General features: G+C 39.9%; 4 protein-coding genes and 2 long non-coding RNA genes across 11 annotated transcripts; 2 read left to right on the top strand and 4 right to left on the bottom strand.

Annotated features, from left to right (window-relative positions):
• Positions 1-8,467: 8,467 nt before the first annotated feature.
• On the bottom strand, positions 8,468-8,779 carry LOC121682509. Its single transcript, XR_006022585.1, has 3 exons — positions 8,755-8,779; positions 8,595-8,635; positions 8,468-8,492 (listed from the first exon to the last, which is right to left on the bottom strand). It is a non-coding gene; the product is annotated as an uncharacterized LOC121682509 (long non-coding RNA).
• Positions 8,780-20,125: 11,346 nt separating this feature from the next.
• Positions 20,126-36,297, top strand: LOC121681681. The gene is made up of 3 exons (XR_006022242.1): positions 20,126-20,220; positions 21,554-21,559; positions 36,287-36,297. It is a non-coding gene; the product is annotated as an uncharacterized LOC121681681 (long non-coding RNA).
• On the bottom strand, positions 20,505-24,365 carry LOC121681679. 4 transcript variants are annotated; one of them, XM_042061555.1, is made up of 9 exons: positions 24,275-24,365; positions 24,127-24,167; positions 23,730-24,032; positions 23,448-23,603; positions 22,602-22,632; positions 22,305-22,354; positions 22,141-22,171; positions 22,029-22,060; positions 20,505-21,783 (listed from the first exon to the last, which is right to left on the bottom strand). In XM_042061555.1, the coding sequence occupies exons 3-9, from the start codon at positions 23,917-23,919 to the stop codon at positions 21,722-21,724; spliced, it is 552 nt and encodes a 183-aa protein (XP_041917489.1). In that variant the 5' UTR covers positions 23,920-24,032; positions 24,127-24,167; positions 24,275-24,365; the 3' UTR covers positions 20,505-21,721. The 4 variants fall into 4 exon arrangements, with proteins under 4 accessions (XP_041917489.1, XP_041917486.1, XP_041917488.1 ...); XM_042061552.1 differs by having other exon boundaries at positions 24,132-24,167; XM_042061554.1 differs by lacking the exon at positions 23,448-23,603 and having other exon boundaries at positions 24,132-24,167.
• Positions 27,020-54,909, bottom strand: LOC121681677. Of its 3 annotated transcripts, none has more exons than XM_042061548.1 (13): positions 54,735-54,909; positions 54,585-54,653; positions 44,472-44,486; positions 44,204-44,343; positions 37,488-37,623; positions 37,131-37,400; positions 32,210-32,506; positions 31,935-32,104; positions 30,539-30,589; positions 30,055-30,096; positions 29,667-29,693; positions 28,761-28,814; positions 27,020-27,843 (listed from the first exon to the last, which is right to left on the bottom strand). In XM_042061548.1, coding segments are annotated over exons 1-13 (1,506 nt in total). In that variant the 5' UTR covers positions 54,736-54,909; the 3' UTR covers positions 27,020-27,609. The 3 variants fall into 3 exon arrangements, with proteins under 3 accessions (XP_041917482.1, XP_041917484.1, XP_041917483.1); XM_042061550.1 differs by having other exon boundaries at positions 54,585-54,624; XM_042061549.1 differs by having other exon boundaries at positions 54,585-54,624; positions 54,739-54,909.
• Positions 53,122-63,317, top strand: LOC121681678. Its single transcript, XM_042061551.1, has 10 exons — positions 53,122-53,434; positions 54,912-55,137; positions 55,244-55,286; positions 57,593-57,738; positions 58,083-58,212; positions 58,340-58,597; positions 58,760-59,053; positions 59,428-59,576; positions 59,661-59,732; positions 61,113-63,317. The coding sequence occupies exons 3-10, from the start codon at positions 55,244-55,246 to the stop codon at positions 61,308-61,310; spliced, it is 1,290 nt and encodes a 429-aa protein (XP_041917485.1). The 5' UTR covers positions 53,122-53,434; positions 54,912-55,137; the 3' UTR covers positions 61,311-63,317.
• Positions 63,318-65,404: 2,087 nt separating this feature from the next.
• LOC121682117 (TOG array regulator of axonemal microtubules protein 1-like) lies at positions 65,405-69,323 on the bottom strand. The gene is made up of 8 exons (XM_042062140.1): positions 69,087-69,323; positions 68,149-68,617; positions 67,724-67,928; positions 67,320-67,425; positions 66,898-67,130; positions 66,503-66,661; positions 65,747-65,872; positions 65,405-65,598 (listed from the first exon to the last, which is right to left on the bottom strand). Exons 1-8 carry the CDS (start codon positions 69,204-69,206, stop codon positions 65,586-65,588), a joined length of 1,431 nt encoding a protein of 476 aa, XP_041918074.1. The 5' UTR covers positions 69,207-69,323; the 3' UTR covers positions 65,405-65,585.
• Between the last annotated feature and the right edge of the window lie 851 nt (positions 69,324-70,174).

Below are 70,174 nucleotides of genomic sequence, written 5' to 3'. Positions count from 1 at the left end.
TTTCCCTTTAAGACAAGAGAAAACGTGAAAAATCATAATTGAATTTTTCTCATAATTATGCTTATTTGCAAACAAGACTAGGCTACAAATAAACTGATTTCATTGAAAAATAATGCCATTGGTGATGTGCAACTAACCAGTTTTGTATTTTTGTAGCCTGTTAGAATATCACATTTGCATTAGGAAAGGAGAGGCTGCTTTTGCATTTATGATTTATTTATACATGTATTGCCTAATTACCCCATTATGTTTACCACACTCTTAGTTTGGTACTGTGTTTTCCTGTTCCCTACTCACTCTGTCCTTCAAGGTGCTACGAGGGACATTCATATGTGGTGGTGAATTGAAAGTCAAATTCAGACAAATTCGTTATCCTCAAGAGATCCCTACTACATTGGGGAATCAGCACATTTGCTCAGATCAGTGGGGAACTACCACAGAAAATGTTGGAGGAAAAACGTTAGAGCGGAACAAATGAACGTCAGACAAAGAATTCTTGTTCGCAAAATCAAAATTCCAATTGTCTGCATGCGGTTTTGTGCATAAAGTATTACAACACTGTTTACTTCGAGTCACTGTGCATTGTCATTTTCAGTACAGAGATAATTTAGATACCCTTTTGCGATGGTCTGAAAACTTTCCTGTTGCACTGTATGGTAACGTAGAGAAGGCAAGTCAGCTAATTGGAGGGAATGAAACATGAAAGGCATCTGCAGTCTGAAGGAGACTTTATTCTTTATTTATATAGCACTTACCAAGTTATGTAGTGCTGTACAAAGGCAGCAAAAATAAACAGACATTAAAAAGTGGCACATTTTCAAAATAAAACAAAGATGTGTAAAGCAATACAATATAAAGCTATACAGGCTTAACACAATAAAACAATACAATTATAGAATAAAATCAATACATTTTAAAGAAATTATCAAGCTGATAATATACCACATGACGTGTGTGTGTGTGTGTGTGTGTGTGTGTGTGTGTGTGTGTGCACGCGCCTGCTTTTGTATTAAAGAAAATACAAATACCTTTTTAAAATAAAATCGACACAGCTATACAGATATGGCAAAAGTACAGTTCAAAAGTTCAAATACTATGGACTGACTGGGTGAGTAAGAGGTGTGAAGAGCGTGATTGTTTCTAGAAAGTTTTTTTTGCCTAACTTCTGTCACAATCTTGGCATTTCGCCCCAATCGTCGTTCATGGATTTGGTATTTCTAGAAAGGGTTGTTCCACTCATTCACTACACAAAGAGCACTACACTACAAAGAATATAGAAAGAGATCAAAAAAGACCTATAAAATAAATCTTTCATATACATATACTGTATTTGCATTCACATTGATAATCAAAGTTTTTGATTATGTTGAAATCCATACTTTTGGTTGAAGGAGAGCATAAAAATGTGCTGGCAAACTTCCATTTTTAAATTCAAAGCAGTCACAAGTCAAAGTTTGTTGACATATATCCAAAGCACATTTACAATCTTCTTCCTTCATGTTCCTCACAATTGACTCACCTCCTCTTCGGGCTACATGGGTCTAACAGTCAAAACCACACACATACATGTATTTAGCAAACACAGACACACAACCTGACGGCATTAAACCTTGTGGTCACTGGTGTAACGTCTTCTAATGTAGCCTAAGCTGCATCTGTGCATTGTGACCGCCCTCGCTAAAAGTGGATTAAACAATCTCCTCTCTGACATAAATTCACTGTTATTTTACATCATGCCTCGCATACACTATGAGGTTTTCTTGCAAAAGTAACAGCAGAAATGCTACCTACCTCAGTTTTTGAGTTAAATATAGACCACAATACCGTCAGTGCTGTCAAGAAAATATAAATGTTTGTTTCCAGGCTTCTCAAAGGGGTTCTGTTTCATTTTATTATATTTTTGGGCTGTTATTCATAGAACATGCTTATGCTTTTGTGAAGTTAAGATGCAGGAAGAGTTCTTATAACCCTCTGCCAATACATGTAGGGATCTGGGTAAAGAGTAAAAGTCGCTATACTGCAATAGTTTGTGATCTACAGTACAATGGTTCTGATTAATGTAGAATTGCTGGTGGTGTCCTCAGTTCAAAATGTGGATTTGTAACTGATGATCAAATTATACTCACACCCATTCTACTGGCTCTGTCCTTTTGAGCTAAAAGCACAATGAGACATTGATTAGTTGTGTTGGCTGGAAAATGTCAAATGTTCAATTGATACACCATAGAGTTACAATTGGAGAGGTGTGCAATGCATTACCGGGGATGTGTACAGCAGTGTAGGTGACTTCTGTCTCTTTAACCTCCCTTTAAGAGAGAGAAAGGAAGAGAGAAAGATCCAAACCCATTTTATTCACGTCAAAACATACCAATGAATCTAGATGAATCCCAATCATGTTACAGTACCTCACTCTTTTGCTGGGTTTTGGTTTTGAACCTGGTGAAGAAAAACATAAAACACTATGCAGTGACTAGACTTGTCTCCTGGTCGCAGCTCATTATGAAATATAAAGAATTAAATAATAAAATTACATATTTTTGTTCACAGAAATGATGAACAAAAATGTTTTTAACTTTAAGTAAAGTCACTTATGTTTTTAACTATCAAGTAAAGTCATTTATTCTGTTCAGTTGTTACAAATGAAGAATATTATGGAAATCACTGTTTAGAAACCCCATGACAATATATTTATCCATCCTAACATTCCAGTTGATCTGCACTTTATTTCCTGTTTCTGCATACCTTTGACATAACTGACGTCAGCATAGGTTTCCATTTCCTGGGTTTCTCTAAGAAAGAATGGGGGGCGGGGCATATGTTACCAGAATGTTTCCCAAAGCTGTTCATTAGTTTTGCTCAGCATTATTCCTCTCTCATCTCATCATGCTGTCTGAGTGGTGCATATGAACATAGTAATATTCTACTTTACCTCTGATGTTGGTTGTCTCTTGAATCTGCTGTAGAAAAATATGTCAGTGTCACTCTGTGAAATCAATTCTCTCCTGCACTGTAACATATTCTTTGAATGATGTGAGGGCTACATCAGACCCTTATTTAGCACAGGGCCAACACAGCTCAAGATATTAACAGATTAATGCTACTTACAGTATATCACTGCTTGGTTGAATTCCTTGTGATGCAGTGTTTAGAATGTAAATTATTTTTTCAGTTAATTCAGTTAATTAAGTTGTTCTAGTTGTTTTGGCGGCATTACCAACTCAAACGTGCATTACAGTGTCATTCTAAATATTTCAGCATGAGTACCACTGACTATAATTAGGATAAGTACATAGACCTACAGTAACACTGCTGCAAGGACCAATATTGTATTGTGAAATACATACCTTTAGCGCAGTTCATATCAGCATAGGTTGCCACCTCATCCTGAGTTTCTCTAGAAAAAAACAGAAAAAGAGAGAGACAGAGAGAGAGAGAGGTGTTCTTTAAAGGCATGTGAAAGAATTATGTTTTATGTATCAGATTCCTCCAATCTCAGTTCATCTGAGTGCTTGAAACATGTTTAGAGTGCTTATGAATACAGTATACAGTATTTTCTTTACCTGTCCATTTTTCTTGAACCTGATGAAGCAAAATGTGTGAGCATTACCAATTGACTTCATTCACTCCAACAACCATTTATTCTGAGTCAGGGGTCCTTTATCCTGTCTAAACTGTACATTTTCAACTACAGCTTTCAAACATAGTTCAACAAAACATTTTTTCTTTAATGATTTCTAAAATAAAAAATGGCATCAAAATCCAAAGGCAAAATTGGAAGTACACACAACCTGTTACATTGAGGTAAAGTTGAAGGAATTTTCTGTACGCATTACCACCTCAAACGTGCATTATTTTCTGTTAACCAAACGCTGTGTCATCCATTATTCTATATATGCACTGGTTGGCCAGTACCAAATATTTCAGCATGAGTACCATTGACTATAATTAGGATAAGTACATGCACCGCCATGTTGTACACTGGACTTAACACTGCTGCTCAGGTGAACAGTATTGCGTTGTCAAGTGCATAGGCCTACCTTTAGCATGGTTCACGGCAGCATACATGTAGGTTGCCTTATCCTGAGTTTTTCTAAGAAAGAGAGGGGTGGGAGGGCATATGTTACCAGAATGTTTCCCAAAGCTGTAAATTAGTTTTGCTCAGCATTATTCCTCTCTCATCTCATCATGATGTCTGAGTGGTGCATATGAACATAGTAATATTCTACTTTACCTCTGATGTTGGTTCTCTCTTGAACCTGCTGTAGAAAAATATTTCAGTGTCACTCTGTGAAAAATTCTCTCCTGCAACACATTCTTTGTATGATGTGAGGGCTACATCAGACCCTTATTTAGCTCAGGGCCAACACAGCTTGGTGCCGCCCCGGGAGTTGGGCCATTACAGACCCTTAATCTTTCTAGATTACCAGGGTCTGGATTTTCCAGGCTAGTGGGATAGGGGGACAATAATGTCTGTAGATTTGTATGACTTTTTGTATCTGTACTGTATACTGTAAATACTGTCTGTATTTTATTGCACCATCTACCTGCCCAGGGACTACGAGCGGAAACTAGCAATTTGCAACAACCTAGCACAAGACATCTAATAATGTTTTTTGTGCACTGTCCCTGTTACAATTACAACTGATCCACCTCGGCTTATAGGTGAACTGGACAAAATGCACTCTCTGCAACTCTCTGCACATTCAACAGCTGCCATTTGTTGGACTCGAACTATACTCCAGATGAATGATAACCAAGCTGTCACGCAGAAGGCAAGTGGATATCCGGCAAAGGTTAGTGTACACTGCTGTCTAGACTTGTGTGTCTGCTTGTAGTAGCAATTTGATGGAGAAGCCTAAGCCAAGGTTGCAATATTTTGGAAAATATCCAACTTGGGGGCACCTCAAACAAAGTATTTTCTTGCAATGAAAGTGAAACTGAGTGAAAGTATGTGCTTTCTGACTCTGATCACCATAGTTTAAACAAAGAAATTGTGTGTAAAGTTTTCTGTTATTTATTTGTTTTATTTTCCCTTACAACATAAATCATACATTCGTAAACTGCGAGCTTACAAGTAGTGATAGCCTAGGCTACACTACGATTTATGTGGAACGCCTATATAAATCACCTCTGCAAGACCTCATTCTACCACCTCCGTAACATTTCCAAACTCCGCCCCATTCTTTCTCTCTCAGATGCTGAAAAGCTGGTTCATGCCTTTGTCTCCTCCAGACTGGACTACTGTAACGCACTTCTCATTGGGATCCCTAGCAAGAGTCTGTCAGTACATCCAAAACTCTGCAGCTAGGATCCTGATGAGAGTGCGGAAACATGAGCACATTACCTCCATTCTCCACTCACTCCACTGGCTTCCCGTCTCCACCAGGATTGAGTTCAAGGTTTCCCTCCTCACTCACCAATGCATCCATGGACATGCCCCCCCCCCCCCCCCCAACTCAAAGAAATTATCAACCCACAAAACAACACGCTCCATCCGCTCAACTCACTCAAACCTGGGAGATAGGGCTTTCTGTGCTGCTGCCCCACGTCTGTGGCATGGCCTCCCGGACACCTTGAGGGCACCACAATCCACTGACTGTTTTAAGAAAGGTCTTTTAGCAAAGCTTTTGGCCCCCTTTAGATGTTTTTTTCTTTTTCCTTAAACTGCTCATATTTTTTTGTTTTTAACCTGTAGCACTTTGAGATCTATGATGAAAAGTGCATTATAAATAAAATGTATTATTATTATTATTATTATTATTATTATTACCTCAGTTCACCAAACAAAGACTGTTGTGTTTCTAGAAACATGTTCACACAAAAGGTATTTTCTGTCACACTACACAGGCTAAATGTTTTCTCAGCATGAATGTCATCAGAAAGTTGAGCTGTTGCAGATTTTTTTTTTTTTTTTTTTTTAAAGAATCCACGTTTTTAATAATTATAGTAGCATATGTGGTCACATTCTGCTTTAAAAATGAAACCTGTTTGTGTCAAACATGTTTCTGTCCTTATGTGCTTTAAGGGGAGGCTCACATTCACCCAATTGGAGTCTTTTCTTTCAGAGAACCAAGGTGATATTCATAACATTGTTTTAAGCAGAATGTAAATGTATCAGTAAATCTATCAGTTTCTCACTCTGCAATCTCTCAAGCAGCTGACATAGCTTTAACCTACTGACAGAAAAAAGAAAACCCTATGTAAGTTCTAATGTTCCCAAGTTCCACTCGCATTAGCATATTCTTCTAAAACTAAGCTGCAAAGAACATTCCATTTGACATTAATAAGAATGAGAAACCCACATTGCTGAAGATGTGTGAATGGCTGCATCCTGCTAAGTACAGAAGCGCTCAGCACCAGACAAAATGTAGCCTTATGTGCCGGAGCTGAGCCCTGGACAGCCCCGGCCAAATTTAGCCACCTGCATCATATGTGGTCTGTGTGTGTGGCTACATACAAATTGAGACACACACAGTTGCTCAGAATCGCTAAGTGACTAGACAAGTGACAAAAATGTAATCCATCAGAATAGACTAGTGGCTTACACAACTATAGACAGATAGGCTGCAGTAGAGTTAAAACTTATGTTTTATGTTTCGTCCTTCAGACAGTTCATTTAGTGAAGACAATGACAAACACATTGTCACATATGGCATATGTGTACTGTTTTACTTGACCACATCGAAAGAGAAAGAAAGATAGAGAGTGAGATTGTGAGGTTGTCATTGAGACAAAAAGGGAGAGGGGGGGGGGGGCGGAGAGAGGGAGGGAGGGACAGACAACAATACAGAGAAAGCGAGCTAGCTGCTAGTTACATTAGGAGAGAGAAAGAAAATAGATGTGTGTAGCTCCCTTGATAGAAAATGTATTCAATGTTCAGTCAAATTGCCCAAAAAGACACCTGACACTCTCAAACTAATGCCTTTACTGTGTGCTATCCTTTCTTTAACCAGATATTTATTTAAATTGAGGAAAACAAACAACTCATTGAAAGTGGTTTAGATTGTTTAGACTGTTAATTTCAAGTCATGTCAAAAATAATTCAAATATAGCTGGATTAACACTATTTTACACACACATATATATTAATAATATCAATTAATTTGTAAATGTGTGATTTTTGGTGTTCATATATATCTTACTAGTGTCCTAGAAGTGATTTTATGCATCTTTTGTAGTTATATTATGGTGCTATTTCTTTCATTTTATTTCCCCAAATAAGGACTGTAAAGAGATGACTCTTTGAGCATACATTCTCCAACATTGAGTGAGATGAGGACATTGGCATGAAGATAACCATGTTGATAACCATCCATGTTCTGTCTTCTGTTTTACAGTTCTATAATATCAAGATGTTTTATAAATCTGTGGGTGTGATGGGGCTGCAGTAACATTGCTACCTGACAATCAGTTTGCTTGGGTCTGATTCCCAAGCCCACCGTTGCGAGTCTGTGTTTCTTTGGGTAAAAGCATACGTTTACTTCAATATGAAGAAAATTTGCCACCTGAATTCTATACTTGCTATCTGTTGTGTTTCTGTGCACCTTATTTGTATGAAAAACTTGACAGGCAAAGTTTTTTTTCATGTCGATGAGAAGTCATTGTTTATTATATTATTACATTATACAAACCATATATCCAAGAAGCTCATCAATCTAAACAGTAGGAAGCGTAATACAAATATACACTTAATATGTTAATTACTTAAATGATGCATCAATGGAAAGATAAACAAATAAGCAAGCAAACCAAAATAAACATTTCCTGATCCAAACTATATCTCTTATAGTTCCAGAAGATATGTGAAGAAGCATGTGAAGCTTCTTCAAACAATTCAGTCTAATCTTATATCCATAGATCTTGTCTTGATTTCTTGCTGTGCCTCCTAGGACCTGGATTAGGGAGTGTGCATTGGAGAGATCCATACAGTAAACATTATTTTTTGTTTGTTTGCTTTCAGTTAACATAGTTCAGAAATAACCCATGCTGTCTTCTGCCACTTGTCAGACATTGTGCAGATTCCTCCCCCTTTTTCAACTGTATTATTGTTCAAAAAAAGTTTACAAAATAAAATTCATATCATGAATAATAGTATTAAAATTCAAACGTATTCTTGGTAGTCATATGTAAACCATGCCCATACTCAGACCAATTGTGTATGGTGAAAGTGAAACTGAGCATTAGATGTTCCACTTCCTGGCCTGACCTGAATTGTATCACCACAAGGCCTAAATCTATAGATATAGCTGACAAACCCTTTCACCGTAAAGGTCAAAAGTACCTAAACTCACCTCTGACTTTTATACTGCTGTAGAGAACTCTGCTTTCTCTGCTGTTAAAATTAATAGTGTACATGATGTCAGTGAAATATGAATTTTAAAAATAAAATGTTGTATGTGAAAAAGTATATTGTTGTATAGTGCAGTGATTAGCAAGACAGCCAGATATTTACACTGACAATACTCACACATGAACATTTGATGGTTTTTTATCTACAAAGAGAAAGATGTTAAAATGTTGAGGGGGAAAGAGCAACACACTTTGAACTCAATATGGTGGAAATAAATACATAGTAAGAGTAGTATCGAAAATACCTGGGAAATTTATTTCACAGTAAGTTACTTCTTGACTTGTGCTGTGAAGAAAACATGGGGAAGTTAATAATTATGTAAATTCAGTTCAAGTAAGAGTCTTTTATATCATGCATTGTTTCTCAAGTCACTGAAATAAAATTTTGATTTTGTTTCATTTTACCTTTTTCTGAAATTGTCCTGCTTTCCTGTGATATAGCAAAAACATTATTTTAAGTGTGCTGTCATTCATTTCATTTCTGTAATATGATACAAATGCAGTAAAAGCCTGTGAAGAACTTACCTCTGGTCAGGGCTATTTTGTAGAAACACAGTCCAACTAATGTCAACAGCACCAAGAAGTCAACCAGAAACGCCAAAGAAAATAAAATTAGCTTCTTCAGTGGGGAGGCTAAAGAGGCATGAAGCATAAGCAGAGTATTGAATGGGAATGAATGCTTTGGTAAATGTGACAAGCAGGTTAATCAAATAGCCTCTGGCAGCAATCAATGGGGTCCAAGCAGTTTGGATGAAGTGGCCCCGAGAGGAAAATGGTTGAACTATTTGACAAGTTCAACACGTGATGAAAGGTATTTTTATTTAGCATTTGACTAATTTGACACCAACAAATGGCACTTTATATAAGAGGTTCTCAACTATTTGACAAGTACAACTTTTGATAAAAGGTATCTGCAGTTTAGGAAATGTGATATGGGATAAGCACTCCTAATTTTACATTTGCAGGTGAAGCAGTTCTTGAGATATTGACATGTGTTTTTGTAGCATTGTAGCATCCCCTTCCAGACATTTACATCGATAGTCTGGCGTTATTATTTATTTGCCTCGAGTGTAGCTACTGTGGAGTGGGTAAGACTGTTTTTAGTGGCAGGCTAACACATACTGATGACTTGCGTTAGTCTAGCACCTGCCAACTCTGCAACTAGATGGACTGGATGAAACATGCTGAAAACGGTCTCCACTGATAAATATCACACTTGCTAACTTGGAAATGAGGTCCTATGTCCTGAACCACCCCTTTAAGTACAGAGTTTCAGTACTTCTCCACCACTGATGGCAGATATAGACTGGTAAAATTTGAATGGCTGTTGGCTGTGATTTTATCGTGAGCCAACTGGCAATTCAAGAAATGTTTTCAAACGAGGCCATGTATAAGTGTGCCAAATTTTACGTTATTATGTTGAGCGGTTCATGAGATATTGACATGTGGCAGTTGTAGCAGCGCCCTCTATGGACGGAAGAAATGTGTGCATCCACAGAATGTTGAAGTGGCTACCTAGTTTGGTTAAAATAAATCTGAAGATATTAGCAATAAATCATTATGGGGCATACCCTAATAACCATAATCCTTGAAAACTGCTCAACCAGTCAAACAAATATGTTTTTTTGTTGACATGGTCTATAAATGATGTGTACCAAATTTTGAAAGATTTGATTCAGGTACTTCCAAGGACATAGAGGGAAAAGAAGAATTTTTCAAAAATTGATGACCCAAAACATATATCAGAGCCATATATAGAGAGAATTTGGCCAACTAGGGAACCGAATGGTCTGAGCTATCCTGTTATGCAATTGGTTCTGAGGTGGTCATGTGGTTTGTGGACGCCATGTTAGACACCAACATTCATCAGATCCTCATTGACATAGTGCAATAAATAGTGGAAAAATATGCTAAATTATTACAAAAATAACATAAATTATTAACAAAATGCTCAACTTTTGCGCATTTGGCTTGCAGTGCAAGACCAGGAAGCGGGAAACAATTGCACAAGTTCCCTCATGACCCAAAAAGTAGAAAAACATTTTCTCTTCGACTTATGATAATAAATTACATAGGAAAAATATAGTAATACTATCATTATTATGACCGCCGCGCAGCGAAGCGTTTAGTCAGATTTTTTTTTTTTTCTTTTTTATCTTTTTCGCATGTCCAAATTTCCGTCAAGGATTCCCGGGACACTGAAAGACCGGGGTGCACGAAACTTGGTGGGCATGTAACCCCACATGGATAGCATGGAACCATCGGTTTTCGTTTTGATCTGTAGCCCCCCCGCTGTACTGGACCCCCCGAAAGGAGGGTAGGGCAGACACAGTTTTCTGTGAATATCTTGAGAACCGTAGGGCCTAGGATGACCAATTTTTTCCGTATGTTTGCCTCCAGGGGTCATGTTAACCCATTCCATGTGCACACATGTGCATAAACAGATACACACGCACACACATACATTTACAGTAATCATACGTATGACACATACTCACACAGTAGACATATGTACGCATGCATGCACATGCACAAACACACATACGCAGGCAAACACACAAGCACGCACATACACACACACACACACCCACACACATAAACATAAACTTGTACATGCACACATGCACACAATTCAAGAATTTTTCCCGTCATCTACTTCCTGAATTTTTGGTCAACGATACCCGGGACACCGAACCACCGGGGTACATGAAATTTGGTGGGTATGTAGCCCCACTAGACTTTTTACGGAAAAATTTCGTTACCATCCCCCCCTAACCCCCCCCCTGCTGGGCCCCCCGAACCGCAAAAAAAAACAGTTTTTCCTAAATAACTACCTGAACCGTGGCACTGAGGATGAAGAATCTTTTATGGTATGTTGGTCTCAAGGGCCCACATCAACCTGGCTCATAATCACTCATTTGTGATTTGCACCCCCCCCCCCATGAAAATGCAATATTACTCTGCTTTAATCGCCCCTATCTTCAGTTAAGATGTTCAGAACTGCACCAAATTGTATGTGTATGATTGACCTGGCATTCTCTGGGGGTATGCCAAGTTTCGTAGAATTTCATCCATGGGGGGGTCTAAAAAAATTAGGTTATGTGTACATTTAGTGACTGTAGGCCTACACTCATTGGCCTGTAGATGGCGGTGCACACATATACACATGCACACACACACAGGCACCCACATACTATCGGTATTAGAACGGCCGATACATAATTACAAATTCAGTAGGATTAAAAGAAAGCCAAAATAAATATTCATCATCATCATCATGGCTGCATTTTCAGTTTTGGCGATAAGTAGTCGTTTGTCCACTAGATGGCGCATCGTTGCAGTGAGACGTAATTTTGTTGGAAGTTAAAAGTGGGTTGGAAAAACAATGGCTTCCTACAAGGACTGTAATTTACTGCAGCGAACATCTAATAAGGATAGGACCATGTTCACATGAAGTGTAATTCCCATTTCTTCTTGAAGCCGAAATAAATCTGAGGATGTTTATCGGACATGCTTGGTTTTTACTGCAGGTACGTTAATCTTGTAATATCAATAAGGACCTAGGTAATGTTACCTTTAGCGTTGGTTGAGTGATGGAGGCCAATTTGATTGATTGCATTTGTAGAAAACTATAAATGCGGTTATACCAAGCAAATTGATAGCAGCACTGTTTGTATCTTTCGACTGTCATTTATTGCACGTGCTACAAAATCATTCTGTGCAATGGAAGATTTACCAACGTTACACCGGTCTGATACAGTTTTGCCTATACATGCGTGAGACTGAGACGCCTGTTTATTTTGTTTTAAGTGCGTGCAGGGTGTGAGAGGGGAATCGATGTGCTTTGATTCCAGCTTGGTAGTTGTAGTCTGTGAAATTAAAAAGCACGTGTGTGTGAAGTATCCAAACAATGACGCCTTCATTTCATTATGGCTGCTTTAGCAACACACCTTAAGCTACTGTGTAGTGGGTCCCATTTAGAAGTGGCTACTTCATTCGCGCTTTCCTTGACTCATGGAGCTGCGTGAATGTTATTACAACTTTTCGCCACGATATGGCAGTTTAAGTCCGCTTGATACTGTAAGGCGTAAGCCATTGGTTTCCAAAGGAGATTTTATTTGTGTCGCCAGCATAGCCTATTGACAATTTATGTTGTAAATAGGCCTACCTTATAATCCTACCTGTAGCTTAGGGAAGCTAACAGCTTTCTATTAGGATCTAGTTTGTTAGTTACAGTTTTGTCATAACTCCCTGATGCATTTTTGCATTTAGAATAGCCAAAGCGTGTACTCAATCGGAAAATTAAACAATATCGGGTGCTGCCCGCTATTTATTTTTTGATTTCTTAAAAGATTGAGCTTGGTCTGATGTAAGCCAGACTAGCCATGGACCTCAGTTACACAATGCAAGGGAACATGAATCAGCCTATATTTGCACGAACAATAACGGACAAAAGCTCTTCAACTTTGGCCCGTTAAAATGTGTATGAACAGTCTAGCGACGCATTTCATCAAGGCCCATTTGGACATGTCAGTTATTTGCACCACTGGTTAGATGTAAAACAGCATTTCGTTTCAGACTACTGTTACTTAATTTGTGCATTAACAATAACGTTTCAGACTACTGTTACTTAATTTGTGCATTGACAATAAAGTATTACATGAACCAAAGATGACTAAAATCTTATGTAGAAGAAGAAACATTCACAAAAAATCCATCCATCCAAAAATGACCTTTGTTTTTGATAGCTGTTGAAAACGGCATGGAACTGACAGAGATGTTTTTGTTTATAAATACATAAAAAATAAATAAATAAATAAATAAATAACATAATGCTGATACCTTTTGCTTTTCGCAAATACAATGTAGCCTAATTGTAATCCAGTTGCAATGGATGAACTGTGATGAACTGCCCTACTTGTGATTGTTGAGAGATTTTAAAGGTTTTATAACAATGCTACATCTTCTTTGGCTATTCTACAATCTATTCACCTTTTCAGCACCAGTAGGCTACTTTCTGTGCAGCCGCACACACACACTCAGGCATGCCAAACAAGCATACACAAAAGTTTCAAGAGTGGGGGATGGAGTAAAATATGGAGACAAATTGAAGTGTGATTTATTTTCGCGGAACGGATGTACAGGACTGAGCGGCGGTCATATTTTGTACCGCTATGCGGTACATCTAGTTGTATACCATGCTTGTTGGCCTAGGTCTTACAAATAACAATCAGATCATCAGAATCACATAACGTCTTAGTCTATGTTATGGGGAGGGTTTATCAATGTCTGTTAATAATAATGATAATAGCTTAACGTTACTTACAATGCAATAAGAATTACAGTTACAATTTACCATCGAGTACGCTTTACCTGTCCTCGGCGATGGATGAACTACGAAAGGTTACGTCAGGAGACTGAATAGGAAAATAAAAGTAAACACTGCTCCAAGACTGATTAGGCGATGGTGTCACTCAATGGGGATTTTACAAGCCAATTTAAGATATATAAGGTAAATATACACTGAAATATTTCTGTAAGGGCCTTTTACATATAGACAAACGTTGATAATAACATTTATATGCCTGCATGGTGAAAATAAGCAATTTATTTCATCATAGCATATTCGCCCCATAGGGTTACGCTGTCATCATCTGACAGTGGTCCCCAACATGGGGCCCATGATTTTGAGTTGGCCAAACTCTCTATACGGCTCTGACATAAATGTGCTTTTTTTGCCCCCCAGGGCTGTGGCAAGGTAATTTGACAATTTGCCAGATCCTTGCATGGCTAAGAACCCATCAAGACTACTTCCACACTATTACGTTTTTATTTGAATCGAAAGATTTTTGTTTAGTTTACATCTATCATCCACACTCCGACATTTTCGAGCTCCTGAAACAGAACGATTTGAAAGGGCTGCATTTGCCATGAAAATTTAAAAACGCAAGCTTTGCATTTTCGTGCGGACAGTGAATTCGCAAACACCTTGTCAGTCTAATGTGTCTCTAAGACTCACTTCGGCCTCCACTACTAGTCTGCCAGTGGCGAGTGAAACATGGAGACCGAAATCCAAGATCTACAATTCTTGCTGTTTACATGGTAGTATCTGTAGTGCAGTTAAATTATGCATTTTACATTGCTGAGAATTGCGTGATTGGTCATGTGATTGGCGCTTCAGGTGTCCCACCATAGGTTGAAAATGTGGACAGAGAGTGTATTTAAAAAAGAAACAATGTTTTAAAAGGAAAACAGAGTAGTGAGGATGTAGCCCAAGTTTGGTGCCTGTGGGACAATTTTTGCTGCCCAACTGGCAGGAAACGAAAAACAACTATACTCTTTACAAAATGCATTAGGGATTCAGCAGATTTTGCTTGGACTCCTAATAAACAGAAAACTACTTAGCTTTATACAGTACAAATTGAACAACATTAAAACATTAGAATTTCAATATTTACCATCAACATGGATATAGATCGATTTTTTGCTTGCTGATATCACCTTGCTGACATCGATTTTCCTTTTTGAGAACACACAACTATAGAAGCCAGAGTCATTTCTTTTAACATGGGGAATTTCAAAATGAGCTTTATCAGAGGTCAATAAAGTCATTTTAAAGGCAACTCCATTCCTGCAAAGGTACATTTGTTTCTGGAAAGCAGGTTTTATAGAGGCTGGAATATTGCAGGTCAACTCCAAAGCATCCCCATCATATACAGTAGTTTTCCTCATGGTTATGTTTGCTGGTTGAAAACCGGCAGTGTTTACTGGAATAAAAACAGAGTTAAATGATTCAGCCTGGTAGCATTCACTCCACAGCAAAAGCAAATGTGGTGTTATTGACATACCTCTTTGAAATGACACATTTGATGGGCATCTATTTGCTATAGTGGGAGAAATGTAAATAAAAATTAGTATTCAAGCAGGGGAACCTGTTTCATGATTTTTTCATATAAAACCATAATATATACAGTACACAGAGAGCTAGCTCGCTACTGTACATCCTCCCCCTCCATCCCATGCTGCTCCCGTTTCACTGTGACGAAGCTGCGAAGGCACCCATTGAGTTACTAGCTTTTCCTATTATTACACTTCTGCCATTGGAGTCTATGGCAGCCCATAGAACGCCTGGCTAAAAAGTGCAGATTTTTTGGTTTCGGGACACTCCACTGACCACTCACACTCATTTGCGGACCTCTAAACCCAGCCATCTAGCGCCACCAACAGGTCAAAATCTGGCCGAAAATTGAACCGCTGGGTCTAAAGTTATGAAATTTGGCACATTGATTCAACACTGTCCCATCATCACTGTCACCAATTTCCAGAACTCTATGCCCAACACTCTAGCGCCACCAATGGGTCGAACCTGGATTGCATTCACGCATGTGACCATTGAACGGTGCGTCCGAGTTTCACATATCAGGCACCGTTGGAATCCCTGGGCCGACCTAAGTTCAATGACCCCTATTATGTCACTTTCCGCCATATTGGACCTCCGCCATATTGGATTTAGTCCAAACTCTACGAAAAGTTTCAGCGGTCAGAAATTTCATCCGATTTTCACGGAACTTGGCCGAGATGATCTTCTGCCCGGGCCGCACAAAAGATACTTGTCAGATTTTTCAATTTAAATTTTTTTTGCCCGTGACAGCCAATCAAATATGGCGATGAAGCCGCCAAACAGGAAGTGGACTAACATCTCCGTGGTACCTTGAGTTAACATAACAAAACTCGATACCATTAGTCAGGACACTGTCCCAATCACTCACAGCAATTTTTATGCATATACATTGAACAGTCTAGCGCCACCACCAGTTCAATGCTGGACATGCGTTCATGCGCGTGATCCTTGACTCTTTTGTCTGATTTTCACAATTGAGGTAGCATCTGAATCCTTGGACCATCCCGAGTTCATCAACTCCTATCCAGTCACTTTCCGCCATATTGGACCTCCGCCATATTGGACCTCCGCCATATTGGATTTAGTCCAAACTCTACGAAAAGTTTCAGCGGTTACAAATTTCATCCGATTTTCACGGAACTTGGCGGAGATGATCTTCTGCCCGGGCCGCACAAAAGATACTTGCCAGATTTTTCAATTTTAATTTTGTTTGCCCGTGACAGCCAATCAAATACGGTGACAAAGCCGCCAAACAGGAAGTGGACTAACATCTCCGTGGTACCTTGAGTTAACATAACAAAACTCGATACCATTAGTCAGGACACTGTCCCAATCACTCACAGCAATTTTTATGCATATACATTGAACAGTCTAGCGTCACCACCAGTTCAATGCTGGACATGCGTTCATGCGCGTGATCCTTGACTCTTTTGTCTGATTTTCACAATTGAGGTAGCATCTGAATCCTTGGACCATCCCGAGTTCATCAACTCCTATCCAGTCACTTTCCGCCATATTGGACCTCCGCCATATTGGATTTAGTCCAAACTCTACGAAAAGTTTCAGCGGTTACAAATTTCATCCGATTTTCACGGAACTTGGCGGAGATGATCTTCTGCCCGAGCCGCACAAACGATACTTGCCAGATTTTTCAATTTTAATTTTGTTTGCCCGTGACAGCCAATCAAATACGGTGACGAAGCCGCCAAACAGGAAGTGGACTAACATCTCCGTGACGCTTTGAGTTAACATAACAAAACTTGATACCATTAGTCAGGACACTGTCCCAATCACTCACAGCAATTTTTATGCATATATATTGAACGCTCTGGCGCCACCACCAGTTCAATGCTGGACATGCGTTCATGCGCGTGATCCTTGACTCTTTTGTCTGATTTTCACAATTGAGGTAGCGTCTGAGTCTTTGGACCATCCCGAGTTCATCGACCCCAATCCTATCACTTTCCGCCATATTGGATCTCCACCATATTGGATTTAATACAAACTCTATGAAAAGTTTCAGCGGTTACAAATTTCATCCGATTTTCAAGGAACTTGGTGGAGATGATCTTCTGACCGAGCCGCACAAACGATACTTGTCAATGTTTTTAATTTCAAGTTTAGTTGCCCGTGATAGCCAATCACACATGGCTATGATGCCACCTAACAGGAAGTGGGCTAACATCTCAGCTACGCTTTAATGTATGAAGTCCAAACTTGGTACAGGGATTTGGTATCTGATTGTGAGGACGCACTAGGAAATTGGCATCATTTGGCCTCTATAGGGGGCGCTGCAATACAGGAAGTGAGCATGTATCTCAGCAACGCTTTGATGTACAAAGTCCAAACTTGGTTTAAGGACCTGTTACCATATTGTGATGACGCACAAGGACATTGGCATCATTTGGCCTCTATAGGGGGTGCTGCAATACAGGAAGTGAACTCGTATCTCAGCAACGCTTTGATGTATGAAGTCCAAACTTGGTATAGAGACTTGGTACCTGATTGTGGGGACGCACTAGGAAAATTGGCATTATTTGGCCTCTACAGGGGGCGCTGCAATACAGGAAGTGAGCTTGTATCTCAGCAACACTTTGATGTATGAAGTCCAGACTTGGTACAGGGACTTGGTATCTGATTGTGATGACTCAATAGGAAATTGGCATCACTTGGCCTCTATAGGGGGCACTGCAATACAGGAAGTGAGCTTGTATCTCAGCAACGCTTTGATGTATGAAGTCCAAACTTAATACAGAGACAAAGTAGCTGATTGTGAGGACATGCAAGGAAAGTGGTCTCATTTGGCCTCTAGGGGTGCTGTAATACACAAATTGAGCTCACATCTCAGCAACTCTTTGGTGTATGAAGTCCAGGGACATGGTAGCTGATTGTGAGAACGCACAAGGACATTGGTGTAATTTTCGCCACTATAACAAAGTAAATGAGCTTATTTCTCAGCCGTTCTTTATCTAATTGCAATCAAACTTGCTGTTAGTGCTTTTTCATGTCATGGCAACGCCATTCCTGCTATAGCGCACTGCTTGGCCCCCACATTGCTGCTTGCAGCTATATTTTTAATTAATGTTGCTAATTAGCTAACTATGCAAACAGTGTGCTAACAGTGTTATGAAAGTTAACTTAGCTACAAAGCTAACTATGCTAACAATGTAAACAAGCTAAATATGCTAACAGTATTACTTAGCTAACTTAGGCAATGTTTGCTAGTAGTTATGCTAACTATGCTAACATGTTACTTAGCTAATTTAGCTAATGTTTGCTAGCAGTTATGCTAACTATGCTAACAATGTTAACTAGCTAGTGAGGACTTATTTTGAAACAGTTGTCGGCAGAGGAAACAGTTGGCGGGAATCATAGTTGATGATAACTGACAGTTGGAATGGTTGAACAATTTAAAAAGTTAAGTAGTTTAAATGGTTAAATTATTTAATAGGTAGTTGTTGTAGTGCAGACTGTTATTTTGAAACAGTTGTGGGCAGAGGAAACAGTTGTAGAGATCTGTAGTCTTAAGAGAGCCAGATTGTATGCTTAAAGCCTGAGACAGAGTTGGTAGGTTTAAATGTAGATACTGTAATGGATGTTGATAGACAGAAAGTTTATTGGATGTTGATAGGCAGATTGTTTAATGGATGTTGATAGATAGTTTAATGGGTGGATGAGTGAATGGTTTGAAGATGGATGGATAAAAAGTTGGATGGAATGTGCCTTATATCCTTGTAGAATGGAGAGGCACAGAGACAGTTGGCCTAGAAAGCAGTTGATACAGGTGCAATCAGTTGAGCAGCTGGCAGTTGATACAGGTGCAAATCAATTTAATTAACCCATTGTGATGTCATAGTGCCAATGCAAAGTCTATGTGGGAAAATAAGCTGGTTTTCTGTTAATATCTCAAAAAGTATAAAGTTTACAAAAATGAAAAATACATTGCTCAAGTGTCCTTTTCAAGACTTAAGTTACAATGTTTGAACAAAGTTTCTATGTTAAACTGTTGAAGCTGAATTAGACACAGAAATTTTGGTTAGAATAAGAAGATTTTCATGCACTGTAATAACAACAGCACATACAACACTAAACTACTAAGCTCACAAATAGAAATCCAAAACAGTGAATAAGGAATACTCACCCATTATAATATACATGAGCACTATCGCTGACATGGTGATTAGTTTGAGTATAAGTATGATGTGAAGACAATAGACCAGACTTAGACCAAACCTACCCTCATCTCTGCTCTACAAAAATAACGATGAGTGACGTGCAGTACAAAGAGCAAAGACAAATAAAAACGCCTATGTGTTGAGGTGTATGTGGTTAAAGCGACAGTGAAAGAAGCAACATGCTCATTTTCATTGCTTATTTTATTAGGCTATTGATTGAATTGACAAAGTTGTTTATTATTGCTATTCTCCTTATAGTTTGACCAACATTCTAATCTGTTCCCTGTTAAATTTTAAATATTATATTGTTTTTTGTATCTGTATGTCGCTTTGGACAAAAGCGTCTACCAAATCCCATAAACATAACCATAATTAAATATGAAATGTTATTAAATATATATTGTATGGTAACACTAATTCTTAAAGGCACAGTCAGCGATTGTTTCAATTTATTATCAGACGCTTAACAACATACATTATATTTTAACCCAGACCAAGACCAAATGAAACACAATAGATAGATAGATAGATAGATAGATAGATACTTTATTGATCCCCAGGGGAAATTCAAGGTCTCAGTAGCATACAGACAACACACACACATTCACTAACAGCAGAAAAAGTAATTAAAGTATATAATATAAAAACACAACTAAGCAATAAGGACAGTAGAAGATAAAGAATATACTAAATACAAATTATACCAACACTTAATCTAAATCAATTCTAAAAAACAGTATCCACATAGTGGTGATGAATCAATCAATCAAGAGGCACTTGTAATGACTGAGGCAGGTGATAGAGGTTGCTCACCCCTCCCTTCAGTATTTCCAGAGAAACTCCACACTTTTGTTTTTGTTTGGGGGACAGGCTGCCCCCACTTTGCTTGTTTCCAGCTTTCTGAAAACAAACGAAGCCTAGGCCGCCTACAGAGGCCTTTTTTTACCGTCTACTCACAGAATGAGCAATTTTGGTTGGTTATTACATAATGCACCAGATTATTTTTGCAACGCATTTTGTATTAGCCACCTCAAAATATAATAACTTATTAAAAAAAATGTGGGAAAATGTGTTACATATCACGTTCAAGCAGTTTATTTCAAAATATGGCAGATTATTACAATTGTGGGACAACTTATTATAACTGTGGGAGTTACCACATTTTGTCAAATTATTACACAATGCAGTGTTATAATGTGTTGAAACAAGCCATCAAAGTACTTTCATCATCTTAATGTCATGAGAGCTGATTGAGAAAACACCTTCATCCTATATTTAAAAAAACTTTAAAATACAATAGGCCTAGCAGTTAATAATTTTAGACCTAAACATTTGGTTTACAAACTTAAACTATTAAACTAAAATCCATCTTGATTTTTGAAATCCATTTGATTTCACTCATTTGACACAGACAAATGGCACTTTTGAATTATAATCCAAAACATATATTGCATACCACTGTTTATATCGCTTACAAATCAACTTCCCCTAGATCCATTTCCAGTTTCTTTGCCTGGTTTTACACCCACAACCACTCTGCCATATGAGTATCCCTCTGGGGACATCTATCTATCTATCTATTAATCTATCTATCTATCGAGTGATCGATCGATTTATCCATCTATCTATCTATCAAAATCTGGATGCACAGAAGGCTCTTCAGGCAACTTATTTGTTTCCAGTGGAGCCAGGTGTGTTGTAGCCACCACTATTGTTAATGTAATTAGTATCTACACGGACACGGTTGGGTGTTGCACCTAGTGAATCAGCATGTTACGATGTAGAAAGATTTATGTGTGTGTTAATTTTTTTATTATTTGGCAAACAAGATATTCAGTGCCGTAGTGAACATGTAAGGAACATAATATAACAAAAGTTACAACCATTACAACACCGCTAATGCTCCACCGGAAATAAATGAGCTGGCTAAAGAGCCTTCCGTGCATAAGGTCTATTCAGAAAAAAAACATTACAGTGCTTAACTCTGGCAAAATATAAAGACATTTTTTCATAAAGGAAAACAGTATGAGCAAAAATAATTTCAAGGTCTCAGTAAGTGCTGATTCTGGTCATTTTAGCCGTCTTTCAACGTTCCTTTCACTTTCACATTCTGCAAAAAGGTGACCAGGCACTGGTCACCTTTTTGACATGAAACAGGACAGGAAAGCTTGCACACCTTAAAGTCACTGTTTACAGTCTGCAATTCTGCAAAATGTTGTTGACATTTCAGCTGAACAGCCAATTAAAGTACCCCCCTCACTTCCTGGGGAAACATGTTGATTGGTTGGAATATGGCTCAGTCGCTCCTCGTGTTTTCATAGGTAGACTCTTCAGGCGCCTGCTCTACTTTGACATTAGCTGTGTGAAACAAATACACAACACCAAAATTAGATGACTGACAGAAGAATAATTGGTCTGGTTCAGCTTCTAGCAAATGGTTGTGGTGCATGGAGGTGCAGTGGACGAAAGGGCTATATTTGTGGGAACCACTCTGTGTGACCATGATGAAGACAGTTTGCAGAGACCTGCTCACTAGAATAACCAAGAGAGCATAATAAATTCAAGTCAAAGTCAAAGTAAAAAACATAGACGTGTGTGCATACCGTATACAAATCCGTTGTCACATTCTTCATTGCTACAAAATAAGAATACATGGTACAGTATAACGGCATTTAAAAATAACGGCATTTAAAAAACAATGTGAGTGTACTATACCTTATTGGAGAGTTTGGAGGTGGAGTTCTCGCTGTAGTGAAGTTCATATTTTTATACATTTGAAACACTTTTAATATAAATAAAATTTGCTAGCTGCACAATAGTGCAGTGAGACAGTGAAGATAATGTGGTCTTAATTGTTTTGATAAAATTGTAATATATACCTGAAATTGATGGGCTGGTTATACGGGAGGCACGATTGCCTCGATAAATTCTGGTGTTATACAGAGAGACAGAACAAGAGATAGAAAGAAGAGAGAAGACGAGAGAAAGAGATGCATAGACAGAAGCAAGGGGAAAAGAGGAAATGACGAGAGAGAGAAAGAGAGATAGATAGGTACAAAGAGTGTGTGAGAGAAAAGATGAGAGGAAAAGAAAGAGCACAAAAGAGGAGGAGAGTTCATCAGTGAGCTCAAATGGCGTTGATTATTATGTGTAATGATTAAAAGAGATGAAGCTACCTGGTCCGCTTTGTGTACCTTCGGTAAAACCCTACAGTCAAACGAGAGAAAAAGCAGTTAATGTAACTACCCATACATATGAATTATTGTGTTTTCATTAGCCTAGCTTAAAATGACCCCTCATTTTTAGCTGGTCCCCCTCCTTGGACCATGCTATGTTGTGCTATGTTGTGCCACCATCTTGTAGCACAGAAAGAACAAACCAAAACACTAGCTCTAGGGCGGGCCTCTTGTGTCTAAAGCTACAGTGTGTACAGCCTCCAGCCTCTAGTGGAGAGGTTGCTGAATTGCAACTTGCTTAACATCAGTTGGGCCAACTTATGTTGGCCCTTAATCAAGAATTCTGATGATTTTTCACATAGATCTCGGTTTCTCGAGGTCACAGAGTACTTCCAGTACGGGAAGAAAATCGGCATGTCATGAAAATTCTCTAGCTGTTGGCTGCAGCAACTCGAGCTAGGTAGAACCTATTGTTTTCGGTTTTTTTTCGAACCAACGGTACTCGGTGATCTCAAGAAACAGATCTATGTGAAAAATCGCCAGAATTCTCCTTTACGGCCCAACTGAAGATGTCGGAACCATTTAAAAGAAATCCGTTTGAAGATCTATATCTTTATTAGCCTCAGGCATATGGCATACTCTGCATATTTCCTGTCATGTTACCACCACACTAACAAAGCTAAAATGATGGACACAACAGAGCAGAAATGCAATTCTAGTGAGTTACAACTGAGTCCAATGAAAACTTGACAACACAATTCCTACTAGTACTACAATAACTAGTAACCCTATAGTAGCCCCTAATAGACATGCTAGACATAATAGACAGAATCAGGGGCAACTCACATATCTTCAGAATGTACCAGTAGTACCAAACCACCATTATCAAACACCCTAGTGGTAGAAGAAGAAGTAACAGAAAGAGACTTGTGTTGAGACTTGAGTTGGCTGCCTGCACAGCTTCCTTCAACATTGATGTAGGCCTAGGCTTAGATGTAACAACTGCAAATAAATCAAATGAAACTCATAATATTGTCATAATTATTATTCAGAATAATTATTTTCTCCAGGTGCATGCCTGGATTCCATGATCATAAGAAAGTTGACCAATAAAACTGGCTACGTTACCTAAAGTGATGACGGTGACGTTCTTGTCTGTTGAAGAGACATGTTTTGGGTCGTATTTGGTCTTTGAGTACACACAGCTGTAATTGCCAGTGTAAGATACATTAACGTGTAGGAGTTTGAAGGAGACTTCTACTTCACCAAGACAGAATTCTTCTATGTACATCCCGATTCCATTTTTGCACAGATACATGATTGAATGGGCCTTGTTTTTTTTCAAGTCAGAAAGTGTGCACTTGAATTTCACATCTTCTCCCTCCAATGCTTGGGTCTGGGTTCCATAAATACATGCTGGATTAACATCCGCTAAATCCGCAAAACACAGAATATAAGAACAAGAACAATGGCAATGACAACAACAATGTAAATAATTTTAGACAGAAAGTGCTATTGAACTGACCGTACCAGTCTGAAAAGACACATTCACAACAACTGCAAGCACTGTAATTTAAAAAAATAATAATATTTTTAATATTATTAATTTTATTTACCCAAGCATATGCAACTTATAATTTATAAATTCAGGATTTTTAGAAAGGTATACTCACAGAGAATAAACTGGACAGTCATTGTTATCATGTCAAGTAGCATACGCAAGTGGTTTAGACTTCCGGCTCAAGTACATAGAACTTCAGGTGGTCTGCTATTTTAGGGCCGCCTGCAGAAGAAACTCACGTGGGTGGGCGTATAATATATAGCCGGAGTGTTTTTAACATAAATATGATCATTTTCCTTGCCCCTGCTATCTGTTCTTACTTCAGGTCCTGATCTGTCTGGATTGCAGCGCCTGGCATAAGATGGCAAATGTCATGGTAATGTAACAACATGTTACTTTCCTTTATGCTGGTGACAAGTGCTGTAGGCTAGCCTGGTTGACACCAGACCACATATCTCTCAAGTGAGATTGAGAGTGGGTCTGGAAAGGCTTAATTGACTTATGACTTCCAGGGGTGTAACCAGCAGTGAAATTAAAGTTAATGGAGCAGTCAGGGATTTTATGCGATTTCAAGCCCATAATATTTTTGTTGCATTCAGCAATCATCTCTTTAAGACCACAAGTTGCCCATTCAGTGAGTACACTGCAAAAAAAACAAAACTGTAGTCTCTGTAGGCAGCCCAGACTCTGAAAACTGGAAACACAGTGGGGGTAGCCTCTCCCCTAATCAACAATGAAACCCTGTGTGGAGTTCCTCTGGAAATACTGAAGGGAGAGGCGAGAAACCTCTCTGGCGTTTCATTTGGTCTTATGTTAAAATACATTGCATAGGGAAAGTGTTCACATCACTTTTTCCACATTCTGTTGTGTTTCAGATTCATCTTAAAATGGATACAATTAATTTTTTTCTCATCAATCTACACACAATACTCCAACACTTGGAGTGATTTGTAAATTTAAAAAAAAATAAGACTGAAATATTCCATTTATATAAGTATTCAGACCCTTTGTTATGACACTTGTAACTGAGCTCTTAATGGTCCTTGAGATGCTTTTACAACTTGATTGGAGTCCACCTGTGCCTAAATCAATTCACTGGACATTATTAGGAAAGGCACACCTCTTTATATAAGGTCTCACAGTTGATAGTGTATGTCAGAGTGAAAACCAAACCACGAGTTCTACAACCAGAAACATCAGAGACAATGGCAGTTTTTTTGTTTCCCAGAGATGAATCTTTGTTTGCATTGCAATAATCTGTGGCACTTTAGGTAATGCCTTACATGTAAATAAATGTGTAAAACAGGATTTCAGTGTTACAGAGAGAAGTAAACATCTTCTAAGGCCTTATATGGGTATACTCTTGTTGCAACTAAAATTACCTGTTGATATTCAAACATGTTAAAAAAAGGAGTTGAAAAGTAAATCTGGTATGATTACACTGCATAAAACTACAAAACCAAAAAAAAATTCAATCCTGTGAAAAGATTCATATACTGTACATATTTTGCCACAGACCAACTTGACCAACTCATTTTGCCACAATAACAATAACCAAATAACACACCTAAAGAAAACAGACACAGAGTAACAAGTCAGTAAAAAAGATTGGACCTTTGGATATAATTGAAAGAGACTGTGTGTAGAATTTAAGTTGTCTGAATGCACCATTACATTCATAGTGGCATTCTTCCATTGATTTGCATTGTATTGCATTAATATACAAAGTGGATATATAGGACAGTCTGAACAGGGTGCTATGAGCTACCAGTTTAGCATGCTAACTTTGGTGGCCATCTTGGAAACACTGAACACAGGCATTTTTGATATTACATCAGAATGCTTCTTTCTTCACATTCTGTTGCTATTTTCGAATGTTTTAAACAAAATAAAACACAACTAGTAACAATTAGTCTGTGGTATTTGCAAATCAGCTCCAGCGCAGAAACAAAGAAGGCAGTGCACACAGGTTTTGAAGTGTTAACATTAGACATATAAATCAGTGTCAGACCTGCCAACCTTAATGGAAGGTTTTGGGCAACCCTCTTAACACTTGCTTTCACACATCGCTATAAAACACATATCATTCAATGTTACGTTATTACCTTCTGATATTTGATGTCTATTTTCTTTTCATTTTTCAAATACACACAGGAGAGATTTTAAATTCCAAGTGCTATAGGTAGGGGATATTACACAGCGGCCAATCAACAAGCAAGCCTATTTTCCATTATCAAAAACCAAATCACTAAAAAAGCAACTTTTGTGGGGGGGGACTCACTAACAGAACAACCACCAAGAGCACTTCCTTCTTTCCTTCATCTGTATTTCATTGAATTAGACCCACAACACCTCCAAGAGGCTTAACTGTGGTACTGCAGACTATGCATGGTGGACCAGTCTTGAGATAAGGCATAGCCATCACTGCCGATACACATTTATGCTGCTAATAAACTTGTCTTCCCTTCAACTACGGGTGGAATGATCATGACTACCTCTGCTAAGGAGATTATGCTTCCAGTGGTTTGTCTGTAAACAGGATTACCCAAATATGTAATGGCCTAATATCCATGTGCCATCTTGAAATTCGCTGGCCAAACTCATAAGGCTTTACCAGCTATGTGCATCATTTAAAACTGATGAATTGCATAAAAGATGTATTTTATATCAAAATATATCTAGGTTGGCAGGCCTGCCCTTAGTGTAGAAGTCAAATGAGAGTGTATACCTACAGTATATATTCCTAAGCTTGAGCGCGTGTCACAAGAAAACGAGTTAGGCATTCTCATTAACAATATGCATTGTGGGCGTATCAACCCACTAAGGGTAACAATGTTACAATGAGCCGAAACTTTTCTAATATTGAGCGGAGTCAGATTTATTAGGTTTAACAGAGGTTTATAATCAATTGATATATTTCCAACAGCGCGCGGACAGCTTCACGATTTCCTTCGACCACTCCCAGTTCCCTCATTGGTCCTGACGAGTGACGTCATTACAGATTCATTTGCGATCCATTCCATTCTGAATAAACAAACATATTACATGCTTCATCCTCCGTTGCATTATTCATTAAGATAATTCTAAACAGATTTCTGTGGCTCAAACAACTCAGAATTGTAGTTGAGAACGTCAGTTATAATGGCCCACGTATTTAAAAAATGTCGGGTTCAAATCGGGCTGGGCTCATAATTACAGTTAATGTGTTGGGCCGGGTCAGGCTCGGGCACAACATGCACAGGCTCGGGTAGGGTCGGGCTTGATTTTTTGGGCCCGATCTAAGCTCTAACTACATGTAGGAATGGTGTTTTGTTTTTTTTTTTGGAGAATGACAGGAAGTGAGTGGGAGAGAGAGTCAGGGTGGGATCCGGAAAGGACGACGGGGCGGGAATCGAACCCGGTGTCGCCGGCTGGGGCCATGGTGTTTTGTTCTTAACAGAAATCAGTCTAGAAGTTGAGCTTGGCCGAAATGTAGGTGCTGCTGTCAGCAGCGGTGGAGTCTGAGAAGAGAGGAGCGTTGGACAGGAAGTCATCCAGGCCATTACCCCAGGCTCTCGGCTGGTACTGCAGCCCAGGGTCAAGAGGTGCACTAGGGGCAGTGTGAGCAACACCATCACCACCTCCTCCTCCTCTTGCTCCTCCACCGGCTCCACCTCCAGCTCCTTCTCCTTCATCTGGAGCCTGTTAGAGGATAAAGAGAGACAGGATGGCTGTGCCATTATTTTCCTATTTCCAGTTTGGATATGTTTTTCTCCCTAGATAACATACTAAAATTTACACACTTCCCTATATAAAAGACCACTTCAAGTTGGCTGATTAGTGAGCAAGTAAATGCAGCATTTGTGTGTGTAAAACAGTCAAAAGCACAATACTTCAGAAGGAGCAATGGGAACGACTGTACAGTATAGACTGAGAACAGTTGGGAACATAAGTCTGAAGACACATTAAATAACAATATAACAAGGCCTGTCCCAACATGTGATGCAATTTCTTATTCTCAATTAGCTGAACTAATTTTCTAACTGGATGATAAAACTCATCTGATAACAATTTCACAGGAAGGTATGAAAATCAATGGACTGGTGTTATATCCTTCCACTACCTGTTGGTGGTGCTGTTTTCCTCTTTTTGGATGTTGGGTGCTGGGCAGAATGTAAATGGTTGAGTTCTCTTCTGTTTTTATTGTTAGAGATGAGACTTATTGCGGGTGGGTTAATAAAAACCACCACTGCCCTTGCAGTCGGGGAAGAGCTTTGGAAATGACTAGTTTCCACCCGTTTTCAGCATTGGCGTTTTCTTTACACTTTTTTCCTTATTTTCCACACTCTTAAAACAAATGTGTTGGAAACAACACAAACTGTGTTGTCCCTATCTGGACATAGATATGTGTTAACAACAACGCAAGTTGTGTTGTTTTCAACGCATCCATTTTAAGAGTGCTATTCTTGTTTTAGGATTTATTACATCGCCTAGACATAAGCCATGTTGACTCTTCGTCATTTATGTTTGGTCAGTGTGCCTGGCCGTAACAACTGGTCACATAATTCTGCAGGTCACTACTTTGTTGTGTGTAGCACTCTACAGAAAAGAGGACAAACCTCGGTTGGAGCAACAGGAGCCACTGGACTGGGAGCAATGTCAGGAACATATAGCTGAAAAGACACAAACACAATCAACCTGGAGGAGATCAATATAGTTCTACAAACACAAAGGTTAGCATTACAACAGCACAACATGACACAACAGCAACATTAATTCAAGTAATATGAGATGTGTAGGTTTGGTTGCCCTATAATGTCCTATAATGACCTCACATTATAATTTATACTTTCTCCTGACATATTCTTGTCATCTATCCTCAGGACACAATTACATTACATTACATTACATTACATTTAGCAGACACTTCTTGACCAAAGTGACTTACATATGTCAGCTATATTACAAGGGATCACATTGTCCCCGGAGCAACTTGGGGTTAAGTGCCTTGCTCAAGGGCACAACGGTGGAAGCCGGGAATTGAACCGACAACTTTCAGGCTACTGCACGCTAGCCCAGCTCCTTAACCACTACACTACCACCACCTGTGGTGGTGCAATTAGCAAGGTGATTCATTCAGGTAAATATAAATAATAGAATGAATTGAACTGAAAGCAATATCAAAGGAGACTCTAAAAGATAAAGGTGCTTACATGCCTCTATTCATCACTATATGGTTCCATAAAGAACCATGACTGTGTTGAACCTTTATATCAAGCAAAAGTGAAAGTGTTCACATTGTAAATGGTTCTTTAGAAAGACTATTAATACATTGATATTATAGATAATATCTTTTCTTAAATATTTTCTTAACTTAATAACATAAATAACTTATTTTCTTTAAAGAATAGCCATGAGGGTTCTTTGAAGCACTACAAACAGGTTCTTCTATGGCATCACTCTGAAGTGTATATAGACCAATGTGAAGAGGGACATGAATTTGCAATATTTGCGAGCTTGCAAACCTCATACTGGGCCACTGTGCTGTACGGCTGAAAACAGAAAACCATAAAACAAAGTCAAGAAGAAACCAGCAAAAATGAGCATCTACAAACATAACACCAAAATGTCAAGACATCATAGCAAAATGAATTAAGAGTGCATGGAATGGGGAAGTAGTGGATGCAGACTGAAAATTATTTAAATCTGTCTTATTCCGTACATGCATCAGCCCTTATCTGGAACTGCCTTACTCTAAAAGAAAAGTCGCTTTGGACTTTTGTCCAAGAAAAAATGTCAGTGTACATGGAAGTGGAAATGATAGTTTGTTGCAATGAGATTGATAAGAAGATTGCTAAGGAAGACGGAATAATCATAAATGTGAGAGGAATGAGTGCTGGTGCTTGAGCTTACAGGTGGACTGCTCTCCCAGGGGTTAGGGGGGTTGCCTGAGGACTGTGAACAAAGAGCAAAAGTGACAGGATTTTACTAATTTTTTTTTCACACAGGGAGCATTTTTATGTGTGTCTATTTTGCCTCTGCCTGCTACAGTATAGGGTTGACATCAAGACCATTGCATCTCTTTAATTATGGATGCTACTGACTCTACCCACCTTACAGGAACTGTAACCACTTTAGGAAAGAAAAGAATACTATGTATGTTTAAAAAGTCGTACATTTAAATATGTCCCACGAAGGACCATGGTGGGAATTATCTCTTTACAGGTAGGAATTCATTTTTAGAGCCCCTTTTGTGTTTCCTCCCAATACTATTGCATTCCCTCCCAAAGTCAAAAGTATTGAGAGGCAACACAAAAGCATGGCAAGGGAATGCAACATTTACACACAGTATATATATTTTAAAAGTATAAGCCAAAGCATTGGTCAGGTCTCTCACCGATGATGGAGGTTGCAAGGGGTCGTCTGGTCCAGATAAAGTAATGGGATCCTGTAACAGAATAGAAACTTGGTAACATCAGGTACCATACCTCTCTTTTCTGGTCATGTTTTAATCTCATAGCTCATGCTGTACAGGACAAATTACCTTAGACCAATAACATTTTCATTCATTTATTCATTCTGTCAGTCAGTCAGTCAGGGCCTCAGTGTCCATCAATCGTGTTTTTTTGAGCTAACACCCCCAACCTCATTTTTAGAGCGCTTCAGTCAAGTGTTTATTGTTGCTTGGTTATGAAGTTTTGATTGGTCATTGAGAGAGAAGTGACATTGACGAGCCCAACGCTGTTCTAAAAGTTGAACAGATTTCAACTTTTAGTGCTGCGGAAAAAAAAGGTCAGGTTTTCCACCGAGGGCTGTGAACACTAAACTTAATAGGATTGTATAGAAAATAGCCGCCATCACAAAAACGTGATTGGTGGACACAAGCCCTAAATTGCACATCTGATTTAATCATTTTGCTGTTGTTCCTACAACATCATATTCAAGTTTGTTAAAGTCATCTATGCAACTGACCAATAAGGTAGTTGTGATAACATACCTTTGCGACTATGAAAAAAAGACAGAAAAACCTTGCCCAGTCTGGCTCTGCCAAAGATCTTTGCTTCTGTGCCTCCCGGCTTACACATTAGTGTATATATACATTTCTTTAATATTATATGACAACTGACTTTGAGCAGATTTACATCACATGAAGGACCAGAGAGATCTAATATAGCTAGATATATAATTTGATCAATTTAACTTCAAATAATCATATTGTGAATAGCTAATCAGTTCATATAAGGAATCTGACATCTTTCAAAAATGGGAGCAATACTTTCCATTTATATTTTAGTTGAGCATATAGTCAACTGGCCCATGGATGTGGAATTTGGCCATAATAAAAAAAAAAAATAAAAAAAAAAAAATAAAAAATAAAAAAAAAAAACAAAGATAAAAAGGCTTTACAGCAGGAGCGCCCTGTTTTTTTTTTATCTCTACTTAGTATATTTTATATTATTTCCAATAATTGCTGTTGTTTACATTATTACCAACAGTTAGATTCACTGTTATTCAATTTAAGTTTACACTACCTCCACCTTCACACACTCTATCATAGTGACAGCTCACTCAAGGGGTTGTAAGGGCTAGAAAATCATTCTCAGTGCTGTTTTTGTTCCTGTATGTATTGTTGCTTTTTTGTATGTGTTCAGGCACCTGGATACCTAAATGTCCCTCAGGATCAATAAAGACTCCACATGAACACAGTTGTCCCAAAGCGTGAAGGTCACATACTGAAACCACTAAACCTCTCTTCCTATTCCACCCCAAAAGCCAATGAACACAATACTCACATGGAAATGAACAGGTGGTTCAGTGTCTGGCGAAACAGCCGTAGATTCGGCTTTGTCACTGTCGTCACTGTCACTACAGACCTTGCAACAGCACCAGCAACAACACAACAGCCCCGCCATGACACCAGCAGATATACCCAGGGGCATAATTAAACTCTTCCAATCGAACTCTTTGAGAGAGAATGAGGGAGAGAGAAATGCTCACATGCACAGATAGGGATTCATGTCGGATATTAACTGCATGACATAACAGTAATACAAGGTACGCTACTGACCAGGGTCTCTCTTTAGATACATGGACATGGCCAGATGTCCATTCTTGTCGCGGATCTCGTATCGTCCTGCGTCACGTGGCTGCACTTTCAAAATGCTGAACCACCCAGTGGTCAGTGTTAAGCGACCCCTGAAAAGGCTGAAAGCCTTATCGGTTTCCACGTCGTTCTGGAAGAGCGTATACTCCTCCCCATGAGGCGTGAAGTAAGTAATGACAACCTCATGTCTAGGGATGTCAACAAAGGTTTGCCAGATATCTTTGATGTCTTCATCAGCCACATGAGCGTGTTTTGTTTTTGCTGACGTTGCACAGAGACAATACACAGAAGACAGGAAGATAGATGACAAATCGTGGTTACAAAGCAATCAGGAAATTAATACAACATGTGTTATTCAGATACTATCGCCAGACAGTGTTTCATGGCTGTGGCCAAATTTATAGGTTTCAACTTCAACTTTAAGGCAAGTGTGACCTCTCACCACACTGTGAACTCTCACCAAAAGGGGGCGGTGGCCCTCTCTAGTAATTCCTCTAGTTTTGATACTCAGTTTTGACACTTCCTGAAGATCAGTGTGGTGTTCACTGAAGGTTAGCATCATCATCAATTCGCAGCACAAATTTGTTCAAAACACTTCCAAATAAACTCACTTAAAGTCTGTTCTTATCACAATGAAGTCAATGGCGGAGACCAAACTCTTAAAGGTTGTATCAGCGATTTCAGGCCCAAAAAAGGCCCAAACATAAATGATCACATTAATTTAATCTTTCCTAACGATCCGCTAGCTGCCTGCCCCATAAACAGTCCGTCAAAAAAACGCGTCTCTGTAGGCAGCCTAGGATCTGTACACAAAAACAATTGCTACCAACCAGGGTTGGCAACCACTCAAAAGCAAAATAAAGTGTTTCAACCAATAACCCACGAGATGCGTGTTTAGGAGAGTTTCAATTGCACGGGAGGGAGGGAGTAGCGAGCTAGCTCTCTGTTTTGTTTGAACATCAACAGAAGTAGCCTGGCCAATGGCCATCCCCTTGGTCTACGCTTCGCTTCGTCAAGGGTCTGGCATCTCAGCTACGATTGCAAGCTGGAGGCGTGGACTCTGTAGAAGTTTGAAACGATTGGATCTGATTTCACCCAATCGCTAACGTTTGGCCGTGACGTATGTTACGCGCCTGCTCGATCGTGAAGTAAGCTACGCTATGACGCTCACCAGAAATTGCGTGCGCTGTACACAACAACCATTCCCCACCACCAAGACAGAGCGAACAAGATGGATGTAAATGACAGATGCCGGCTTTGCGATACAAATTTAAGAATTAGTGGAAGAATAGCAAATAGCAGATTACTATTCGACAGTAAGGTTGAAGATATCATATCATCATAGATGTGATCATTGAATTGCTTCATTAACTTCCGCCATTGCCAACTCCTCCAGGACTACAATTCATAGACAGTAAAAGAAATGGACGAACAGACTCCGTCGTTTTCAATGGGAGGGCACTGAGTCAAATAGAACGATTTTTCAGTTGGTCCCCCCAGTACTGCGCAGACTCACACTTAACTTCGTGACGTTAGCCATCGAACTGAATCTTGTAACTCATATGATAGATACACAGAAATTCTTCTCACACTTCCTTCGCCTTCAAAGTCATCAAAGTTAAACATTTATTTATGTATTATTATTAATATCATCCTCACCAAGTCGTGTTAATGTTGAAGCTACCATACATGATCATCTTCAAAAACAGTCAACAAAACAAAAAAGTTATAGCCTTGAAGCTAATCTTCTTTCCACTTTTCCGACCTACGGTCAATCCATCGAAAACCTCTGTAATGATTAGTGCCGTTTTTAAAAAAAAAATAGGTTTACTTTTTTATTATTATTAGGTTGCCTCTGTGTAATGATTTACCTTAACATACGGTCGTGTATGCTAGGTTTTGCTTATGAGTTACCGTCAGACAGTAAGGTGGACTGAGCTTCTTATCCAAACAATACGGTTATCTCCCTACGGCGCGAAAGAGAGATTATGTCAAAGCTAGCTTCCCTCCAACCGAACAAGCTAACCATTCTTCTTACGGGTAACCAACGTTACGGACGAGGTAGTGGAGTCTGTTTTGCCTTTGTAGTGTTTATGTGGATTACACAGAAGCTACAATATCGGCACAGGATATATGTTATATGAAGTTATGGTATTTCAAAAAAATCCTAGAATGAATGGACTTCTATGGGAGTTAGCAGAGAGGTGGTCCCTCCAGCCTACGTCGATTCTTCTACTTCCGGGAATTCGCCTGCCCCCTTGCTACAATTCGAAGACAGAGCAGAATCTCGACGTCGTCTCTCACAACTCCCGCCTCCTGCTCGCTGATTGGCTCGGGGTCAAATTGTTCGTTGCGAGCGAAGCCAATGGCCGGAATCCCAGACGGAGGGAGATGAAAATCGAGCGGAAGTACGTAGGAAGGCAAGGCCAGGCTACAACAGAAGTGACGTATCCCCGCTATCGCTGATACAACATTTAAAATAGATTAAGTTATAAAGTTAGAGTTGTTGGAGGTTAGCTGCTCGTCAATAACAGCTACTCGTGGATACATTAGGCTACTATTAATTCATTAACAAGGACATAATGAAATATCCCGATGAAAATGTAAAACTATTTTCAAAGGCGTAAAAGGGTTTGTCCAGAGAAGAAATAAAGAAAAACATTTTTAAAAAATGTGGGGAAATTGAACAGCACCGTATTAGCTACAGCTCTCCTCTAATCTCTGCTGACTGTAGCTATATTAGTTAAGATGGTGCTGTGAGAGAGTCAGTTAGTGCAGAAGTAACAGTTGAGATGGGTAGTAAACACCGAGACAAGTAAAATCAGGGCAGAGGACAGGTCTCAGGAAAAGGGACCTAATTTGCGTCAGCCAAATGTAATGTAATGTAATTTCTGTCAGGCCATTGCGTTGTGTTAAAAGCCAAGAACAGGCTTGTAATTTCACCATTTTGGGGGAAAGGCCACTTGGCCTTCAGTTGGGCATATTTGGTGGGGGGCACAAAGGCCACATGTCAGGGCACCAAGGGCAAAGTTAACAATTTCAATCATTTTTATAGCCTACTGTATAGATACAGTAGGCTATAAAAATGATTGAAATTGTATTTAGCCTATTCAATAGACCTGCATCACTGTATGGAACATTACAAAAACATGAAACATCTAGATCCTAGAATTTATGATTCAATTTAATCATAGTATTTATTTGTCTCGCGAACTGTTCACCAAATGGCTAACATCTTTTAAAAGCTGAGAAAAAGCTCTTTCATGTGATGTGATACTTTCATGTGATGTGATGCCTGTATGACGAGTAGGCTACTTCGCAAGTAGTTCAACTGAGAAGAATGGGAATCTGGACGCACTTACTTTCTTGCCGTGCACTGTCACTTTTCCACTGCGTAAAATGCTACAATAATTTGCGCTGTGAAAGATTATTTTGTCAGGCCATAGGCTAATAAAATACGCTATTAGTCCGACGCAAACCAGAATATTGAGAGAAGGGGGCACCAAGGCCACAGTGGCCTGTAAACCTCTGATTTTCAAAGGGGCATCTCGGCCAACGCAAGGGGCTACGACGGCCATGGCCGCCGTGAAATTCCTACCCAGGCCAAGAATATATTAAATTATAAGGAATTATATTACATAATAGTGAAGCAATTCCTTTGTATTTGAGATATCAAACTAGATATTTTGTTTATGCAACACCATGGAAGAATTTATACCTATGGCCTTGGCATCAATATTCAACAGCTTTTAGCACTACGACAGTACTCAAAACCCGACTAAAAGGGTCATGATCCCACCCAATCAATAACGTTACATAATGTAATATCAAGCGTTCCAAGCATGCATTGCCAATATCAGAGACTTCATTCTCCATAATTATAAGTCAGTATCGCATCAGAATGAGTTTGAAGCCTTTATTTTAAAGCTGCAGTTGGCAAGATTTTTTTAATCATATTTACTGAAACTGACACTATGCTCCGACAGAACAACATAAATCAGCCGGTTTTAAAAAAAAACCCGCACGTCTACCTCCACCTAGAGCCTGTTATTTGTTTTGCAAAAATCCACAGCTCCCGGTTCTTCTGGTCCAATCAGAGCAGGGCTGTGTGAGATTTGACTGAATCACAAGGTGCAGTCAAGTCTGGTGCAGTCTGGTGCGCATTGACGAGCACAAACTCAATAAGAGGGTGCTCGGTGGTAGTGGGGGAGGGGCATGAGAGTTGTAAACATTAACTCTTGAAGCTACATTAGTTTGCTTTCAGTAGTGGTAAATTTGTTAGTTAATTTGTTTATTATGATTTTGCTCATATTAGTAATATATATTTTGGTGATATTCTTTTGCTCATTATTTGTTTAGTTAATTGTTTTGATTAATATGTGTAGTCTTTATTTTTGGTTAGTTTACTAAAATATTTGGTTTAGACACCTGGGGGCAGTAGTGGGCACAGGTAAAGCTGAATATAGGTAGGAAGTAGCAGGAGGCCTGTATGCACCTGGGTGGTGGGCACATGGTTTTTTACCAGCGCGAGAGATGCCGTGTATTGTTTGCTGCAGCTGGAACTAAATAAACCAGCCAAAAACCCGAATCCAGCCTGGAATTGATTTTATTTCTTGCCTGCGTACATTACCTGCCCAGGGTGCCAGAAGTTGTCGTTTGATTTAAGTTTAATTTTATTTTGTTAACAAACGGCCACTACAATTAACAATTTTGGCTAAATCCCCTCAATCTGTCAAACTTGCCAACTGCAGCTTTAAGGTTGAAATAACTGCATTGTGCTGTGTGAAGTTCCTTAAAAATAAGAAATATGGTAACACCTTGTCTTGTTTTACCTCTCTAGCCATACTCTGCTCCATATTCTCAGCATATGCTTCATTGCTCTTACCTTGAACAGTGACCACTGTATCAGTGATATGACCTCCACTTTCCCTGAGAAAAACGTATCTGCCCTGATCAGCCTGGGTCATCCTCTGTGCTCTCCAGTAGCCAAGCGCAACTGTGCCCCTGGCACCCTTCTCATTCTTAGCATTTATCCGGCTCCACAAGACCAAGCGTTTGTCTGAGAGGTGAGGGTCGAACTCCAACACAGATGCGTCCGACGGCACATCCAGTTTGATTTCGTCACCATAATCCAAATCTTTATGAGAGCTGCAGTCTAATAGAGATAGATACATATACTAATTATATAATAATTACAACAACCATAACAACAACAACAACAATGGTGTTACAATATACTCACCTTTAACAATTAATCTGATGTGATTAAGCTTCAAACGTACATTCCTTACTGCCCAATAATATTCCCCTTCATGCTTTTTCATTACCTCGGGTATATACGGTTCATTGTCCTTAAATGGATACTGGGGGTCTAAACTCTGGAAGAAAAGAAACATACTCCATTTGTCACTGATGCCCCCCCCTAAATTCTTTGTCATGTGTGGCCAAAACATACAAAGATTTAAAAATAAATCAATAATATTGCATCATACATCAACAACTGAACATATAGAAACATTATTAAGATAAATCCTTACATTGCATTTAAATGTGATGGATCTATTACTTAATACACTTTTTGTCAATCATGTAGTGGGCAGATATCCTGTTTTTTTCCCATCAATGTATACTGTTTTACAGTAACACAGAGGGCCCTATCATACACCCGGCGCAAAGCTCGACGCAAGGCTTGTTCTGATCTTACACCCAATAAAGTGATGAATTTCTCGCCATATGCTCCACTTTTAGTAAACCTTGCGCCCAGGGGTCTGGTAATTAACGACATAAGGTGTGGTCTGGCGCATGATCCAAAAATCAATATCTTACACCCTCTAAAGATCATTATTATCACTATCTATAGCAAAAGGTGCATATAAAGCACAGCTAAAGTCGCACTATCACGAGATGTAAGCAGCCTTTAGCAACCAGTCCCAAACAACTCTTCTGCTTTTTCAGGCAGTTAGTTTTACTTTGCCTATGAGTTCAAATAGTGCTTAATAGCATAGGCCATATCGCGCCAGTGAGCTAAACCATTTCACCATTCTTTGATGTCAATATTGGTGGCGAGAGCCCCAGCTGTGGCACAACTGGCTAGGGCACCTGCACTATATGCCGGCGACTCGGGTTCGATTACCGCCCCGTGGTCCTTTCTGGATCCCACCCCGACTCTCTCTCCCACTCGCTTCCTGTCATTCTTCACTGTCCTGTCACATTAAAAATCGGTGGTGAGTAGGTCTAATTGGTCCGTGTAACGCTTTGCAGTGCTATGTTCTATTTGCAGAATTCACATTAAAAAATATAAAAATAGGCTTAAAAATCCGTTATCCATTCTTTAGGACGTCACAGTAAATGGGTTATTGTTGCTTATTTTGATTTTCAATTGAGCACAGTTTCAATTGAGCACAGAGAACAGTTTCTGTTCAGAAGTTAAAAATTTAAATGATGCGTCAATTTTCTAATTTTCCTTTTTTGCGCTTGTGGCTGAACTGAACCACGAGCACCGGGGTGGAGAACACCATCTAGCTGGGCCAGGCTATATGGTGGAAGAGAGCGCTGCCTGAAGTTGTTTGTGATTTTGACTCATTACTTTAGAGATTAATAACTAAAACTTTGCCGATTTTTGGGAGAAGGCACGTAAAACAACTTTCAGCCTATGTTGAACATATCTACAGTATATTTGAATACAATGGCCATGCCATAGGCTACCATAGCAAATAATTCCCCACAGCAGAATGCTTTGCCATCGACGTCAGTCTAGGCTATACAGGCTACCCCAAGCACTGTTTGACATGGCATTTTTGCTTATTTAACACTTTACGCTAGACTAAGTTTCATTAGGCTAAACGAAGACACAACAGTGAGCCTAATTTATCAGTTTATCCATTTATTAATTTTAACAGCAAATAGCCTACATTGGCCTGTAGGCTACTACGGCTCAAGTCCATTGGTAATGCTCATGTAGGTCTCCAAAGCCTCCCAGAAGGTAGCGATTGCTTCTGATGTCAAGTAGGCTAACGACCATTTGGATATGTTGTAAAATAGTTGAAGAAGTTGTGGGACGTTTACATAGCAAACTGCATGTTTATTTTGTCCCCCATCCCTGTTTCATTCATTTGGACCAGCAGGTAGCCTACGAACGAACAGGCACGATCCACTTTTGTTGAAATAATTCCAGAACGGTTTTATTCAGAGCTGAAAATGCAATGGTAGCCTATTTGACAGAAGACAGATGTAGGTTGCTAGTGACAAAATAGTTGTCAGTGTGGTACGATTTCTGTAAATTACTTTTATTCAAGTGTTTCAATCGTCCCAGCTCTTCCTTATGGCTAGTGGTGTCTCATTTCCAAAGAGAATATTTTCACCCCATGTCTTGCCACTCGGTTTTGAGTGACAAGGGCTAGGGGTAAGATGAAAGTGTAGGGGAAGGGATAAAACAGAGAACTGAGATTGAGTCTAGTGCATTATCAACAGTAGAGTTGCCAACTTCCTCAACCCCAAATGAGGGACACTTAACATTGTGCCACATTTAGGCCTATAGCACAATATTGACAATGATAAGTATATTAAGTTGGTGTAAACAAACTTCATTCCTGTGGAAATAGAAGCATGTAATGATGCTAGCTTGATATTTTCTGTTTGCAATTAAAAGTGAATTATGAACCGATAGCCACCTAGCTATCTGAGTGGAAAGTGTTTCAATTGGCAAAGCCCTGGGCGGATTATGAACTTTCGGGCCCCTGGGCCCAGATGTATTAAGGGTCCCCCACTAATTGTCGTATATGTGGGAGGGGGGTTTGGGGTGTCCTCCCCCAGAAAATGTTTAATTTGTTTGATGTGATTTTCTGTATTCTGGTGCATTTTGGGGATGGCCAATACTAAATTCAATCGGATTTATAGCCTACAGTACATCCTGATTTGTTGATATTGAGGCAATGATTCCATGCAAAGGCTTGGGCTTCAGGGCCCCCTGACCCCTTGGGCCCCTGGGCTTGTGCCCGGTAGGCCCGTGCAGTAATCCATCACTTTGCCGCAAAGCCTATTCATGTAAAGGCTTAAGGGAAACGGATTATTAAGACTCACCAATTCAATTCCATTACACAAAGGCAAAGACCACTCTTCATATTTTATCACAGTCCAAATCACAGTGCCTGCAGCCTATGTCAAAGTGCCTTCACATTTTATAAATGGTCAGTAGCCTAGTGTGAACCAGATAACTCCGCAATCTCCTCACATTGTTTTTGTTGTTCTCATGATTTTCTTTTAAAAGTTTCTTATATTAAAAAGGTGAAATCAAAAAATGACAAGCCAGCTGGAAACTTGCACCCTCTCGTTCCCAATTAAAATGAGTAGCATAACGTTCAAGTTAGATCTGGTGCATAGGCTAATGAAGACTGAGAGGACCCAAAAGGTATCATCGTTATGCAAGATGCTGTTGCTGCATTTTTACATTGTAATCTTTATCTAAGAAGAGTGAAAAGCAGTTTGCAGTAAAGCTTCTCTGGCTAAATTGTGGTGCCCCTTCTGTCCCTAGGTGCCGTGTGCACAGTGCGAGATGCGCGTGGTTGCGGCGGCACTGGACACTTTGTTCCAGGTGCGTTTACAGTAGCCTACTATTGACAAGTTAACAAGGCCGATGAGCTGGAGCTGGACTGGAGCTGTCCCTGACGGGACAAATCAAAATCATCCAAAATACGGGATGTCCCGCACAATTCGTGACGGTTGGCAACCTTAATCAACAGTGATATAGACAGGTGCACAGGTGTGCACCGTGCTTCTATCATCCACAAATGCACACATCCATGCAAAACATTACAGATTACATGATTACAATGGGAAACATAATTAGAATAAAGATATTACGGAATAATTGTGGTGATGGTGAATAATTACTCATCTCACAATGAGTAATTATTCACCATCATTTGCAAATTTGTAATGACGGAGAGGCAAAATTGAAGCACAGTACGCACCGTCACGAGATGTAAGCAACTCCTCTGCAGGATAAGCATTTTTTATTCAGTCGTTCGAACATTATTGGGGTAAGTGTTGCATTTTCCAAGGCTATGTTTTCTATGGTAACCCATTGTCAGGCAATAGTGAAAGTAATTAACTTGTATTTACTGTTTTGTTGTTGACTGACACCAGGGTGAAGTTAGTTTCACTTTGCCAATGAGTTCAAATAATAGTGCAAATGTGTGTCTATACGATACTAGGTTTTAGTAAAGCATGCTTTAGTGCAGCGGTTCCCAAACTTTTTTTTCCCGCGGACCACCTTGTACATCCTCCTGCTCTATTTCTCTCCCTCTTTTTCTCTTCGATCGCTTTAGGCCTTTTGGACAGTGTCCCTGTTTTTAAGTCAGTTTTCCATGATTGCGCAGCCTTCTACGCGCCAGATATTCTGGCTGCCCACAGGAAATCACGTGCATTGTTGGTAGCTTATTTTTTTATGAAAACATAGCCTATTATAGTTTACAAATGATTTCCTTTAATTTCGCGTTTCCATATCATTATAACCCGATTCAAAATTATTTATTATTTATGAATTAATTAGATTATTAATTAATTAATCATTTTTAACACCTTTCCGACATTGCCCTTTTCATCTTGTGTAACCCCTAGTGGCAGCTCGCGTACCACCCTTGGACCACCGGTGGTACGCGTACCACAGTTTGGGAATCCCTGCTTTAGTGGAATAACTGTTCAATACGGTCTCACATGCAAGACTCTATTCCTCTGTGGTTCCATGTTGGTGGAATGAGTTGCCCAGTGCTCTCCGTTCCTGTGGTAGTTTTGGGTCGTTTAAGAGGGGTCTAAAGACATTCCTTGTCATGAGCATTCTCTCTCCCTGGCAACAACCTTAATTGATTCAACTCTCTGCCACTCTGCTCACTCTCTCTCTACTCTGCCTAACGAGCTCCACCTGGCTCCGCCCTGCTCTGCTCTTGTTACCTGGCCAGCTGCGCTGCATTTCCCACTCACCATCCTCACCTTGCCCCACTCTGCTCTAATTACTCTGCCAGCTGCACTGCATTTCTCCACTAACCTCTCCCAGTATATAAAGCCCTGTTTTTCAGCCAAGCCCTGTCAGATCGTCTTCAAACCTGGACCCGTAACCTGCCTGCCTGTCTACTCTCTGACTCGGATCCTTTCTTGACTGCCTCCCTGTTCTACCGCCCCGGTTATCCCGACCTGCCTTCCGGATCTTCTCGATTACTCTCCGATCTTCAGCCCCCCCGGTAACTCAAATCTGCCTTCTGTCCCTCACCACGTTTAGTGCCTAGCCCTGGTCTGTACTACTGCCTGCTGTTCACCTTGCTGTTGTGTGTGTGTGTTCCCCTGAGCCCCGAGAACCCCTGACACCCCTGGCACTCCTAGCACCCCTGGAACCGGAACCTCCAAGACCTCACGTTTCTCACTCCTCTTCCCCCCTGAACCCTTCTATAAAAAGACTCTGAATTTGAACTTGCGCTCTTGGGTCGTCTTCTGTCCGTGACATTCCTGTTAAACATGCACTTAGTTGTTTAAGCGCTTCTTATGTGTTATGGTTTGTATAATGTTTTATTTTCATTAGGCTGTTGATTAATTTGACATCATTGTTTATTATTGATATTCTCCTTTATGTAGTCTTACCATGTCATTGTTTTTATATTATTGATTGAATGGACATTATTGTTTTATAATTGCTTTTTCCCTCATTTTCATTGCTTATTTTATTAGGCTGTTGATTGAATTGATATTGTTGTTTATTATTACTATTCTCCTTATTATAGTTTGACCAACATTCTAATCTGTTCCCTGTTCAATTTTAAATATTATGTTTTGTATTTGTATGTTGCTTTGGACAAAGGCGTCTGCTAAATCCATAACCATAACATGCAAGCAGATTCCTTCAAATGCGCCACTGACTATTAAAATACCGATGAGCTGTTTAAAATTGCACTGAGCTGTTAAAGGGAATGACCGATGTCATTCTCATTGGTTTAAATGATGTTAAGCCCAAAATACACCCACGACTGATTGAAAAACCAAAGAACGACTTGTTGCGCCATACACCCAACGTTTGATTATTAAAACACTTCCTATGTGGACTGGACATCCCACTAAATTTAAATAAGCTTTTCGCCAGTGACCATGCATTTTAGACTGTCACAATAGGGCCCTTTAACACCATCTTGGTGGTGTGTAGGTCTAATTGAGTGCCTGTCACTTTAAGACGTTCGTGAGGGAGGAAAGCTTGCCGTTTTAACAGTCCCTCAGTATGGATGCAATTCTTAATGTTTTTTTAAATGGAATTAGTTAAAATAAAGGTTTGTACTTCTATTCCTTGGGACAAGCCCTTTCGAGTCTTAGAAAATACTTTGGGATTTTGCAAACATTCAGTGTTAGAATCAAGAAAATGAATATTGAGATATTGACATATTGAGATATTGACAAGCAGCTGTAACTAAGCTTGCTAAGCTCGACATCCAAACAATATTCTAACGTTTGCTTAGACATACGGCTTGCTTGCATAACTTTAACTTAGTAAATTGTGGAGACCGAACTATGTTGTGATAAGACCTTAGCAGAGTTAACTTGAATGCAGCAGTTTTGAACAAATGTGTGCAGCATGATAGATACTTTATTGATCCCCAGGGGAAATTCAAGAACCATAGTCATGATGCTAAGTGGAATTAATAGCAATTTAACCTGTTGTCTTCAATGCAATGCTTCTATGTGCCAACAACAATCCTTGAACAATTGTTAATGTTATGCTAAATGTGCATGTAGAGGAGGGGTGGCGGGTCCTTTACGAGAGAGAGTGGGGCGGGGCAAGGAAAGGCTGCGTGCCTGAAAAGTGCTGCTAAAGGATTTTATCTGATTTAAATAGTACAACATAGAGATTTATTGTGTGGCGGCCCGCCACAGACTGGTAAATGTGAAATAGGGAAAAGGGAAACACTGCATCTCCCCTATTACCTGTGTACCCGTTGCAATTTTCCTCTCCGACCAGTTTTGGACGAAGTACAAGTTTATGTGCTGACTTTTCAGTGAATCTTCAAGTTTAAAATAAAATGGCGATCCAGGACATACTTGTTTCACCTCTGTGCGACAGTCCACTGCAAGAGAAAGAAAGTAGAAAAAGAGATTCATGGTGTTATTGTCATATAAGACCTTAAATAAATAAGTTATAAATACTTCTTGATTATCCAAGTCAGCAGACTGGGGGAAACCACTGGTTCCTTACCTCCTGGGGCAATTCCTGTAGAGTAAAACAGATCAGGTTATTTTAAGAGAACTGTAACATTTTTACTAGTGTTGTTTATACTAGTTATAATAATACAATACAAATTGTATATTCATACATTCTGACGAATTAAACACAGTTCAGGCAATCAAAATGACATTATGGATACTGAAAATGAAATTATGATTGTTAATAACTGTATTGTAGATAGGTCACCAAGTACTGTCGGCACGAAAAGAAAAAAACAATTAGTTCTACCAACAGCTAGAGCGGCCAGCCAGCTACAGTGCTACATTTTGGGAGCATGTTAATGAGCCTCCATGTTCATGCCTCCAGAGTGTAGCACTGTAGCTGCCTAGCAGCTCTAGCTATCTCTAGCTAACTACAGCAGCTCGAGCTACGTAAAACTGACTTTTTGTTTTTCGTGCGACAGTACTCGCAGGACCCTCGAGAAACAGAGGTCTATGTGAAAAATTGCCAGAATTCTCCATTAAATTACATTGATCTGAAATGACACCTACAGTATGGAGGAAGATAGCGTCGATAATATGTGAAATTGAACGCCCAACACACTTTGGCAAGCATACGCAGCTGGACCTGATGTGTATTGCAGTAATTCAGTTTCTCTTAGTCAAAATGAACATTGCACATATCCACAGCATTACTCTTGCACTCTATAAAAAAAATGTTGTTCGAGGTGCTTGGGTCATTTATATTTACTCATTTGAATTCATGTTGGGTTGGTTTCTGCTATCCAGCATCTGAGCTAGTGATTGAGGACAGTGGCCCCTCGTCTTCTTTACCAGATGTGTTATCTACCCAGCAGCTGGGTCAGTTCAACTCAGTGATTTCATTATTTCATACACAGAATTTTCATTTTTTGAGATATCCAGTAAATAATGCTTCCTAAGATTAATGACATCACTTTTGCTGTTCATTTGTATGGGTCTTTAAGTTTCCAGTGCATCATTCTTTCTATCGACAACTGTCATTTCAACTCCCATTACCAAGGATCCAATTATTGCTAGTCATAAAATTTCAGATATCCAAAATGAAATTGAATGAATTGCGGTATAAGCCATAAAAACTTAACTGCACGTGGTAGACTTAAAACCAGCTACGGCTGTACTAAGTGATTGTATATGCTCATATAGACGCCAAAAGTTCATGGGGCACTAACCTTGTTTTGAGATAAATGTCTTTTAATCGCGATCTCTTGGATAAGTACTTCATTACCCACAATCCTGAACAATCCCACAATCCCACAGTGATGTCTCTGATTGGTGGAAAGGCCGTTATGGTCATAGATTGAAACTTTCTCAACGAAAATTATTGACAAAGATGGCGGAGTCTTTTACTGCCTATGGCGAGAATCTTAATGTGATTAAAAACTTTCTTGACGAATATTGGTATCAACAAGGATTGTGGTTTATACATCACACAAACTTAGTCAGGGCCAATACACTATCAAATAGACCACTGTAAATGTTAGTTTAAACACTCAAACTTTTCAGGTAGCCGACAAGCTAACCTTTAGCATTTCCGACATTGTATGTCATTACATAATGCAGCTAACATTAGCCTACATGCTGCAACACAGGTATGAAATATATTATGTTTTAGTGAATGTCCAAAGGGGTGAAAGCCACTTTAAATCGCGTCACATTATTGACTGTTGTGTGTCCGAGAGTCAGCTTGTGGGTTTTGTAAGGGCCAGCATGAGGGACAAGACCTACAAAGTTGTGGTGAGTTAAGCAGGGAGATTGGTAACGTGCTGCTACTGTAGATAACATTAGCTAGGCTACTGTAGCCTTCATACTGTATGATTCATATCAATCATTAACCTAGGAATACTTCTTTGTGCATTTAATGAACATTTTGTGTAATAATTCACGGCAAATTAATAAACTGAATATGGTGGTCCAAGAGCAGACCATGCACCGGTCCATGCATCAGCCCGACTAAGCAGTACAGCATAGGATGACAGTCAGGTAGGGGTGGGCATATCGATCCAAATATCGATAGTATCGATACCAACATTGGTATTGGTATCGGATCGATACCAGCGTGATGGGATCGATACTTTAATTTTAGTTCACTTTCAATATCTCTTAATTTGTTCAAAATGTTCCTGTTTCACCAAGGGCTAGTCTAGTCATGCAAACACCATTCCTTTCACATTTTGCATGCCCGCTTTGCAATGTTATGTTGCTGAAATGTTTGTAAACTATTAACAGTGGAAATCATAAAATCATTAGTCATAGAAATGTATTCAAATTTAGTATATTGATGTTTTATTCATGTCATAAATCATGACACACTGTTCTCCCCTATATAAAAGTATATAAACTGCTTTTAGTCACAAATATCAGTATTGGTATCGGTATCGGCAATACTGGCCCTATATTTAATTGGTATCGGATCGAAACCAGATTTTACAGTATCGCACACCACTACAGTCAGGTACAGCCCTCACCATGTTGCTAACATTAACATTAACCGCTTTCACACACACAATATAAAATACACTATTATTTACACGATTACTCCTGAAATAACTTCGATTAACTGCACATTCACTATACAAAAATCACTGTTTGGAGGAAAGGGTTTGCGTGCTGTTGCTGGTGTTCAAATGGCAATATTCGCCCGTTTCATTCTTGCTTATAATTCAGTGAGGCGTGGTGGTTTATGGGATGAGTAGTTCCTTTGCTCAGAAATGAAAATAGATAGATAGATAGATAGATAGATAGATAGATACTTTATTGATCCCCAAGGGGAAATTCAGGGGGTCTCAGTAGCATACAGACATCACACACAACATGCACATACAGCAGAAATGGTAAATATAAGTATAAGTATAAACATATAACCAAACTCCACTGTACAATAGAGACAGTAGGAGATAAGAAAAACTAACAAAACTAAATACTAAATATAGCTGCAAGCAGCAATGAGGGGGCCAAGGAGTTGAGCAGGAGTTGTCATGGCAACCCAATGTTGTTACATTATACACACACCCAATTAACCCCCTGTCCCATACACACACATACACAGATTAACCTCCTCTCCCACACACCCCAATAACCCCCCACACATATGCATACCTCAAACATCACCAAATTTATTGTGCGTAGTCAGGTTGTAGTCACGAGTCCAGATTAGAGACCGACCGATTTGGGTTTTTCTAAAGCCAATGCCGATACCGATTTTTAGCGGTCGGAGTCAGCCGATGGCCGATGTGACCTGCCGATTTTTTGGGCCGTTATGCTATCGTATTATCCTTATTAGGCATGCTAAAAATCATACTAGTAAGAGGCACAACACTTGTAAACTTCACACGATTTATTGAAAATTGAACATTAAAAAATCAACATATGATAAATAACATATGTTCTATATACACTATATATTTATGTATATAGTAGAAATATTATGTAGGCTATTATATAAAAATGATGATAAATGATAAATAACATATGTTCTATATATACACTATATATTTATGTATATAGTAGAAATATTATGTAGGCTATTATATAAAAATGACTGTAGGGGCCTACTCATCGATAACATCAATAATTAACAAATGTATGACTTCTTGCAGTCTGTTAGTCTATTAATTATTAATTTTAATATGTTTAACAGAGTGCAAGAAGACTTCCATGATGTGACAACTTCAGATAGTTACTTCAAAACGGCAAAATATTGTTCAGGTTATACAGTTTCACTGTGGAACTTCCATGCCTTACCACAGACCTATGTTTCAACAATATAAAACTCTGTCTCCCAGCATGCTGTGAGCATGCATCAAATCAAACATGTATACATCGCGAAAACAAATTGACACGGGATGACAATGTTTTAAAACGTTCACTTGTTATTTGTGCGTCCTCTTTTTCCTCAATCATTTCACTTAGATTGTCCGTTACTTAAGTTTAGATCGTAACATAGCAGTCACCGGCGTTGAGGGCGGGGGCTTGCATAGTCGGCGCATTCCCAACGCACTCAGAGCCACAACGCTAAGCAACTTTCATTTCTTCTTCAACTCCGATGCAGTTGAAAACGAATGAACATATATGTGTTATAAAGCGTTCACATGTTAGATTTGCGTCCACCTCTTCGTGGTGGTGTAGTGCTGCTTAATTGAAATGGGATAGGCAAAGGGTTATCTTATATTCGGCTATTACGTGTGGCACATTTATTGGGCTTTTAGCCTCTTTTAATTTATTTGATGAGGAACTGATAAATATGGAGCCCCGGATATGTCATGGGGGAAAAAAATAATAAGTTGTGGCCACGAAATAGCAATTCGTTCCCACAAAATAATAAGTTGTGGCCACAAAATAGCAATTCGTTCCCACAAAGTACTAATTTGTGTCCACGAAATATTAATTCGTTCCCACGAAATAGTAATTTGTGGCCACGAAATAGGTAGGCCTATAGGCTGTGCACTGGACAGCTGGATGAGCAAATCAAGCGCAACTCCTCAAACAGGAACAGTCGCTGTCACACAACAGGGATATGGTAGAGTGCTATTTTAGGCTAGGAATGAAATACAAAGACATTTTGAAAAGCCTGGCATTGGAGGGATTCATTATTAGCGAGAGGCATCTCCACAGACTATTAAGAGCCAGGTTGCTGCACCGGCGTAGATACGACTTGAACGTGTCTCTCTCGTTTGTGTTTTTTTATAAGGCGGCCGTGAACATTTCCATTAAAACATGCATCAGATAGCTGGAGGTGAATCTTCATTCCCCCCCCCCCCCCCCCCCCTCACTCTCACTTTTTCCCCATCCTCATCTCATCTCACGCCTTCTACCCACACACCCATCACTGTTCCATTTCTTAGTTATTATTTGCATACGCCGCGCGCTGATGAAATCATATATCGGGCACTTCTATCTTTTGTAAAACGTCGCGTCGCATAGGTGCGCTGACCCGAGGACCTGTGCCGAGATAGATGGACGGTCAGGAGCAACGCCGAGGCTGATGGAGAACCGGGACAAATGAAACACTTGAATGAAATGAATGAATTGAATGAAACGTAATTTACAAAGACATTGTAAAACACTGAAAGTTAATATTTTGTCACTAGCAACCTACATCTGTCCTCTGTCAAATACAGTTGCATTTACAGCTCTGAACAAAACCGCTCAAGAGTTATTTGAGAAGTCCTCCTTGTCCTCCTGGCTGGGACAAATGAAACAGCATGGGGGACGAATGAAACATACAGCTTAAATTATGTAAACTTCCCACAACTTCAATATTTGACAACATACCATGAATGGTACTTCAAGTATGTGTTATTTTAGATAGATTGCTGCTGGGCTATATGTCTTGGTTCATGTCTGTTAACATTGCCGTCATGGTGATGCGCGTATTTCGCGGTTATGGAAATAGCATGCACTATGCCATTAATATAGCTAGAATAATGCATGTTTCGAATTATATAATGTTTCTATAGTACAAAATGTTATTTCACTCTGTTTTTATGTGGTTAAAGCCACCACACATCCAAATAAGTGCCCTTCATGACCCACAGGCCGTCAGTCTCCATAGGTTAACATGGCAAAACTCGACCCCCTACCTGATAGCCCCAAATATATTTGCATCTTTCTAAAACTGCTTTTCCATGTCTCACCTGCATAAAATATAGTATAAACACAGATATGTGTGCATTGACTTAGAATAAATGGGGTTTACTGCCTGGTCGGGACAAATAGGTGTTTCAATCGTCCCCCCATAGAAATTTAGCATTATAGGCTGTTTTGCATCCATTACAAACAAACATGCAATGTGAACGTCTGGGATTGGGGAGAGCACTAAATGCTCTACTGAATAAGCATGAAGTCAAACCTTTAAATGAAAAACACTCTTTAATAATCAAAAAAATAATAAACCGCTAATGAAGTAAACTTGTGACCATCAGAAATCGTTTATCGCCTGTAACTCCGTGATAACAGGACGTAACAGGAAGGCATTTGGCTGATCAACGGAGGTTAATATGCTCTATGTTTTGTCCAAAGGATGTCTGTCTATCATCGTTGCACTCGGAGAAAACAAGAATGTTTCATTCGTCCCCCGTTTCAATCGTCCCGGTTGTAGGCCTACCCTACTGCAAACCAGAGAATTGAGAGCTGGTGGGGAGTGATGAGAAAAGACACTACAGGCTTCTACTGACGCTCGATTTGCTCACCCAGCTGTCCAGTGCACGTTAGATAATAGGCTACATATTTCGTGGCCACAAATTACTATTTCGTGGGAACGAATTAATATTTCGTGGCCACAAATTAGTAGGCTACTTTATGGGAACGAATTGCTATTTTGTGGCCACAACTTATTATTTTGTGGGAACGAATTGCTATTTCGTGGCCACAACTTATTATTTTTTTTCCCAAAAACATATCTGGGGCTCAGTAGATAAAGACTGAGCAGCAGAAGTCATAGTCGATACATAAATCGTTTATTATTATAATTAGGATATTGATAGCCTACTATACTACTTTACTACTATTACTGTTATTATTATTATTATTCGGATGAGGCAAAGGAATGTAAATCTGAGTCTGAAATGTTGGCTACAAACAGTCTATACTGCTTTATACAACAATTGGGTTCTATGGAACTATTTATTTGTTTCTGATTGGCCGAGAGACGTTCCATGAGTTGGAATATCCCTGGACATTTCAACTCAGACTTTGCACAGCTAATAATAAATCACTCCGCGATACAATGCGAAGATTTGACACAATGTTCTCATCCCAGCTCTCCACTATTTTAAGCAATGGGTTACTCCTTAGCAAACCATAACGAAACAGTGCTTCACCACATCTGTGGATTAAGCTACACAGTCAACTCAATGTAAGTAAGATAAACGAGGATGCTAATTGTTCTCAGCATTGCCAGCATTGTGTAGGGCCTATAATATGATTGTCACTTGGAGGAGACTTGTAGATAACTAACGTTAGCATAGTTAGCTAACCGCTGCTAACGTGCTAGCATCGTGTCAGAAAAACATATGGGGCTGTGCACAGTAGTGTAACATTTATTCACCATAAATTAATAAAGTTGAGTGGTTCTGCAATGTAGGCTATGTTTCCGTTTTTTTGCAGTACCATGTCCCTTACATAACATGGCCCAGTGTCCTTGTAACATGCATGCAGCAAAGCTAGATATGAATGTGATTTCAGCCCGACTTTCAACATTTCTTTCAAGAAGACACGTAAACCACAAAGACCCGTAAAGAGGGATCTGGAATGTTGGTTACCTAGCAACCAAGACGCTGTCTATTGAAAAGGGAACTGTTAACATTTGTAAACAATATTGGGGTGTTTTCAGATTATTTAGTTTGTGGTAGAATTGTTGTATAAAAGCAATATAGCACTTGTGATCGTGGGATTGGTCATGGATATTCCCACGGCTGTTGTTGCCTGCGCCACTCGGCCTCCGGCCTCGTGGCTACGGCCGAACAACACCCGTGGGAATATCCATGACCAACCCCACTCTCACTCGTGCTATATTGCTTAAGTAACTGCACTGCTGTTAATAATTGTTAACTTCCGGGAACTATAGGTACCTTCTCAGCCTACGTCATTACGTTCACTGGAGGCAAAACAAACCATTAGGGATGGGCAGAACGAGGCTTTGTGAAACAACGAAACATTCGAAGCAATTGCGCCGGAATGTGTCGAGGTTTCGAAACAATCCGACACACGTAACTCCATGGTGACATCTAGTGGCCAGTTTTGCTAACATCACATTTTGACCGTGAAGCACAACTGCTTCAGACGAAGAATATAAATAGCCAACATGGAACGCAAGATTTCGTCCACAGCCACGTGGTTCAGTGGTTAACACACTTGCATTCGGCAGGAGCGGCCGGTGTTCGACTCCCTGCTGGTGCTTAGAAATTTCAGACTAGTATATGCGTTCAGTAACTAGAACATTTTTATATCTGCCAGTTAGATGTTTTGTTATTTCAGTTTCATAGTACATTATCCTTTGGAATATGCTGGAGAGGAAAATGCTACAATGGTTTTAAAATGTAGGCTATGCTTATGGCCCAGGGTTTTTTTTTGGAACATGTTGTAGGGAAATAAAGGATACATGTGAAGCAGGTTAGACTAATCAGGTACAACATGGGAAAAAAATGTATGTCAACATACATTTTTATTATAACAGTTGTTCTGCCGTCTTGGCATTTAATCTGTTTCTTGTTTTTGAATAAACCTCCCCAGCCTTGGAAAAAATTCTTTCACAAGGCACACTTGTTGCTGGCATGCACAGATATTTTTTTGCCATCACAGTTAGGTTTGGATAAACCACTCTCCTCTCCTGCCAGTATTTCAAAGGGTCAGCTGTTCTTGAAATAAAGGCATCAGTCATATATTTTTTTTACTTCTGCTACTATCTAAATATTAACGTCACTAGACGATATCTATCTAAACTATCGCTCACTGTCTGTCTAGCCTGTCAAGTAATCTATATCACTAACCTATCAATCACAAGTGCACTATAAATCGCTATATCTTTATATGTCTCTATGTCGCTATATCTCTCAAAATCTCTCTCCTCACAAAAAACCCACAAAGATAGGATGTGTTTGAATGACTTTTAAGCATTCTGGGACTTTGTAATTTAGATCTCGGGTAATTGGCTCGCGCAGCAAGTGTGCCACCTGTCCAAACCAAATTGAAACACCACGAAGCCTCACTAAGCCATGGTCACGTGACATGGGCGTTTTGAACCACACTTCGAAACACTGTTCGAAACACTTGCGTTTCGGAAGCTCGACACTGTTTCGAAACGTCAGCTTCGAAGGTCACATCCCTACAAACCATCACCTCAGCTGGGAAGCTAAACCAACAGTCATATTTGGGAGGCTAAAGGTTATCATGGTCTGATCTTGCTGTGCTGTCGGGTGCCAGAACCGAAAAAGTCATCGGTTAAATTTGAAATAAGTAGGCTAGTTACCAGTGAGAACGTAGTTGTTCGTTTGACTCACGATAACCCAAGCCGTGTAGCCTATGTCACTTAATATTCATTTCTATACAAAGCAAGACGGCGGATTCCTAAAGAAACTCAAGCGCCCACACCATAAGTGTATCTAAATTAGCTATGTACCAAAAATTATATTTTACCGTGACTCGAAGAGCTAAACCAAAGATCCTTGATTAGGCTACTAGCTAGGCCTACTACTACCAAAGATTGTTAGGCTTAACAATCTTTGCTACTACTGTGTAAGGCCCAGCACTAAACTCCGAGCATGGTAAACAAAATTAGACAGTATTTCAGGCAGCCCCGGTAAGAAACAAACTAGATTTTGTTCAAATCTACACACCTATGGCTACTGAAAAATGTGAGGTTCATTTATAAAATGTTATTTTGAAGTATTAAAAAACATTGTTGTTTTAGAATTTTCAAACGAAATGGTCGGTAATTAGCACGTTTGCGATTCATCTTTGCCTTGTGACATTGGCACTGGCTCGGTAAAATGTCGGTTCAGCAAACACAAAACTCATCCGATACGTCATTGTAGGTCTATTGTAAGTCTTGGACATAACCATTTAGGGGATAGTTATATGCATTCAATGATTTATACACCCTCAGCTTCTCCTTACTGTAGACACTCGGTTTTTCAATAATGTCCGGCCATTCAACTGATGCCTGTCACTCTTCTTTCCAATCACTGACGGTATTAGGTCTGTCAGGATGGTCCCATCTGATAATGTAGCCTTATTTTTTTTTTTTTTAAATAATCCTCCCGATCACGTACACTGAGTGTATGTACATACTGTGTTATATCGTTACACATTTTAGCAAAGATTTTAGATTACTGTCTGATTTTAGCCGCCTCACTAGTACTATTCAAATAGCCAGCCTCACTATCCAAATGATTGTTTCTGCCTCCAGTGACGTCACACCCACCCGAATGTTTATGTTTTCACCGCCATTGCGAAGGGGTCTATTTGAGGCTTCCATTAGCTGCCATTGTTGGGGAAAATGGAACATTAGCGTCAATGCAGTTGTCGCAACTCTACCTAGGATACTATAGCAAAGATCCTTGATTACTAGCTCCGCTTTAACCCTCTCTGACTATAGGCTACTCACCCAATAGAACACCCAAGACTGAAAGCAAGCCGTACATCATCTGTAAATATCCAGAGAGAGGGGGAGACACTTTAAGAAGACAGCAATGCATTATGTTAGGCCTATAGAGATAAATGGTTAAGCTGTAGTGACATTAAACTAAAACCTTACTCACGGTTCTGTTTGGAGTTGCCTATGGCTACACGGCATAAAGTACTAAGCGCAGATAGACGACAGTCATAACATAACATAACACGCCATAACATAAATTAATATATTCTGCTGTTTAGAGCAGAGCACTCAGTAATATCCGGATAACTGTTTACGCCAACACGTTCTTGGTTACAGGTATTCCCTCTTCGCTTCGACAAACGACTCCTCCCATTAGTTTGAGGGGCGGAGAAGATCTGAAATATCCTGCATCCTACATTTGGTTGACTAACTCAAGGGAGGAGATATGCTTGGAAGCCTATGGATACAAGGGAGTCAGGCGATAGCTCACTTTTAATTAGGCTACTTTTTTTCAAGGGCACCTATCTGAAAGCAAACGTTTTAGCCTTTGAACCATATCATCGTAAGTAACATTATTTTCTATTTCCTATGTGTGGGAAAATAACAGCCATTTCTATGTTCTGCCTTGCATGCCTCTGCATTCACTGTGGTCTGTTGATGTTTTTCAGATGTTCAGGTTGTTCCACTTCATCTGCACTGTGGCCTGTGTCGGCAAGTATAACTCTTTCAATCATTCCCTGTGTTACAAATGATCTTTGTTATCAGAGACGGACACGCCCTTACAAAAGACCACTGTCTCGCTAGCCGGAGAAATATTCTTTGGTCACCGCTATTTACCGATTTACTCCATTGACTCCCATTAACTTCCATTCAACACGTCAACAAAATGTTAATTATGTGGTTAAACCAGACATCCCAAGTCTCCCGGAAGTTCCGGGAGTCTCCCGCATATTGATAACGGCTCCCTGACGCCCGCAAATTAGATAAAATCTCCCGGAATCTAGAGCGAGCGATCAAGAGCACGCACACAAGACCGAAACTTCAAATTGTGTGTGTATCTCAGTGTAGCGCGCACACGACAGGGATGGAGAGAGAGAGAGAGAGGTAGTGCGTGTGTGCCAGAGAGCATCCTGATTGGCCTGTTTCAGTTCAGTTCAGTAGGAGCAGGAGCGTCATGGCAGAGGAAGAGTGCCCCCCAAATAGGAACATTTAAGACCCATTTCACATCAGACTACAGTGACTTTAGCATTGTCATGGCGGGTTAAATGATTGCTAAAGACATGTTGAGGTGAGTTTAACAAGTGTTATTTCATGTGCATATTATTCAGGACTAGCCTACTAGATGGCTATTTGCCAAGGCTACATAAAGACCAAACTACCAAAATCTACTTTATTATCACAATTTCTAACTATAGGCCTTCCTTATTTGGTGTCCTGAGTAGAGACAAGTAATTATTTTTATTAATAATTTTTTATTATTATTATTATTTTTTTTTTTGGGGGGGGGGGGGGTACCTCCCTGAAATGGCTTTTTGCAGGTTGGGATGTCTGTTAAACTAACGCCGCTGACTTATGCCACCAACTATTTCACTTTCAAATTGTCAATTTGCATGTGCTTTCTTATTATGCAGTCAGTCAGTTTGCACCTGTCGGCTTCTACACCAACTGGTTTCCTTACGCGTGCACGCGTTGTGCTCACCACAGCAGCAGGAGTTGTCAGACATCACAATATATATTGTGTATATATATACTTTACTCTTGTCATATTGCTCAGGAAAGTGAAAACTCCTTACACCAAACAACTTTGACAAGATTTGGGAAAGATTCTTCAAAGACTCTTGAGTAAAGCTTGAATGGGGGGCATTAGTTAAAAGACTACAATCTTTTAAGAATCTTTCCCAAATCTTTTCAAAGTTGTTTGGTGTAAGGTGGCCATAACTTGAGATGAGACAAGTTTTAAAGCGAAAAATTACTGTTAGTTTAGTCACTTTTAAGCATGATGATAGCGGGCGAAATGCTAATGGTCTAATCCAATTCAATGATCGGCTGGAGCTAAAAGTGGTATCGCCAGACTCAGAGAATGACTGGATGAACTGGAGAAAGGCAAAAAATCAATTGTTTAACTCGAGGGGACGTGGAAAATGGGCATATTTCCCCAAATGGTGGCGATATCCCTTTAAAGGTGCCATGTGTAATGTCCGCCAAAAAATCAATTCATACTCCACATTCCATAAAAGATGGGGGAAGTATACCTCCAGAAAGTGAAATGGTCTACCCTAGAGTAACAACCGACAAACGTGTATTGCAGTTTGGCTGGCGGTTATGTTGCCCGCATACCGCCTCCCATGGCCGAAACTGGTATTATGATACCTGTCGGGCTGTGGCTAGTAATTTAGCATGCTAATTCAGGTTGATATCTCTGCAGTACTATACCATGTCATTTTTTTTAATGACATCATCGCCCTTATTTCTTCTCATTCTTTTGATGCGTGTAGCTAATTTTTTGGATATTTTTACCTCAATTCTTACACATGGCACCTTTTAACCACTGTTCAATTCTTGAATTTCCCCTTGGGGATCAATAAACTATCTATCTATCTATCTATCTATCTATCTATCCATCTAACCATCTATCCATCCATCCATCGCCCAGATCAAGGGCAACTTATTTCAGATATCTCAGGACAACAGGTTGCTGGGTGTTGCCTGTATTATTAATTTCTGGTAGGCTGAGAATTGGATAGCTGTTCAAGAAGAGATGAAGTAGTTCAGAGAGTAATGGCTCATGCAGATAACTAAATAGCATTACTACAAAACTATATTGGTTTTGTTATTGCGCGATCAAATCCAGTTTAATGCTCATGGCGGTGATATGAAATGCCACTTACAATATTTAATAAATAAATTGTTTGTAAATGTCGGACGTGCAGATCAGAAGGCACACAACACCGGTCAGTCCATATACCTTGTGACTTGGCCTGAATGACCTAAACAACTTTTAATTGTGAATTCTGCAGCTGCTTCCATGCAAATATATGAAATGTGCCCTGGAACATCCTTCTATATACCACACTCACCTGAATATGATCCCAAAACATCAGATTTATACTTCACCCCACAGTCTGGTCCTTCAGCCAGGGTGATGGTTCTTAACAAAACACAGGTAAGTTGTCTGTGAGCACAAGTGTGTTAGTATTGTTATAGTTAGTATACTTAGGTACAGTATATTGATGTAGGCTGTGACAATAATGATCTTACAGTATATACTGATACAGGAATTGAGTTGATGGCTTTTCTTACCTTACATTTATCTCCTTTTTACCTTTTTCTCTTGTATCCTTTATTCACCCTTCTGCATTTGTTGTTTGATTTCTAGTTTGTTATTACCTTATCTGTTCATATTATTTTGTAGGCTCATACAGGTTAATTAAATAAAGGACCAGGGAAAGCAGAAGACATACTGCTTGTTATCTTCTCAGATGTTGACCCTTGTATTTTTTTACCCAGCCAACAGATTCTCATTACATGTTCAAGGATGAGACGCTGTTTATTTTTGAACTGCGGGAGTCAGACACAGGAATTTTCTCTTGGTCAAATCACAATAAATTCCACACTATCCTTAAACTTGTGATTAAAGGTAAAGTGAACTATCGCTTTTGACCTTTAAATATGGGAAATGTTGAATTTGAATAGTGTTCAGTTTGTTTCTCTTGACCTCATTCTGTAAGGTGAAACTGCTAATATATATTTGTTTCCTCTCTTAGACTGTGCTGAACCAAAGGTGGTTGTCTTTGGAAACCAATTGAAACTGAATGTTCCCCCTGAGGCAGTAATGCTAGAGTTCGTTCGTGCATCTGACCAGAGAAAAGCAACAATATGGCCTTCCTCCTTATTCAATGTTTCTAAGGGTTACATTCAGGAATCCTATTGGTATCAACAGATTACCTACGCTGACAGGGGATTTTACACATTCCGTAAAACGAATTTGGCAGAGTTGTCAAAAATACAGGTGATCGTGACAGGTGAGGAGAAGGGACCAGGAGAGTTAAGATACAGTTGTAGTAGAATAAATTAATATATGTATTAACTCAATGTCAGGGGCATAGTTGGTCACTAAGTGATATGAAGACACATTCTTTACCTTTCTTTCATCTTAACTTTCTTTTTCTGCATTCTCTCTCCAGCTAATGTACAGTATCTCAATTTGGATGAGGAAGATCGCCTTGAAATCTATGTTCCAATAGCTAAGGCTTCAGTGTCGGTGGATTTTACCGCACTAGAAGGCAAGAAATACACAGTAATCAGCAACGGGTATGCCACTGAAGAGGGAACCGACCACTTTCATGGTCGGATCAAGATGACCAGCAGGTCAGGAGGATCTGCCATTACAGTGACCGACTTGCAGAGGAGTGACGCAGGCAGATACCAGATTTTTGACGGTCAAGGAAATCTGCTTGCTGTGTGGCTTCTACGGCAATGTATGTTCTATAGTATACTATCTGTGTTATCACATTCGTAATTTTGACTTCTTTCTTGCTATATGAACACTGAATGCTGATGTATTGCACTTGTTTGTATAGTATTTTGGGCTATTTACCAAAGTCCTTGTAGGCAATTCCTCCTGTCTTGGCAGCCATGGTGGTAACACACTTTGGCCAGTTACCAAGCAGCCAATATCCTATTCAAGTGAAATGCCATGTTGGCGTTATGAATTAACCCTATGCATTTCTATGCAGGATTCTTTGAGTGCTGTGTCTCCTCATTAACAAGTCTCTGTATTTACGCACTTCTGCCTCTCTCCCTTTACCTCTTGTACCCTATCCTCTTTGTCCGTGCATTTCTCTCCCCACAGACTCTGCCACCTCCTACTACGTGTATTTGTTTGCACTGATTCCTGTAGTGCTTGTTATCCTGCTCAGTGTCTGTGTGAAGAAGTGCTGCTGTAAAAACACCAAAAGCAGCCCTACCTCTAACCCAGCAGCTGCCTCTTCTGAACCCATGGTGAGTTTGTTTGAGCCCAATGGCAAGAATAATATTTTCAGTCTGTTTCAGTCTGCCTGACCTTTAATGTGGTTGTGGTTTTAGCCTTACAATGCTGTTGAGATTGATGAACCTGCGCCAACCAACAGGACAGTGACACCCCATCCTGTTGACACGGTATGTGTCTTTAAATTTCTATTAAACAGGACTGCTGTGCAAGCCATTGCATATTCATTGCTCTACTCTATTTACCTTGCATTGGTCATGCCTTTACCTTGCACCTTGTGGTTCATGTGGTAACACAAGGAAGTACGGTGGTCGAGAAGTGCAAAACAAATTTACATTTGCAAATGTAATTTTGTGCTCGAACTTTGTAAATATGCACCCATAAATGTAAATTTGTTTTGCATTTCTCGGCCACCGCAAGGAAGAGACGCGCATGGAGAAGGGCAATTCTATGGAAAAATACATTTTTTGTAACATCCATAGCGCCAATAAAATGTCATGGTATGGTATGATGTGAATGATTACATGAAATTTGAGCATTTGCTATTTTTGGCTGAAGAATGTAAATGAGAAAAAATGAATTATCATTCAAATGCCAAGGCATTTCACTGGCGTTATGGATGTGACAAAAAGTCAATTTTCTGTGAAATTGCCCAGAAACACACACAGTTCCTCAGGACATTCATTCATTGCTGTGACAAATTAGAACGGGTTTGTAAAAGACAGTCCCGGTACACTTTGAGTCAGACTAGAACAACTGATTGAATGATATATCTTTCAGTTGATGGGAACCAATGTAAGGGGAATGAATACTAAATCACAATGATCATGAATACTTCTTATCCCCCAGACCAGAGGCTCAACCTTTTGGGCGATGGGGCACACCAAAGGTCAAATTAAAATGCCAAGGCACAACGATTTATGGTTACTGTTACATATATTACAAGAGGCTATAACTGGGCTGTTCATTTCCATATTTTTTCTATACAGCTTTCATAAGCTGAGACCCCAGCTATCGGCATACTCACATGATGTTGACTGAGCTGCATAATAGATATATAGCATATTAGGCAACTTTATAACTATCACTTCATGACTATGAGCCTGTATTAAAAATGCATTGGGTTCCTCAAATTTCCACGGCACACCTCAATTTGCCTCACGGCACACCAGTTAAGAACCAGAGCCCCAGAAAACAAGATCACAACTGAAACGGACACCTTTACAAACATTTATAGTAAATCATCTTTGTAGTAGAATGGGGATTGCCCCTTATTTTTTTAGAACTTTTTTTATTAACAACCATATCTGCATGATGAAGCAGTATGGCACAAATGAGAGTTGTGTTAGTAGCAGATATCGCCACGCCACGGCCATAGACACGAGGCCGGAGGGAATGTCCTGAGATATCGACTCTCGTGATGACTCATGGAATGCTTGTCTCGTCCAATCACTACTGAATAAATACTTTGACCGGACCGAACTGTTGTTTTAATCAAATTATAATAATGCTAGTACTAACAGGTGTCCCCTCTATTCTCCTTTGAGCAGGGTCCAGCGGAGGCAACGCCATCAGCCCCTTCTGCTTCTTCAGCTCTTGGTTCTTCATCCGATCACCAGCCCCAGTACCAGCTGAAGGGATTCGACAGCAGTGCAGGTGACTTCCTCACCACCTCCACTCTCAGTATGGACAACGCCGCTGCCAACGGCGATACGTCTGTCTACTCATCAAACAAGCTCACCTGGTGATATTGGGGGGGCCCTTGTCAACCCAACTTCAAGAGGATTTCATCCGACTGCTGTCTGTGTCAACTGAAGGAATAACCTACACTGGGCCTGTTTTCAGAGGATGTACTTCAAATGTTTTATCACGTTCCGCTAACGTCCACAGGAGATCGTTCAAGATGGATACGTATTCTGTTCCCAATGCAATCACACCCAAAGAATACTCTTTGTACAGTTCTCTCTATAGTCAAATATTTTATTTGGCATAACCAGTAGTGGCATTATTTTCTACTATCTTAACACTCAGAGTGGATGGTAGTCTGTTCTGTCTATTTCAGGGTTGAGTAGAAGCCACATGCCTTAGTTAACTGGAATGGCTGTCACCCTGTCTCTCTCCCTGTGGTGTCTATTTCAGGGTTGAGTAAAAGCCACATGCCTTAGTTCACTGGAGTGGCTGTCACCCTGTCTCTCTCCCTGTGGTGTCATTATAGTGCTGTTCACAGTCTAAAAATATTGCCCTTGTTTAGAAGGAATTCAGCCATATTCCTAAAAGCATCTGAAGAGAATTTCGGTGCATCTCCCTCAGACAGGTGTGAAACCACTTCATGGTAATTGTTGCTAGATTTCTCTCCGCTGCTCGAGGTAGAGGGTTCAGGAGGTCTTTGTTATTTAGTATTACACCTTGTGTCTGTTTTATATCCTTTTAAGGATCATATTTCCATACAGGTGAAATTTGTGATTTTAATGTTAATTTTAGACTTTAGGTCATGGTATGTTTTTCTTTGAAGATATGTTTTATTTAGAGCGCACAACTTTTACATTAGCCTGTTACATTACACCATGACAGCAGAGTTAGTTAAAACCATTTGTTAATTTGCTCAAGGGCACAACAGTGGAAGCAGGGAATTGAACCCACAACGTTTCAGGTTACTGCATACTACAGCTCCTAAGCCACTATGCTGGCGCAACTTGTGACTTTGTGAATACTATTGTTATTATAGGAATATAACATGGAGGGCAAGGATATTAAAGTCACTATTATAGTTCTTTTTTGTAAGGGCTGTGTCTAATTTATGTCTGTGTCTATTGTCTGTCAGAAAAGCCTTACATTGAACAATACTTAGTCAGGGGTAAATTGTGTACAGGTTTACAAAATTAAAATGGGTCATTTAGCCGTTGGGACCATTGCTGTAGATATAGACTTACCATTTCTAACAGGCTGCACATTCAGCAGCAACAGGTAAAGATAACGGGAGAAGAAGCTTTCTTGTTTTCTGAAAGAAAAAAAAAAGCATGACCAAAAACACAGTTTACTCCTACCTCACGCATTTATGTGTGTTTAAATAACATTGTGTGTTTGTGTTTATGCTCTGTATTTTAAACATTACTCTAAGCTGTACAGTCTGGCCATCCACACATGACCCTTAAACCATCCTTACACCAGAAGACTGACCAGATTTGGGAAAGATTCTTGAAAGATTGTAGTCTTTTGAGTAAAGCTTGAATGGACATTAGTTAAAAGACTCCAATCCTTTAAGAATATTTTCCAAATTTTGCCAAAGACTTCTGATGTATGGGTGCACATAAAGTGTCCCTGGTTCGCCCCAGCCTTTGATGCTCCGCAACAAGTCAAATGTCTCCATATCTCAGGAGGACAATCTGGATAAAAAAAAATATATAATGTAAATTATTGTGGCATAAATGTCACATATGTCAGTTAGAATCAAGTGACTAAGAAGCAAGTCAATTTTACAGTGCCTTATAGGCTGTTTAGCTAAGTGTTAGATGTCATGTCTCAAAGTGATTTGTCAATGTGCATACCAATAACTGTTGTGTATTGAATTCATTATTTAAAACTGGTGCAACTGGCTACAGCATCCCACATTTCGGTCCACGTGTCCACTGGGATCTGGGATCGAGTCCGACCGTGTCATTTTCCGATCCCACCCCATCTCTCTCTCCCGCTCACTTTCTGTCAGCCTCTTCATTGTCCTGCATGTGCAATAAAGGCATAAGAGCCCCCCAAAAATACTACACTTGAAACAGTATGTTTTTATTTATTGTTGCAGGGTTCCCACGGGTCATGGAATTTCTGGAATATCATGGAATTTTAGAAAGTCTATTCCAGAGATGGAAAGCCAGGGGATTTTATCATTTTTGGGACAAAGTCATGGAATATCAGAGAATTTTGTTGTAGCAGTTTAAATTTGACTTGCCAAAATACATTAATACAAATATATTGTCATGCAGAATTGGTGTATATCTGGGGCCGTATTCACAAAGCCTTTTATCTTACCACTAGTTTTTTTTTGCACATAAATCTTGAATTTTATCAACCAAAATGAAGAGCAAAATATCATGAGTCAAAATATGTATGCCAACATCAAACACCACATGTGCATCAGTAATAAGATTTGGATTATTTTCTGGGCTCTTATGAGTGTTTTAACAAAAAAAGCCAATCGGCGGAATTTCCTTTTTTTTTTTTCAAATCAGAGGTCGACTTTGAAGGCCTGTATAGCCACAAAGCTACAAGATTCAACTTGCTATCATACCATTTTATACTACAGAGATATGTAGCTTTCAGAAAAATATAGTGAGAATTTGCCCCCAAGTGGTAGTGACGACCCCCTGTGGCTCATGGACTAATAGACCTACGGATAGATGCAGTAGGCTAGGCTATCTTTGCAACATTATTAAATTAATCGGTCACCATATACCTACGTTTGCAAAGAGGAGAACATTTTAATTTGATTCACAATGAAACGTTACATTTAATTTACATGTTGACAATGAGTAGTTGTGGTTGTTGTTGGTGGCGTTATAGTATCCCTTTTATGCCTACAATGCAAAATTGTTCCCTCGCGAAGCTCCTGTTGCCGCAATACGTGAAATGACACAAAAAAGCTGTTTGTGAATAGGTCTTATATAGTGAGTTAGTCCTCTCGACTTCTTTTAAGCTGTCCCAGACTTAGGTGCTACTTTTAGGTCTAAAATGCTTAGTGAATTACTTAACCTACGTAAACGGATATGTACAGTATGACTGAAAGCGCTATAAAACCCTAATGGAATAAGGGATACAATCCCAAATAACGTTAATCAACCAACCATGTTGATGCTAGGAATGCAGTGACAGGAAGAAAGGCAATTATATATCTAATGTAACATTAGCTTAGCGTTATTATGCACACAAACATATTGGGCTAGTTACCTAATGTTATTCAAAGTGTTTCAAAGTATATCTGATTAGGAAAGTACAATAAGCTGTTAACAAAAGGTGTTATCCATGAATGATACCCCCCTTTAAATTCTCACAGTTGTTTACAGTGCAAACTACATTGCTATCATTCTCTTGTTTGTAGTTAGCAAGCTAGCACTTGTTTTAGCTAGAGACACTTGACCATGTAAGGGAGGGGGGGGGGGGGGGGGGGGGGGCAGATTGCTACACAGTGCTTACATTTTGACCTTAAGCCTGCTGCTGAGATTTGCGCCCAGTCTTAGTGAGAGGATGGCTTAAGCCTAGATGGTGCACATGGATTATAGATATATCAGGTTGGACTTAAAACGCTGAGTTAAGACCAGAGTAGTTTATAGGTATAGCTCTCACCCCTACCTCGGCCACGATCACAGTAGCAGGACCTGAGGAGGGGGAAGAGAATAAGAGAAGATCGTCAGGTGGTGGCTTTAGAAAATGCAAGCTTCTGCTTATTCATAAGGCAGCAGTGTTGTTAGGTTCCGCAGCGTCCTCCTAAAGGTGAAATTCCCCTGAAAATTCATAAAGGCATTTACATGGAGTAATAAGATTTGGTGTGGAAAGTAGGAGGGAAAGCAATCTAACTTATGTTTCCCGTAATCCTTTTTCAAGAAAATGTAAATAATTTATTGTTTCCAACTGATAATGCTAAAACATCATCAAACCTGGGTTGTTTCTTAACCAATGACTTCAAGGACTTTGCTTTCTTGTCACCACGAGTATGTCGGCTATTAAAAATAATAAACATTTTGGTTGGACCTCTTTGCACTTGATTTTCAGCTGATCAAAATGAGTGTTCATTACTGTTTATTGTTTCAAAGTTTTATAAAGTTGAATCAGTGCAGACAAACATATTTTTTCATTTTTGTTTCTTTATTTTATGTGTGAAAAGGATGTGCATTAGCGTATCTCTACAGCACTGCCCTGTGTGTGTGTGTCTGTGTGTGTGTGTGTGTGTGTGTCTGTGTGTTTTGTCACACATGGTGGTGTTGTGTGTGTGTCTGTGACCCTGTGGGTGCGGTCTCGGCCTGGCTCTGATGTCCACTTCAACGCAAAGGTCTGGCGGGGGAAAAAACAGCACATTACCAAGACAATTTACACTGTATGTTCACAGATTAAACAATACTGAATAGCTAGTCACTTTGATAAATAAATGTAAAGTAAAAGTGTTTAGTGTTTATGGTGTCCGGTGATGTTTCCAGTCCACCTTTTCTGGCATTTGTTAATAAAGTCCTTCATGCGGATTTGATCACTCAGAGGGGCGAACCTTTCCACCATCTTGATGAGGTCGGGATGGGAGGCCACTACAGACAGAATGTTACGGGCCTGATTCCTGTTTCAGACACAAAATACATCAGCACCCATTGATTCACTGATTCATTAGTTTATGATGTATAAGCATATAAGTATTATGGCTTTAACATCATTTTGATGGTACACTGACTTATAATTGGAAAAATGGCATGTTTGTCATTGCCTCTGGCCCTCCTAAAAGATCTCATATCTCATATAGTATGTAATGTTAACTTATGTAGCCTAGGTGAACCCTGCCAAATCTATGTTTGAATTTACTCAGCAGATTCTCAGAGACTTTGGAATTGAGTTAACAACTATATATAAAACATTTGTTTACAGGAAAGATGAGTCAATGGAGATTTGATAATCAGTCCGGTGTCAGCCAGGCTATAACTTTTGTGGACACTACTGGAAAGTGAATATTAAATCACAAATTCTTCACTATATTTTAGCTGTAAACACACTATTTCAATGCCATGCACTGACAGATAATTACATTCAGTATTGCTGTATGACATGAGATGACTTTTGGATACCTCATAATAGAACAGAAACTGTTGCTGATTGGCTAATTTAGAAACATTTACTTTTATGATTTTAACTGACACTTTTATACAAAGCCAATCAGTAAATGATAAGGAAACATAGAAAAAATAGGGCTCCCGACCTGACTTCCAGTGTGTTGTCAAGGGCCAGGCAGCTGGCAGTATGGATGAAGCGGGCAGTCAGGTCGTTTTTGCCGGAGAGGAGACGAGCTGCCCCTATGACCTCCGTCACTTTCTCCAGGTGCCGTGCAGTGCTCTTCCTCACGGCTGTATGTTTGTGACTAAGAAGAAGCAGAGAACCAATGAGTCACACCAAGAGAATGGATAAGCCAGAGATCCAGGGGAGACAAGGAGACAGAACCAGGAGAAACAGCTGAGACAGAGAAACAACAGACAAACTAGGTGAGTAACAACTGATACAGACATCTACATAGCCAGGTAACACAGAGAAAGTTGAGAAGCACTAGAGAGCAATTAACCAGTACAACCCTGCTCTCTTTTTCTCTCTGCCCCTAACCTGAGCCCTCCGTTGATGAGAGCGTTCATGCTGCGGATGGGGTTGGTGTTATACACCATGTACCCCAGGGCCAGATCCATGTCCTTCATGAAGCTGCTGGACTCTCCAGCCTTCAGCAGCAGTGTCCGGGCTGCGCCCTCGGCCTCCGCATCCATGTCATGCCCCAGGTGAGCAAACAGGTGGGCCAGCGTCACCATGGCAGCATGGGACACCACTGAGCGCAGGTTCTTCACCTGGTTGGGAGGAGGGAATTAGAATGACAGCTTGCACCACTTTGACTTGACATGTATAGAATACTGACAAAGGTAACATCATTTCTTTGGTAGCATCATTAAAGCATTTCAATAGATATTGCCTAGTTTGAAACAGGACAAAAGATACAACATGTGCTCCAGAATGTTTTCCAGCAGAGAGCCTCTCACCTCTTGATTGACGGCCAGACAAATATCATGCAGCCTGGGCAGCAGCACGTTGGCGTGGTGCTGAGCCAGAGACCTGATGGAGATCAGGGCCTCGATCTTCTTCCCCCTGCAGCAGCACCAACAACACACTCACATCAGAGGAACATGGTAATACATGGACTTGGTTCAAGTATTCCATCTCCAGCTACTTACCAACTCTTGCCATGTAAATCCTATGTGTTAGCATAGCCTAGACTATCTACTCTAAAGGCATGCTGTTCTTTTAACATCAATATCACATAGTCTAATCTATCTTAGCTAAAAGCCTACGATTTGTCTGGATAGCGTAATAGCTTAGCCTATCTTGGCAAAAAGCCTTTCATTTGTTAATATATCAGCCTAGACTATTTAAGCTATACTCCCACCAGTCATCGTCGCTGAGCACCGTAAAGGCCTGCAGGAGGGCCTGCTCAGGACAGGACAGTGGGCGCAGTTTGGCCAACTCTGGCAGATTCTTGGTCGGCTGGGTCTTGCTTGTATGCCTCGCCTCAGTCACTTTCCTCTTCTTCACCTCCTTATGCTCCCTCGTTTCTTCCTGCCTCCCTGCCAGAGACTCAACAGACTTTTGCTCTGGGAGGTCAAAGGTCAAATATGTTTGTCTGAAATCCTGTCTACATTTGCCTTGGCAAACAACTTTGTTATTTGTATTGATATCTGCACTGATATTTAATTAGGCTAATAAAGACTGAGTCAATATATTCTGTGTGTGAGTGTGTGTGTGTGTGTGTGTGAGAGAGAGAAAGAGAGAGAGAGAGAGAGAGACAGAGAGAGTATAAGAGAGACTACTCACCTGTCACAGCAGTGACCCCATTGAGTGATATGGTGTTCTTGAGACGGGGTAGTCTACTCTGGAACTGTCTGTGGCTGGTTGTCTTTGGGGGGGCGGGAAAAGCAGGGGCAATGGGCGAATTGAGGAAGGGCAGAGTACGGGGCGCCGGCGGGGTCCTGCGATCCACAGGACTGAGGCTGCCCACAGAGCAGCCTGTCTGGTCCGAGGCCTTGGCATCATTGAGACTGGCAAGTTTGATCTCCTCAGCGAGTTCCAGGACCTCCTGCAGGAGTTCCTTGCGAGCCTGGCACTCCTTCTGCTGAGTGCTCAGGGTTCTCAGCGTAGACCTCACAGACCGCTGCAGCTGGAGGTGGGGGGATGCAGGGGGTATGGGGGCTAGCAGCTTCCGTTGGCCATGTGCCGCACTGGCATGCAAGGGCTGGGGTGGGCCCCAACACGTGGGATCGTGGGGCAAGGTCAGAAGATGTGGCTGCAGAGAGGCAAGAGGCAACATGTCATCAAACATGGCCACCATCTACACCCTCTGACACACAACTGCCCAACCGCCATGCTGCGTTTGAAATCTTCACTGTTTCACTATAGTGCACTATTTAGTAAATAACTAAGGCATCATTATATTATTACATTATTAATGATATTATATTATAATAACATTACAAAGTAGCTGTATGAACAATATCATAATTTGTTCTAATACCTCTATGGTAACCACTAACCCAAAAAGTGTGACTGATAGTCAGATTTGACCAAAGCTGTATCCTTTCAACTTTGACCTGGAAAAGTCACTTCATAGATGCCCATCATCAAAACAAACATTGACCTTTACCCTTTCAGCATAGATGCCAAATGAAGTGCAGGGAACATTGAATATTAGATTTAGTTATAATTTAGGCTATATAAAACTGTACACCGGCTCTTAGATGTTTGAGGGAACTCACACATGCGGTACAAATCGTGTTCTGATTCTGCTCCTGCCGTAAAATCAGGAGCTGTAGCATCATTTTTTTCATCTCCTCATTTTCTGCATGGAGTTTTCCGAACTCCTTTTGAAAATCCATTGAACTTAAAATTTCGCCGACAGGAGCTACTTTAAAATAAACTGTATAGAACTTAAATATAATCTACTGAGCAAAAAAGCCAAATATCTAGGCTACTGAGAAGCGAGCGGGTGAGTCCTAAGGTGAAGATGCATCAAGTGATCTGAAATGACGATTTTCGCCCATAATGGTGACCTCACCATTATGACGTAGGGGCGCAGACAACAGACACCGGTTGCACCAACTCTTCTTTGCTACGACTGCTTATTAACTGCTAAGTTGGTCTTTGTTAATACCAGTCTTTAGAATTGACCTGTCGCTAAGCGCCACCCTTAGAACGCTGATGAGCCAATGAGAGTCCAGCCTCAACGGGACTCGGACATCAGCTCGGACAACTCCATAGGAAACAACAGGGAGGAGGCATAAAATGACAAATGAATGGTTATTTATGGAGTTCATTAACTCAAAAAACCCCGACGGATAACCATGGTCAAACGTTTTGCATGGGGACGTGTAATACTGATAGCCGGGTACCGAGGCTAGAAAACGGGGTATATTTTTATCAACATAGCCTAGCCTACAGGACGTCTCTCTCGCCTTTGCAACAGCTCGACGTAATGTAGGCTACTGAGCCAACAACGTGGGCACAGGTTCCCTGTTAAATCCCAAGATGAAAATGCTCATTAACCAACTACTATATTCTTAGGCCTACTACATCAAATATTAACGTAACCTAACATATCTTAGTATCAAAGATTGTTAAGGCGGAAACTAATTTTCTGCTGAAAGTGGTGTTTTTGGCTAACTAGAAATCTAGACGCAGGTGGGTGGCTAGGTGCCACTCTTCCCTTTGCCCAAAATTCGATCCTAATGCCCCAGTGCAGTGACGGGACACTGTGCTGTAAGCAGGGTTCCCACGAGGTCTTAAAAACGCCCAGACTTTCATCCGAGGTCTTAAATTTCATTTAGCCAGGTCTAAAAACTATTTT

The sequence above is a fragment of the Alosa sapidissima genome, chromosome 14 (assembly GCF_018492685.1).
Source record: "Alosa sapidissima isolate fAloSap1 chromosome 14, fAloSap1.pri, whole genome shotgun sequence".
Taxonomy (NCBI): domain Eukaryota; kingdom Metazoa; phylum Chordata; class Actinopteri; order Clupeiformes; family Clupeidae; genus Alosa; species Alosa sapidissima.
Note: the sequence above shows the minus strand (reverse complement) of the source record. Positions and strands in the feature narration are given on the sequence as shown.

Coding starts and splice junctions, on each gene's coding strand:
- LOC121681679 (XM_042061552.1), bottom strand. CDS start 24,317: ATGCTACTTGACATGATAACAATGACTGTCCAGTTTATTCTCT. Junction 24,033..24,131: donor GAATGTGTCTTTTCAGACTG/GTACGGTCAGTT, acceptor TTGCGGATTTAG/CGGATGTTAATCCAGCATGT. Junction 21,784..22,028: donor TGACAACGGATTTGTATACG/GTATGCACACAC, acceptor TGTTTCACACAG/CTAATGTCAAAGTAGAGCAG.
- LOC121681677 (XM_042061548.1), bottom strand. Junction 37,624..44,203: donor AAATTGCAACGGGTACACAG/GTAATAGGGGAG, acceptor CTTTTCTTCCAG/AGTTTAGACCCCCAGTATCC. Junction 32,105..32,209: donor GTATCTAAAGAGAGACCCTG/GTCAGTAGCGTA, acceptor TCTCTCTCAAAG/AGTTCGATTGGAAGAGTTTA.
- LOC121681678 (XM_042061551.1), top strand. CDS start 55,244: ATGTTCAGGTTGTTCCACTTCATCTGCACTGTGGCCTGTGTCG. Junction 55,287..57,592: donor CTGCACTGTGGCCTGTGTCG/GCAAGTATAACT, acceptor TGAATTCTGCAG/CTGCTTCCATGCAAATATAT. Junction 57,739..58,082: donor TGGTTCTTAACAAAACACAG/GTAAGTTGTCTG, acceptor TTTTTTACCCAG/CCAACAGATTCTCATTACAT.
- LOC121682117 (XM_042062140.1), bottom strand. CDS start 69,206: ATGGATTTTCAAAAGGAGTTCGGAAAACTCCATGCAGAAAATGAGGAG. Junction 67,426..67,723: donor GTGCTCAGCGACGATGACTG/GTGGGAGTATAG, acceptor GTGCTGCTGCAG/GGGGAAGAAGATCGAGGCCC. Junction 65,873..66,502: donor GACAACACACTGGAAGTCAG/GTCGGGAGCCCT, acceptor TGTCTGAAACAG/GAATCAGGCCCGTAACATTC.